This window comes from Arachis hypogaea, chromosome 19 (assembly GCF_003086295.3).
Source record: "Arachis hypogaea cultivar Tifrunner chromosome 19, arahy.Tifrunner.gnm2.J5K5, whole genome shotgun sequence".
NCBI lineage: Eukaryota > Viridiplantae > Streptophyta > Magnoliopsida > Fabales > Fabaceae > Arachis > Arachis hypogaea.
The window spans coordinates 75,047,826-75,119,914 of record NC_092054.1 but is presented as its reverse complement, the minus strand read 5'-3'; the positions used below and the strand labels follow the sequence as shown (position 1 = coordinate 75,119,914).

Here is a 72,089-nt window from a genome sequence, read left to right as displayed (position 1 = left end):
CATGAGAGACATGCAAGTTCATATCAATGCACAAAGAATATAAGAGCCATACAAGATTAAGCATTGATTTAAAAGTTTCATCACCCGACAATATCAAACAAGTCAAAAAGCACCAAGATTAATCAAGAAGTTATCAACAATTGAGTAAGAAAATTCAACACCATTATTAAAATAAGAAACCTAGAAAAGAAGATAAGAACAGCTATAAAAACAAAATTAAAATGCAATAAATGAAAATAAGTAAATGCAATAAAAGAAAATCAAAGAAAAGAAATTTTTTTTGTTATTATAATTTTTTTATTTTTTTTATTATTTTTTTTAGCGGCGCGGACGCGTCATGCACGCGTACGCGCTGATGCGCTGTTGGCTGAAGGGTGTGTATGCGCCAGGTGTGCGCACGCGTGGGGTTCAGGCACATAATAGGCACAAACTGGGCATAACTCCCTGGTTTTTGGCTGGGGGTAGAATTTTTGCATCCATGCGTACGCGTACATGGCGCTTCCGCATGGATGATCGAAAATGCTTGAGGCGCGTGTACGCGCCAGCTGCGCGCACGCGCGGGTTGGTGCTCTACTTTTCAAATTTTTTTTTCAAGTTCTTACACCAAACCAAGCATTCCAAACCTCCAAACAGCTACCCAAAACACCTTAAAACCTTAATTAACATTGATGTGTATTTTCGAAAAACGAATTCCAAACACACAAAACTCACCGGCAAGTGCACCAGGTCGTATCAAGTAATAATAACTCACGTGAGTGAGGTCGATCCCACAGGGATTGAAGGATTGAGCAATTTCAGTTTAGTGGTTGATTTAGTCAAGCGAATCAAGATTTGGTTGAGTGATTTGTGATTAACAGAATTTAAATTGCATGGACAGTAAAGGGAATGGGTAAATTGCATGAAATTAAAGAGAACAGAAAATAAAGTGCTGAATCTTAAAGAACAAGAAATTAAATGGCAGAAATTTAGAACGCAAGAAATGTAAATTGCAGAATCTTAAAGTGCAAGAAATGTAAATGGCTTGAATTGTAAAGGGAATTGGGAATTGGATTTGCAGAAATTAAACAAGGAAAAGAAAAATTCAACAAACAGAATTGTAAACAATGGACTCAATTAAACCGGATCTTGAATGAAAATGAAAATAAGCTTGATGTAGCAACGAAACAAGAAAGTTGAAATTGAAAGCTGTAGATCTCAGGACTCAAGAGACTAGATAGCCAAGTCTAGATCTCACTGCCTTCCTAGATCCAGCAAGAACAATTACAGAGGAAATGAAGAAATGTAAATTGCAGAAGAGTAGAAGCCGAAGCAGTTAACTGAAATGGAAATTTAATTATGCAGAAATTTAAACGAGATCTCAAGGTGAGATTGAAACAGAATTTCTTCAATTCTCCACCCAAGATCCAAAACAAGAAAAGTAAAGAGTGCTGAGCAAAAACAAGGAAGAAGGGAGATCAATTCTCCTCCCTAATTCTCTAGAATTCTAAAGCAACAATTCAAAAAATGTAAAGGTGAGCTCTCTGTAAGTATTCCAAATTCTCTCCAAGGAAAAGCTCTCCGAAAAACTTAAATCCTTAGCTATTTATACACTTTCTTCAAAAGGTCTTCAAGCTTTGAATTGGGCCTTTGCTCTTGATGGAATTGGGTTGATAAAGACCTTGGTTGATTGCTCTTGGAGTTGGAGAAAGATCCATTGTGAACCGGGTTGAAATCATAAAAGTTTGAGTAAAAGTTTGAGTAAAAGTTTGAGGCAAACTTTTACTCAAACTTTTTATACCAGATGGCTTCACTTGCTGCTACCAACGTTTGGGCTAAAGTTTGAGGTCAAACTTTTGCTCAAACGTTGGCCCCCTTGTGTATATGTGTGGCGCCAACGTTTGCCAAAAAGCTTGAGGCAAACGTTGGCGCAAACTTTTCTCCTCCAGGGTGTGAAAGTGTGGTGCCAACGTTTGCCAAAAAGTTTGAGGCAAATGTTGGCGCAAGCTTTTCTCCTCCAGGGTGTTGGTTTTGTGATGCCAACGTTTGTGAAAACGTTTGAGGCAAACGTTGGCTCAAGCTTTTCTCCCAAAAGTTTGAGCTAAAGTTTGAGGCAAACTTTTGCTCAAGCTTTTTTTCCTCTAGAGTGTTTTCAATTCTTCCAAAAGTTTGAGCTAAAGTTTGAGGCAAACTTTGGCTCAACCTTTTTTCCTCTGGCATGTTTTCAACTCTTCTAAAAGTTTGAGCTAAAGTTTGAGGCAAACTTTGGCTCAAACTTTTTGTTCTCTCTTGCTCCTAGCCATTCCTTCTTCCTTCAACCTTCTTCAAAACTCTTTCCACCCTAAATCATGAGATTGTGTTTCTTTCATAATATATGACAATTATAGCATAAAATCTCATGAAAGTGCATGAATTCATACATGGTTGATTGAATCAAAGGAAACATGGAAATCTACCCAATTGGCTTGCTTATGGCTTAAGAAAGTGCATAAAATCAATCGAAAACAAAAGAAAAAGGCTAGTGAAACTAGGCTAAGATGACTTGTCATCACAACACCAAACTTAAAGCTTGCTTGTCCCCAAGCAAGAAAAGAATTATGCTCAAAGGTTCTTTCAATCAGAATGGATTTGAAAAATTACATGTACTATCCTGTTAGTGAAGTGATCAAGTGACAGTGGGGTGAACTCTAAATTATATGCTCATGCAAGGGCTTCAGTGCTTACTAGTTCGTACATCTTGGGAGTCTTAGGTCTTAGAACTTTCATCCAAATAATATCATGGAGATCTCTCTATAGGTAATCACCTTGAAGCATCTTATGATTCTTGTGTTTTGGCCTTGATTCTAAGTGTCATGTCTCAAAACGGCTTTTTAGGTAAGCTTTCAATCAATACTCCTAAACCAGTTGGTTTAAAGGTATTAGGTGTTAAAGCACCCCTAGGGATTTACTTACACAAGCCTCTCTCTTTGACACAATTTGACCACAAGCATTTACTAGGATAACAACTCTTTGAGTTCTTGTTTCTTTCTTCTTTTCTGCCTAGTAATTGATGCTCAGAGCCTTGGGCCATGTTCTTTTTTGTTTTTGTATTTTCTTTATTTTCTTTTGTTTTGTTTGCTGCTTCTTGGATCAATAAGTGTTTGAGAATCTCCACAACACTTCTTTGAACTCTATGTCCCGCCTATGAGCTCCCATGCAAGTTTTCATAAACATGCAACCTCAATACATAAGCATGCAACTAGAACCACCACTTCTCCTAATCTTTTGCTTGCCTCAAAATTGTTTAATTCCTCAATCCTTCTTTTCAAAGAACTTTCATGTGATGCATTTTTGAAAAATTGAGTGCAAACAAGTTTTGGAGAGTATGATGTTGTAAATGATCAAGCATCTTGCTTATTGAATTGCAGAAAAACTATACTAAACAGAAAGACAGATAGGGGTACAATATCACTTTCAATCACAGCAATATCTGATAATGAACAATACAACCTTTTGGAGTTTACTTGCTGTCCTCTTTCTCATCATCATTGCTAGTCTTCACATTCCTCTTTCATCTCTTTGGTTGATGATGGTAAATCTTCTCAAAAGTTTGTATGGTACTCTGCAGTGATATTGAAAGTTGCTTGTTTCCCAAGCACTTAGAAACAATAGTTAGCATGCATGATTTATTTGTGGGCCTTTGTACTTACTTTGGTGTGGGAACACCAAACTTAGTACCTTGCCAATGGTTCTTGTTCATCAAACTAACCAGATGTGAAACTCTTTTTCTTTGCTAAAAGTAGTAAAACTGAAAACTAGGAAACAGCAAAATAGTTAACTAGTTTATCTAAATGCTTGAAGCTAGCATGATGCAGAAGGTGAGAATATGTTTTATGATGAAATTTTGGTGGAACACCAAACTTATAATCCTTCATTCTCTCTTATATTGTTTTGGTGTGCAACACCAAACTTAGCTTCTTGCAATATAGATAAAGCTAACTAACCTTTTTATTAAAATAGCTATGAAAAGAAAACTACCTCAGGTTGGGTTGCCTCCCAACAAAGCGCTTCTTTATTGTCACTAGCTTGACATCCTTCATTCTTTGATCATGGAAGCTGAAAATCATAGTGCCTCAGCTTTTCTCTTCTTACTGTGAACTTCCTTCTAGTCTCCTCTTTGATGATCTCTAGGTGTTCATGTGGAAGGATCCGGTTCACAGTATAGTACTCAGATAATTGTGGAGGCACCATCATTGGTTGGGTGTTTAAAATCACTTTATCTCCTGGTGAGAAACTCTCAGTGGAAATTTTCTGAATCCCAGTATTTCTCCCCTCTATCTCTTGCCTCTTTCCTCAACCTCCAAAATGTTTCAGGATCAAAAGGTGTGGATTCATCGCTCTTTCCTCCTATCACAAAATCAGAAACACAAATAGAACCAGAAACTAAAAAAGAGCACTCTGTAACTTGAGTGCAGTTAGAGTTAGTAGAGACAAAGTCTCGAACAGTTAGTGTGCTAGTCCAAAAATAAAAGAAAATGCTTAATCTAGATCACCACCTCACTTAATCATTGTCAATCTATTTCAATCCCCGGCAACGGCGCCAAAAACTTGATGGTGTTTTTGGAAAACGAATTCCAAACACACAAAACTCACCGGCAAGTGCACCGGGTCGTATCAAGTAATAATAACTCACGTGAGTGAGGTCGATCCCACAGGGATTGAAGGATTGAGCAATTTCAGTTTAGTGGTTGATTTAGTCAAGCAAATCAAGATTTGGTTGAGTGATTTGTGATTAACAGAATTTAAATTGCATGGACAGTAAAGGGAATGGGTAAATTGCATGAAATTAAAGAGAACAAAAAATAAAGTGCTGAATCTTAAAGAACAAGAAATTAAATAGCAGAAACTTAGAACGCAAGAAATGTAAATTCCAGAATCTTAAAGTGCAAGAAATGTAAATGGCTTGAATTGTAAAGGGAATTGGGAATTGGATTTGCAGAAATTAAACAAGGAAAAGAAAAATTCAACAAACAGAATTGTAAACAATGGACTCAGTTAAACCGGATCTTGAATGAAAATGAAAATAAGCTTGATGTAGCAACGAAACAAGAAAGTTGAAATTGAAAGCTGTAGATCTCAGGACTCAAGAGACTAGATAGCCAAGTCTAGATCTCACTGCCTTCCTAGATCCAGCAAGAACAATTGCAGAGGAAATGAAGAAATGTAAATTGCAGAAGAGTAGAAGCCGAAGCAGTTAACTGAAATGGAAATTTAATTATGCAGAAATTTAAACGAGATCTCAAGGTGAGATTGAAACAGAATTTCTTCAATTCTCCACCCAATATCCAAAACAAGAAAAGTAAACAGTGCTGAGCAAGAATAAGGAAGAAGAGAAATCAATTCTCCTCCCTAATTCTCTAGAATTCTAAAGCAACAATTCAAAAAATGTAAAGGTGAGCTCTCTGTAAGTGTTCCAAATTCTCTCCAAGGAAAAGCTCTCCGAAAAACTTAAATCCTAAGCTATTTATACACTTTCTTCAAATGGTCTTCAAGCCCTGAATTGGGCCTTTGCTCTTGATAGAATTGGGTTGATAAAGGCCTTGGTTGATTGCTCTTGGAGTTGGAGAAAGATCCATTGTGAACCGGGTTGAAATCATAAAAAGTTTGAGTAAAAGTTTGAGGCAAACTTTTACTCAAACTTTTTATACCAGATGGCTTCACTTGCTGCTACCAACGTTTGGGCTAAAGTTTGAGGTCAAACTTTTGCTCAAACGTTGGCCTCCTTGTGTATATGTGTGGCGCCAACGTTTGCCAAAAAGCTTGAGGCAAACGTTGGCGCAAACATTTCTCCTCCAGGGTGTGCAAGTGTGGCGCCAACGTTTGCCAAAAAGTTTGAGGAAAACGTTGGCGCAAGCTTTTCTCCTCCAGGGTGTTAGTTTTGTGATGCCAACGTTTGCCAAAAAGTTTAAGGCAAACGTTGGCTCAAGCTTTTCTCCCAAAAGTTTGAGCTAAAGTTTGAGGCAAACTTTTGCTCAAGCTTTTTTTCCTCTGGAGTGTTTTCAATTCTTCCAAAAGTTTGAGCTAAAGTTTGAGGCAAACTTTGGCTCAAGCTTTTTTCCTCTGGCATGTTTTCAACTGTTCTAAAAGTTTGAGCTAAAGTTTGAGGCAAACTTTGGCTCAAACTTTTTGTTCTCTCTTGCTCCTAGCCATTCCTTCTTCCTTCAACCTTCTTCAAAACTCTTTTCACCTATCATCAATCAATCCAAAAAATCAAAGCTATGCCCCAAATCATGAGATTGTGTTTCTTTCATAATATATGACAATTATAGCATAAAATCTCATGAAAGTGCATGAATTCATATATGGTTGATTGAATCAAAGGAAACTTGGAAATCTACCCAATTGGCTTGCTTATGGCTTAAGAAAGTGCATAAAATCAATTGAAAACAAAAGAAAAAGGCTAGTGAAACTAGGCTAAGATGACTTGTCATCAAACATATCAAACTACCAAATAATCTCAACAAACTACTCTAAATATGAATTTAAACCAATGCTAACAATATTTACAAAAGAGAAAATAAGATATTACCACGGTGGGGTGTCTCCCACCTAGCACTTTTGTTTATTGTCCTTAAGTTGGACTTATGGGGAGCTCTTCATCAAGGTGGCTTGTGCTTGTAACCATCTTGGAACACCCACCAATGCTTGAATCTCCAATAAACTCCATTCTTCAATGTTAATATCTTCAAGCTTTGATGGAGTTCTTCACAAACCATGAGCTCCCAAAGTTGATTTTCCTTGTGCGATCCAGATCCTACACTTTGTTTTGAAACCCATCTTCAAATTGATCATCATGATTCCACTTGGGTGGCATGACCTTAGAATTCTCAAAGAAGCCTCCAAACAACTTTCTAGACCCATGCAATTTGATTCTACACCAACCATTGCTATTCAACTTTGAGCATGCAACCATCATGAACTTAGAGTGATGTTTCCAACCACTATACAACTCTCTCCTACTCTTAATTCTACAAAGAGCTCTAAGTTGACTATCATTTTCAATCAAACCATATTCAAGTGAGAAAGTAAAGCTTAGGGATAAGAAATTTACCCACTTGAATGTTGTGTTGGATGATGGTGACTTAGGAAGGGGGACCTCCCCACACTTAGCCAATGCGAAGTCTACGCCCTTGTGCTCCTTCTTGACTACCTCCACCTCTTTGCAAGCTTCTTCAATTTCAATTCCTTGCTCACCAACTTCTTCTATACACCCTTCATTGCTCAAACCATGTGTTGGAGGTTGTGAATGGTCCTCCTTGTCATCAATTTCACAACACAATGAAGGGGATTTATCAATTTCAAAAGACTCATTAGTTGGTGTGGAATCATCTTCAATGGTAGAGCTTGCTTCTTGCTCAACATTTTCCTCTTGGTAGCTTCCTTCCAATTCAATCTCTTCTTCATTGCTTACCAAGGGTATGGAAGGTGAGGTATCTTCTTCCTTACCCTCTATGTCAAGCCCAATGGGAGAGGATTCAATTGTAGATAGGAACTCCTCAATGATTGAATCTGTCTCTTGGTCAACCTCTTCAAAGGCTTCAACCACTTCTTCCGGCTCAATTATCTCAGCTTCCTCCCCTTGTGGCAATCCTTGTTTCACCCCTTCTTCTACACCTTGAAGATCTAAACTCACTCCCTCACTATGCTCCTTAATTGCTTCTCCACATTCATCAATGGGAGTGCCTTGGTTGCTTAGGCTTAGTTGGAAGGAGATCATATTGCTAACGGCTTCCGCTAGGATAGCTATCTTGGCTTCTAGCTCCTTAAACTCTTTTTGATTCTCTTCTTGCCTTTGAATATAAGAACTAACACATTCTTGAAGAGAATCATCCATTGAAGGTGGTGTGGAAAAAGAAGGTTCATTGTTTGGGAAGGACGTTTCATAATTGGAAGTTGGTTCATCTTGGTAAGGGTATGGAGTTGGTGTATATTGAGGTTGTTTTTGAGAGTAATTGTGTTGGAATGGTGGTAGTTCCATGTATGGTTCATATAGTTCATAAGGTGGTTGGTATGGTGGATAGGGATTAGGGTCATAATGACGTGTTTGGTGGTATAGGGCTTGTGAGTAAGGTGGTTCAAAATTATGTTGAGGAGGTGGTTCATAGGCATATGGTGGTGGTTGTTGACAATCACAATAAGGGTCACCATATCCATTAGATTAATATGCATTATGATTAGAATTATACCCATAAGAAACCGGAGGTTGTGGTTGCCAAGAAGGTTGATCAATCCTTTGAGCCTCCTGCCATCTCTGATTTTCAAATCCTTTATGTATGTTACCATTGTAGTTCCCATTCCCTACAATATAATTTGAGCCAAACTCATAGCCAAAGTGATAAGAATTCATAATAGCAAATAAAAACAAAAGCTACAAAAATAAGCAACAAAGTCCTAAGCCTAACGAAAACTAACAAATAAGCAAAAGGCAAACATATTCACAATGTTCACAATAGCCAATAACATAACAACATTGCAACTCCCCGGCAACGGCGCCATTTTGATTTAAGAAAAATTGTCGTGTCGGTATAGAATTTCACACAAAATGAATTTTCGTTGCAACTATAGTTCTACACCAAGAAACAATCCTCCTAATAAAAAATTTGGTTGTCACAAGTAACAAACCCCAAATAAGAATTAACCGAAGTATTTGAATTCTGGGTCATCTCACAAGGAATTGCAATGAAGTGCTCAATTATTGGTTATAAAGGGGTAAGGGATTTTGATTTTATGTTTTGGCAAGAAAATAAATGGCAAGAAAAGTAAATGAACAATGAACTAACAAAAGAAATGGAAAAGAACTCTTGGCTAGACATAGGTAATTGAGATCACCATCCTTGTCTACATACCAAATATTGATAATTATGAGAGGCCAACCCATTAAGTCTACTTCTAAAAGCCTTAAGTATGTAATATCTACTCCCAAGCTTGAAGTATGTCAAATAGGCTTGATCACATCAACCCATAAGTCCCAACCTATCTACTAATTAGATTAGTAGTGGGTTGGTGTCAATGAGTATCAAATTGATCACCAAGGGTTCTCAAATCACCAATTCATTGAGACCCAATGACTCAAGGTCACTCAATTCCCTTAGCCTAGGCCAAGAGTCAAGAAAACTACTAAAAAACTAAAGGAAACATTTTAACAAACACCTAGTGTGCAAGGAAAGTAAGCATCATAAAATGCAAGAATTAGGGAAACCCATAACTAACATAAGCATGAAATTAATAATAACAATCAAGATCAACAGAAAAGAGACATGGAAATATAAAATTACATTAAGAGAAATCAAGATCCAATAATTGTTCATCAACATAAGAGAGCAAAATAAGAAATTAACAAGTAAAACTAGAAGAGCAAAGACAATAGAACACTAAAATATAATGAGAATTAAAATTAAAACAAGAATTGAAAGAGAAATTTGAGAGTGATTAACTTAACTTTACTCTAATTTCTATCCTAAATATAGAGAGAGGAGAGAGCTTCTCTCTCTAGAATTCTACCCTAAACATGATGAAAACTAAACTATGACTACTTGGTTTATTCTCCCCTCAATCCTTGGGTTCAATAGCATCAGAAATGAGCTGGATTAGGCCCAAAATGAGCTACAAATTGCTGGCCACGAATTCACTTTTAATGGGCCATGTGCAGAATCGGCGTACACGTATACATGGTGCGTGCGCTCCCCTGAACGCGAAGCAGCATATGGAAAATTTTATATCATTTTCGAAGCCCTGGATGTTAGCTTTCCAACGCAACTGGAACTCCCTCATTTGGACCTCTGTAGCTCAAGTTATGGTCGATTGAGTGAGAAGAGGTCAGGCTTGACAACTATACTGTTCCTTCATTTCTTCATGAGTTCTCCCACTTTGCATGCTTTTCTCCTCACTTCTTCCATCCAATACTTGCCTTATGAACCTGAAATCACTCAACAAACATATCAAGGCATCGAATGGAATTAAAGTGAGTTAAATTTAGCTATTTTAAGGCCTAAAAAGCATGTTTTCACATTTAAGCACAAATCAAGGGAGAATTACAAAACCATGCTATTTCATTGAATAAATGTGAGAAAAGTTGATAAAACCACCCAAATTAAGCACAAGATAAACCACAAAATCAGGTTTTATCATTGCTCCCACTTGGTTATCCTCTAACTATGAAGGAAGGTCAAGTGGATAAATCAATATGAACCCTCAAGTCCTAGTCAACTTCCAAGGAAAGACTAGAGTTAGTGGAATTCAAGTCAATTAGCAAGTCTCAATTATCAATCAACAAGGGAGCTTGATAACTCAAGCGTCTCCAATTAATCAACCAAAGCCATGAATGTAAAAAGCTAAATTAAAATCATAAATATGAAATACCTCAAATTGCATTAAATAAAGAAATCAAATCTAACATGGAGTTCATAAACCAAATTGGGAAAATAAATAAACCAGAATACTAGAATAAATAAAAGTAGAAGAGAAACTAAATTAAAGGAACATTGAACCTGGAATTGAGAAGAAATAAACCTAAAACTAAGAGAGATCCTAAAACCTAGAGAGAGGGGAGAGCCTCTCTCTCTAGAAACTACATCTAAACCTAAAATTGTTGTCAATTGATGAATGGATGAAAATTGTGATATCCCCCTTGAGTCTATGCTTGTCCCCTGGCTTTAGTCTGCGTTTCTGAGCCAAAAACGGGTCCAAACTCAGCCCAAAATTATCCCCAGCATTTTCTGCAAATTCTGCAAGTAGCGCATGTCACGCCTACGCGTCAGTCACACGTACGCATTGTTTGGCGATTTTCCTTGTCACGCGTACGCGTTAGGCATGTGTACGTGTCGCTCGTCCTTTGCGCTAGGCATGCGTACACATCACCCATGCGTGCGCATCGCTGCCAGCTTCTCAAAACTTTATTTTTTACGTTCCTTCCACTTTTGCATGTTTCCTTTGCATCCTCTAAGCCATTCCTGCCCTATAAAGCCTGAAAACACTTAACACACAGATCACGGCATCGAATGGTAATAAAGGATAATTAAAATTGACATTTTAAAGGCCTAGGAAACATGTTTTCAATTATATCACAAAATCATAAAGGAATTGTAAAACCATGCAATTTATATGAATAAGTGAGCAAAGAATTGATAAAAACCACTCAAATTAACACAATATAAACCATAAAATAGTGGTTTATCAATCTCCCCACACTTAAACATTAGCATGTCCTCATGCTAAGCTTAAGGAGATATAAAGAATGAATGGGCGAAAGTAAGACTCATGAGATACATCCTGCGAATGCAACTATATGCTATGATGGTTCTGTCTACTTGGTTAAAAGTAAATAAGTTCTTCAAGATAAAAACAAATTAGATTCCACTAATTTAAATCACACAAATAAAAGACAAGTAAACTTGTGAGAAGATAGCTCATGAAAGCAGGGAACACGGAATCAAGCATTGAACCCTTACTAGTAGTGTATATCACTCCAATCTCACAAGTGTCTTAGGTTAATCACTCTACTCTTCTCTGGTCATGCTTTCTAAACTTTGTTCTTCACCTAACCAATTAACAGAAATTTAGTATACCAATGCAAACATCATGAGGTCTTTTCAAGGTTGTAATGGGGCTAAGGTAAGTGTGAGGATATATGTATGGCCAAGTGAGCTACAGTATGAATCTTTGACTAACCTAAGCTCTTGCCTAACACACACACACTCTATGTAACTCTAAAATCATGCATAGCTACCCATAATTTCCACTTTTGTATCACATACTCATGTACCAAATATTTCTTTAATTTTTCACATATGCATTGATCTTTTATTAAACTTAGCATTAGGGTAATTTTGTCCCCTTATTTATTTATTTACATAATTAATTGAATATTTTTGGTTTTTTTTTCCAATCATAAAAGCAAACATAACATATCAATGCACATGAGTTTCTAATTTTTTTCTGGTCTCCTATGAGTATGCACCCAAACTCCCAATATTTTGTCAATAGAATACTGTACACTTTCATCAGCCAAAGTTCCCATAGTTTCCCACACTTAATTGATACACAATCTCTAACTTAAGCTAACCAAAGATTCACTTGGGGTGATTAATTATTTTTTCGCTTAAGGCTAGTGATGTGGTAAAATATAGAACAAATGGGAAATAAAAGGCTCAAGGTGGCTAACAAAGGTGATTGAAAGGGTAGGCTATTTGGGATGAGTAAGCTAATAACAAATAATGGCCTCAATCATATGCAATCATGTAAATATACTAAACAATGGATATATAGAATGGAACAAAATATAGATTACAATCATAGAGAAGGAAACACACAAGAATAAAATATTATGGTTAAATAATGTAACCATGTAATTAAGCTCAAATCCCACAGGTTGTGCGCTCTTAGCTATAATTCATGTTCCAATTTACAGTCTTCAAACAAGTTTAACAAAAAATTTAATTTAAATTAGTGAAAAGCTATAAAATAGGGTCTTGGAAGGAAACTCATTACTTTATCAAGCAGTGGTAAATTATGCACAAAATTAAACAAACATGCAATCAAACATGGAAATGCAACAACTAATTTAACAAGAAAAATTAAATATTGGTGTTGAAATAGGAAATAACTAACCCATGGAAGTCGGTATTGACCTACCCACACTTAAAGATTGCACCGTCCTCGGTGCATGCTAAGATATGCAAGTGGACGGGTTGCTCCATCTGATGCTTTTCTTCAAAGATTGTGTAGATAGACTTGTTTGTTGCCCCATTGAGAAGCTTTTCTTTTCCCTTCTTTTGTGGCCATCCTGAAAGAGGAAGAAAAGGGAGAAAAGTAACCCAAAAACAAAGATAGAAAACAAATAAAATATAGTTGGGTGAATGCCAAATAGTGAGGGTTTCAATTACATGGTAGCTACAACATGCAAGGGAGAAAATAGTAGAAGCAAATGGAATATCAATTAAATTCATGTCAATGCAAAAAGAGTACAACTATCATAAAAGATTAGCATTGACCTAAATAGTATTACCTAATCAGAACAGAACTAGTCATGAAGCACGAGAGTAATGCAAGAAAAGATGTAACAGTAGAATAAGAAAATTTAACACCAATGGAAAAAAATAATAAATTTAGAAGAGAAAATAAAAATATGCACAAAATTAAAATGCAATGAATGATAGTATACAATTAAATTAAGTAAAATAGAATGAAGGGAGAGAATGATGAGAAGTTAAAGAGATGAAGAAGAAGAAAGTAAGAAAGGAGGAGGAAAGAAGGAGAGAAGATAGAAGAAAAAAAAGAAAGAATTAAAAAATGGGGCGTCACGCGCACGCGTGCATCACGCATACGCATGACATCTGAGTTGGCCGTTCGACGCGTAAGCAGTGCCCATGCATACGCATGGGTGGTCTCCATCTAAGTTGGCCGTTCGACGCGTAAGCGGTGCCCACGCATACGCATGGGTGGTCTGAAAGCGAAATAGCGCGAACGCATCAGGGACGCGTACGCGTGGAATGATTTTGTGCCTCTAACACAGTTCCATCACAAGGGCAGTACAACTCTCGGGTCAAACACCAATTTACGCCGATTGTCCTATTCACGCGTGAGTGTGCTTGACGTGGACGCGTGGATTTCCCAAGTTCCAAAGGATGCACACGCGTCTTTGACGCGTGCGCGTGGGTCGAAGTGTGTGCAGAGCACACCAGCTACCCGATTCCATCACAACTTTCTGTTTGTTGGATGGGATAGCAAAATTGGGAACCGATGCTCACGCGTGGCCTACGCTCACGCGTGGGTTACCCCCCCTTTTTTATGGAGTATGCAAAATGCGAAATGCTGATGCTGATGCAGACATTATGAATGAACACTAAGAAAGATAGAATAAAATAAAACTAGGAATAAAACAAAATAAAATAAAGCTAAGACTGAAAAAGGACGATCATACCATGGTGGGTTGTCTCCAACCTAGTTCTTTTAGTTAGAATCCTTAAGTTGGACATTTGGTGAGTTCCCTGTCATGGTGGCTTATGTTTGAACTCATCCAGAAATCCCCACTAATGTTTATAATTCCAATAGCCTATGGGATCCCATACTAGTTGCATAAAGCCTTCAAGCAAGTTAAAGCAAGAGACAAGGCCCCAAGAGTGTTGATTGCTAGAATGAATTCCGGGGTCCCAAACATTGCTGTTGCACCCGTCTTCTTGTTGATCATCATTTTTCCACTTGGGTGGTTCATGACTTGCATCATCTACCCTTCTTTCTTGCATAAAGAAGACCATAAAAGAGCATAAATCTCATTTTCTTAGTACAATTCATGCATTATTTGATGAATATTATGGTACACTACTTTGAGATGAGTTGTGCTGAATTTCAGGAGAGAAAAGCATCAAAAATTGGATAGAAGACAAACAAGAAGCTGGGCGTGTGAAACTGGCGTGCCACTTGAAGCAAACGCCACAAAAATGCACTGGCATGGCACGCCAGGAGCTGGGCGTGGCACGCCAGTACTAAAGTCCAGAGAAGAAGTCCAAGCAAGCATGTGGGCGTGGCGCGCTAGAGACTGGGCGTGGCACGCTAATACAAAATTCCAGAGAGCCAAATGGAGGACATAAAAGGGGCGTGCCACGCCAAGCTGGGCGTGGCACGCCTGGCCCATCAATTACTATGGGCGTGCCACTTGAGCATAGGGGCGTGGAGTTCAAATTGCATTAAATAAAGAAATCAAATCTAACATGGAGTTCATAAACCAAATTGGGAAAATAAATAAACCAGAATACTAGAATAAATAAAAGTAGAAGAGAAACTAAATTAAAGGAACATTGAACCTAGAATTGAGAAGAAATAAACCTAAAACTAAGTGAAATCCTAAAACCTAGAGAGAGGGGAGAGCCTCTCTCTCTAGAAACTACATATAAACCTAAAAGTTTTGTCAATTGATGAATGGATGAGAATTGAGATGTCTTCCTTGAGTCTCTGTTTGTCCCCTGGCTTTAGTCTGTGTTTCTGGGCCGAAAACTGGGTCCAAACTCAACCTAAAATTGCCCCCAGCATTTTCTGCGAATTCTGCAGGTAGCGCATGTCACGCGTATGCGTCAGTCACGCGTACGCGTCATTTGGCGATTTTCCTTGTCATGCGTTTGCGTTAGGCACGCATACGCATTGCTCGTCCTTTGCGCTAGGCACGCGTACAGGTCACCCATGCGTGCGCGTCGCTGCCAGCTTCTCAAAACTTTCATTTTTCACGTTCCTTCCACTTTTGCATGTTTCCTTTCCATCCTCTAAGCCATTCCTGCCCTATAAAGCCTGAAAACACTTAACACACAGATCACGGCATCGAATGGTAATAAAAGATAATTAAAATTGACAGTTTAAAGGCCTATGAAACATGTTTTCAATTATATCACAAAATAAGGAAGGAATTGTAAAACCATGCAATTTATATGAATAAGTTAGCAAAGAATTGATTAAAACCACTCAAATTAGCACAAGATAAACCATAAAATAGTGGTTTATCAAGTCTACCATCCTCAAACCAATGGGTAAGCTGAGGTGTCTAACAGAGAGATAAAGCGCATACTGGAGAAGATAGTCAAGCCTCATAGGAAGGACTGGAGCACCAGGCTTGTGGATGCTCTTTGGGCTTATCGAATAGCGTACAAGACACCCATAGGAATGAGTCCCTCCCACCTGGTCTTTGGCAAAGCTTGCCACCTCCCAGTGGAGGTGGAACACAAAGCTTCCTGGGCTGTAAGGGAATGCAACATGAGATTTGAGAAAGCTGGTGCTGAAAGGAAGCTGCAACTAGCAGAACTGGAGACCCTTCGACTCGAAGCATATGACAACTCCAGACTATACAAAGAGAAGGTGAAGGCTGTGCATGAGAAGCATATCAAAAGAAGACATTTCAGACCTGGGGAGCTAGTTCTCCTTTACAACTCAAGGATGAAACTCATGCCAGGCAAGCTGCGTTCAAGATGGGAAGGCCCCTACAAGGTCGAAAAGGCAGAGCCATACGGAGTCTTTCATCTGAGTCATCTTTCAAGTTCCAAATTCATCAAGGTCAACGGACATCGCTTAAAGCTGTATCATGGTGAGAAAATGAAGGACAATAAAGAGCTAGAGGTCTTCCTCTTGGAGGACCCACCACCAGAAGCAGATTGAGATTGTGGACAGTCCAACTTAAGGACGTAAAAGCAAAATGCTAGGTGGAAGACAACCCACCATGGTATGATCGTTTCTTCTCATTCCTAGTCTATTTTATTTTAAATATTGCAGTAGTCATTCATAATTTCTGCATGTTCATCTGCATGTTGCATTTTGCATTCTATATAAAAAAATGGCATATGACGTGCAAGCGTCGTTGATGCGTACACGTCACATGTGTGTGCGAGAAATAAAGAAATTAAACAGAAAGTTGGACAGGAGTGGTGCTGGACACGTGCTTTACGCACAAGCAAGTCCACACGTACGCGTCGCTTGCGATTTCAACACATCACGCATACGCGTCCCTGACGCGCACGCGTGACCATGAAAAATCGGCGTCAATGGGTGTATGGCCAGAGAGTTATGATGGTGTGGGGCTGGAACTATGCTAGTAGCACAAGCCCCATCATGCGTACGCATCCCTAACGCGTGCGCGTCGTTTTCGCAAAATGACTATCCACGCATGCGCATCCCTGACGCGCACGTGTCGTATGTGATTTTTGCCCCAAGCCCAGTGCGAACAGAGAGTTGTGCGTACGCGTCGATGCCTTTGCGCGATTCGCACAATCAAAGGCACGCGTATGCGTGCCCGACACCTATGCATCACTTTTCAATCTGCGTGACCCACGCATACGCGTGATGCACGCGTACGCGTCGCCTGCGACGCACAATTAAACCACCTCAGCGCCTGATTTTTATTCTCCCTCCCTCCAATCTTAATTCTTTTAAATCCTAATTATTTCTTCTTCCTTCATTCTTTATTCTTCCTTATTCTTTCCTACTTTCTATTACTTTCTTTCTTCATCTCCTTCATCAGGTTTCTTTTCTTCCGCCCATCTACTCTTTTATTATTGCATTAATTTATGTTTCTTTCTTCTCTATTTTTCTTTTAGCTTAATTATTTATGGTTTCTTTTTCTTTTCTTTTTCTTGCATTCTTATGTTGGTGTTGGAATTTTATTTGGATATTACCTTACTATAATGAAGCTTTTGGATATTATAAGGAGTGATTTGACAATTGACATATTAAATTGGCTCTCATATACATTTGGATTATATTATTTTCATTCCTACTTTAACTTGCTCACCAAGTGTTTGTGAAAAAGTCCTTATGGCACTTTGAATCCTATTTTCCTTTACTCTTTTACTTGAATGCCCCTTTTTCACAACACTTGTACTCCACATGTATTTGGGGTTATCATTCACAATTGTCATCATACAAATATTCTCTATATTAGCACATTTAATTATTGATGCTTGAGTTATGCTTCTCATGCCTAGTACTTGCATGCTTTTACTCTCTTGCATCCAATTATTATGAATTGCCTTCTCGATCTTAATTGAGGTCTTACCTACATGTTGTAGCTACCATGTATTTGAGCTATCATCTTTCCTTTGGCATTCATTATCACTTGGAATTTTTTCCCTTCCAGTTTTAGTCATCTATATTTCACACTCTTCCTTTTTTCTTCTTCCTTAGGCATGGGTACCAAGAAACGAAAAGAGAAGGCCACTGACAAGACACCAGCAAGGAGAGGAACGAAGAGAACACTGGCTAAGGCACTTCCATCTACCAGTGTCAAGCCACCAATAAAGCGGGTGAAGAGGATCATTAAAGTTGATGAATCCGAGAAAGCCTTTCCCGCACGGGACTCCACACGGTTTGCTAACCGTTATTGCGAATAGATGTTCCCCATCCTAGCTGAAAGGAACTACAACAATGAGCATCTACTCATTGTCCCAACACACTTTGTTGATTTTGTGGAGCCCCGTGTAGAGAGGAGACAGTGGTGATTTTTGAAGAGACAGTCGCGAGAGGCCAACTTATCATGGGTAGTCAAATTCTACTCAAACTTCTACTCGCCTACTATGCAGACTGTCTTCATCCGTTAGTAGTAGGTCCCTGTCTCTGAGAGTTCCATAAAGAGAGCACTGGACCTTCCACCTAGTCCTGAGGGATGGGATGCATATCAAGAAGCATCTCGTAAGCACCAGATGTATCAGTTCGACTAGGATAGCTTCCTTAGAGTTATAGCCCAACCTGGCAGCACTTGGATCTACGGGCAGCATCGTTCAAAACCCAAGAGCATCTCAGCCCAGTCACTCACCCTGGAGGCTCGCGTGTGGGCACAGATTACGTCCCACTATATCTTTCCGAGCACTCATGAGTCGACCTTCACAGCCGACGTGGCTGTTCTCATCTGGTGCATCCTGACAAAGCAACCCCTCAACCTATCCCGACACATCCGGCAAGCAATGGGACATGTACAGATTGCGGGTAACCTAACTTTTCCCACCTTGGTTTCAGATTTAGTCTATGTAGTAGGTCTGTCCTATCGGGCAGGAGATACAAAGGTCATGATCCCTAGGGCCAACCAGTATGTTCCGAATGGGAAGTACACTAAGCCTGCGGGTCCTTCTTTGGATACTCCTCCTTCTTCTACTCCACCGTCATCCACACCACAAGCACCATCCATCCATCAGATGTTCCTTCAGATCCTTGAGAGGTTTGACCGGCAGGACTGGTGAATGGAGCAAATGGAGTGCCATAACAAGCGCAGATACAACTATTTGAAGGACCTCATAGTTGGTACCAACCCACCTCTAGAACCAATGGACACACTGGACTCCCCTTCATCCAGTAGTACAGAGAGACATGGCGAACCAGGCGGTGGAGGCGATGCTTTCAGCCCTACCTTGCTCCTTACTGATGGCACGGAGGACTGTGCCAAGCCTTAAGTGTGGGGAGGTCAGTCCTTGACTTTCGGAGGTAACTTCTCTCTCTTAACACCAATATTTGACTTTTTCTTTTGTTAGATAGGATATATTGCATGATAATAATTGTTTGCATGTATGTTTTGCTTGGTTGAAGTAACGAGTTTCTTTTCAAGACCCTTTTTATAGCATTCCACTAATTTAAATTTAAATTTTTTTTTGATAAACTTGTTTGAGGATTGTAATTTGGAACATAGGTTATAGCTAAGAACACACAACCTATGAGATTTGAGCTTAATTACATGGTTACATTATTTAACCATAATATTTTATTCTTGTGTGTTTCCTTCTCTATGATTGTAATCTATATTTTGTTCTATTCTATATGTCCATTGTTTAGTGTATTTACATGCATACATATGATTGAGGCCATCATTCATTATTACCTCACTCATCCTAAATAGCCTACCCTTTCAATCACCTTTGTTAGACACCTTGAGCCTTTTAATCCCCATTTGTTCTATATTTTACCACATCACTAGCCTTAAGCGGAAAAAAAAATTAATTACCTAATTTGAATCTTTGGTTAGCTTAAGATAGAGATAGTGTATCAATTAAGTGTGGAGAACTGTAGGAACTTGGGTTGATGAAAGTGTACAGTGTTTCATTGACAAAATATTGGAAATTTGGGTACCTACTTATGTGAGACCAGAAAATGTAAAAACCCATGTGCATTGATATGTTATGTTTATCTTTACTTTAAAAAAAATTATATAGTTATTACAATATAAATAAATAAATAAATAAGGGAAAAAAATTACCCCAATGCTAAGTTAAATAAAAGATTAATGCATAGGTCATGAAATTAAAGAAAGATTTGGTACATGAGTATGTGATGCTAAAGTGGGAATTTTGGGTAGCTAGGCATGAATTTAGAGTTATATTGAGTGTGTGTGTGTGTTAGGTGAAACCTTAGGTTAGTCAAAGATTCATATTATAGCTCACTTGGCCATACATATATCCTCACCCTTACCTTAGCCCCATTACAACCTTGAAAGAACCTCATGATGTTTGCATTGGTAAACTAAATTTTTGTTGATTGGTTAGATGAAGAACAAAATCTAGAAAGCATGACTAGAGAAGAGTAGAGTGAATTAACCCTAGACACTTGAGTGATTAGAGTGCATATACACAACCAGTGAGGGTTCAACGCTTGATTCTATGTTTCCTGCTTTCATGAGCTATCTGGTGCATGGCGGAAGTTAGGCCCATTAAGAGGGTGTAATGTAAGAACAGCGTTGCGAGTATAGCCCTTAACCAGCTAAAATCCACCTCACTAATTTAGAAAGTTGTCACAAAAATTTAGAATAAAAATACTGGAGTATGAGTCTGATGAGCGGATATTTTATACGCTTTTTAGGGTTAATTTCATATAGCTTTTAGTATGTTTTAGTTAGTTTTTAGTTTATTTTCATTTGTTTTTAGGAAAAATTCATATTTATGGACTTTACTATGAGTTGTGTGTTTTTCTGTAATTTCAGGTATTTTTCTGGCTGAAATTGAGGGAGTTGAGCAAAAATCTGATTCAGGCTGAAAAAGGACTGCTGATGCTGTTGGATTCTGACCTCCCTGCACTCAAAGTGGATTTTCTGGAGCTACAGAACTCGAAATGGCGTGCTTCCAATTGCGTTGGAAAGTAGACATCCAGGACTTTCTAGCAATATATAATAGTCCATACTTTGCTCAAGGATAGATGACGTAAACTGGCGTTCAACGCCAGTTCTCTGCCCAATTCTGGCGTCCAGCGCCAGAAAAGGATTAAAAGTTGGAGTTCAACGCCAGAAATGGATCCAACCCTGGCATTGAACGCCCAAAATGGCCTTATGCACGTGAATTGCTTAAATCTCAGCCCCAGCACACACCAAGTGGGCCCCAAAAGTGGATCTCTATACCATCTGCTATAGTTTACTCATTTTCTGTAAACCTAGGCTACTAGTTTAGTATTTAAACAACTTTTAGAGACTTATTTTGTATCTCATGACATTTTAGATCTGAACTTTGTACTCTTTGACGGCATGAGTCTCTAAATTCCATTGTTGGGGGTGAGGAGCTCTGCTGTGCCTCGATGAATTAATGCAAGTATTTCTGTTTTCTATTCAACATGCGTGTTCCTATCTAAGATACTCATTCGCACCTCAACCTGAATGTGATGAACATGACAATCATCATCATTCCCTATGAACGCGTGCCTGACAACCACTTCCGTTCTACTTTAGATTGAATGAGTATCTCTTAGATCTCCCAACCAAAATCTTCGTGGTATAAGCTAGATTGATGGCGGTATTCATGAGAGTCCGGAAAGTCTAAACCTTGTCTGTGGTATTCCGAGTAGGACTCTGGGATTGAATGACTGTGACGTGCTTCAAACTCATGAGTGCTGGGCATAGTGACAGACGCAAAAGGATAGTAAATCCTATTCCTGTACGATTGAGAACCTGCAGATGATTAGCCGTGCGGTGACAGTGCACCTGGACCATTTTCACTGGAAGGATGGACGGTAGCCATTGACAACGGTGATCCACCAACACACAGCTTGCCATAGGAGGACGTGCATGCATGAATCAGAAGACAGAGGAAAGCAGAGATTCAGAACACAAAGCATCTCCAAAACTCCAACATATTCTCCATTACTGCACAACAAGTAACCCTTAATCCATGCTCTGTTGTTTATTCGCAATTCAACTGATAAATATAATTGACTTCCTGACTAAGAATTACAAGATAACCATAGATTGCTTCAAACCAACAATCTCCGTGGGATTCGACCCTTACTCACGTAAGGTATTACTTGGATGACCCAGTGCACTTGCTGGTTAGTGGTACGCGTTGTGAAAAGTGTGATTCACAATTCGTGCACCAAGTTTTTGGCGCCGTTGCCGGGGATTGTTCGTGTTTGGACAACTAACGGTTTATTTTGTTGCTTAGATTAGGAAAAAATTTCTTTTTTTGTTTAGAGTCTCTTATTATTGTCATGTTAAAATTTTAGAATCCTTATTTTCTTTTTAAAATATTTTTCAAAAATAATTTTTCTATTAAATCCTGTGCCAAATTTTAAGTTTGGTGTTTTCTTGTTGATTTCTCTGTGTTTTTTCGAAAATTTTAGTTTGGTTTTCTAAAAATTTTAAGTTTGGTGTTCTTCCTTCGTGTTCTTGTGTTCTCGTGAATCTTCAAAGTGTTCTTGAGTTTTCCTTGTGTCTTGATCTTAAAATTTTTAAGTTTGGTGTTCCTTAGTGTTTTTCCCTTAAAAATTTTCGAAAACAAGGAGCATCAGATCTAAAAATTTTAAATCTTGTGCTATCTTATTGTTTTCTCTCTCCTCTCTAAATTCAAAAATATCTTTTCTCTCTGTTTTAAAAGCAAATTTTCGAAATCTATTTCTAAAATTCAGATTTTTATTTCAAAATTTAAAACCTTTTTCAAAAAATCATCATATCCTTTTCAAAATCTCCTAACCACTTTCTCTCTCCTCACTTTTTCGAAAATCTTTCACTCATTTTTATTTATTTTACTTTGATTTATTTTGATTTCGAAATAAATAAATAAATAAATAAATAAAAATAATTTTTATATCATCTCCCTTTCTCCATCATGGACCTAAGCGGAAATGAACAATCCAGGAGGACTCTGGGGTCATATTCTAACCCCTCTACTGCTTCATATGGGAGTAGTATCTGTATACCCTCCATTGGAGTCAGTAGCTTTGAGTTGAATCCTCAGCTCATTATCATGGTGCAGCAAAGTTGCCAGTATTCTGGTCTTCCACAGGAAGAACCTACAGAGTTTCTGGCACAGTTTCTACAGATTGCTGACACAGTACATGATAAAGAAATAGATCAGGATGTCTACAGACTATTACTGTTTCCATTTGCTGTAAAAGATCAAGCTAAGAGGTGGTTGAATAAGCAACCTAAGGCCAGCATAAGGACTTGGAAACAATTGACAGACAAATTCCTGAATCAATACTTTCCCCCAAAATGGATGACACAGCTAAGGCTGGACATCCAAGGCTTTAAACAAGGAGATAATGAATCTCTTTATGATGCCTGGGAGAGATACAGAGAGATGCTATGAAAATGCCCCTCTGAAATGTTTTCAGAGTGGGTTCAGTTAGACATCTTCTATTATGGGCTTGCTGAAGGAGCTCAGATGTCTCTAGATTACTCAGCTGGTGGATCTATCCACATGAGAAAGACAATTGAAGAGGCTCAAGAGCTCATTGATACAGTTGCCAAGAATCAGCATCTGTACCTAAGCAGTGACCCTTCCATGAAAGAAGAGGTTAAAACAGCAATTGCTGAACTCAGTCCTGTAAAACAAGCTGCTGAATTCAATCAACAATTGGACCTTCTAACAAAGCAGTTAGCCGAATTCAAATATAGACTACAAGAGACAAGGATGGCTAATATAAATATGGACGAACAGTATAAGCAAACAAAGCAGTAGTTGTCAAGGCAAATAACAGAAGAATGCCAAGCAGTTCAACTAAGAAGTGGGAAAACATTAAATACCCCACCTCAAGGCATCAAAAAGCCAAGAAATGAGCAAACCTCCCAAGATTCACCTGAGGACAGTAAGACCCCAGGGAAAAATAATTCTGGCGCTAAAACGCCAGAAAATTGGTGGAAGGCTGGCGCTGAACGCCCAGACCATGGCCAAAACTGGCGTTCAACGCCAGAAACAAAGTAGGATTGGCGTTCAACGCCAGAAATGGGCAAGGATCTGGCGTTGAACGCCCAAAATGGGCAGGATCTGGCGCTGAACGCCCAAAATGGGCACAATTTTGGCGTTCAAACGCCAGGAACAGAGAAGGAGTTGGCATCTAACGTCACTCCAGTTTCTAACTCTGGCACTCAATTGCCAGTGTGGGATCAAACACACACAAATGCTGAAAACAACCCCTCTAAAAAGGCTTCTTCAACCACTTCTGTAGGCAGTAAATCTACAGCAACTAAGGTTGATGAATATAAAGCCAAGATACCTTATCCTCAAAAACTCCGGAAAGAGGAGCAGGATAAGCAATTTGCTCGCTTTGCAGATTATCTCAGGACTCTTGAAATAAAGATTCCATTTGTAGAAGCACTTGAGCAAATACCTTCTTATGCCAAGTTCATGAAAGAGATCTTTAGTCATAAAAAGGATTGGAGAGAAACAGAAAGAGTTCTCCTCACTGAAGAATGCAGTGCAGTCATTCTGAAGAGCTTTCCTGAAAAGCTTAAAGACCCTGGGAGTTTTCTGATACCATGCATATTAGAAGGTAATTGCACCAAGACAGCTTTATACGATCTTGGGGCAAGCATCAACCTAATACATGCATCCACTATCAGAAAGCTTGGCTTAACTGAAGAAGTTAAACCAACCCGGATATGTCTCCAACTTGCTGATGGTTCCACTAAATACCCATCAGGCGTGATTGAAGACATGATTGTCAGAGTTGGGCCATTCGCCTTTCCCAATGACTTTGTTGTGCTAGAAATGGAGGAGCACAAGAGTGCTACTTTCATTCTAGGAAGACCCTTCCTTGAAACTGGACGATCCCTCATTAACGTCCAACAGGGGGAAATAACCCTGAGAGTCAATGATGATGAATTCAAGTTGAACACCGTCAAAACCATGCAGCATCCAGACACATCAAAAGACTGCATGAAAGTTGATCTTATTGACTCTTTGGTAGAAGAGATCAATATGGCTGAGAGTCTTGAATCAGAGTTAGAAAACATCTTTAAAGATGTTCAGCCTGATTTAGAGGATTCAGAGGACATGAAAGAGCCTCTGAAATTTCTTCTGGAAGAGGAAAAACCTCCTAAACCCAAGCTCAAGCCATTACCACCATCCTTGAAATATGCGTTTCTGGGAGAAGGTGACACTTTTCCAGTGATTATAAGCTCTACTTTAAATTCACAGGAAGAGGAGGCACTTATTTAAGTGCTAAGGACACACAAAACAGCTCTTGGGTGGTCCATAGGTGACCTTAAGGGCATAAGCCCAGCTAGATGCATGCACAAAATCTTATTGGAGGATAATGCCAAACCAGTGGTTCAACCACAGAGGCGGCTAAATCCAGCCATGAAAGAAGTGGTGCAGAAAGAGGTCACCAAATTACTAGAGGCTGGGATTATTTATCCTATTTCTGATAGCCCCTGGGTGAGCCCTGTCCAAGTCGTCCCAAAAAAGGGAGGCATGACAGTGATTCATAATGAAAAAAATGAACTGGTTCCTACAAGAACTGTTACAGGGTGGCGCATGTGTATTGATTACAGAAGGCTCAATACAGCCACCAGAAAGGATCATTTTCCTTTACCATTCATAGACCAGATGCTAGAAAGACTAGCAGGTCATGATTTTTACTGCTTTTTGGATGGCTACTCAGGCTATAACCAGATTGCAGTAGATCCCCAGGATCAAGAGAAAATAATATTCACATGTCCATCTGGAGTGTTTGCTTATAGAAGGATGCCATTTGGGCTATGTAATGCGCCTGCAACCTTCCAGAGATGCATGCTCTCTATTTTCTCTGATATGGTGGAAAAATTTCTGGAAGTCTTCATGGATGACTTCTCAGTATATGGAGACTCATTCAGCTCCTGTCTTGATCACCTGAAACTTGTTCTAAAAAGATGCCAAGAGACCAACCTAGTTTTAAACTGGGAAAAATGTCACTTCATGGTGACTGAGGGGATTTTCCTTGGGCATAAAATCTCAAACAAGGAAATAGAGGTACATCAAGCAAAAATAGAGGTAATTGAAAAATTACCACCACCTGCCAATGTTAAGGCAATCAGAAGCTTTCTGGGGCATGCAGGATTCTATAGGAGGTTTATAAAGGATTTTTCAAAAATCGCAAAACCTCTAAGCAATCTGCTAGCTGCTGACACGCCATTTGTGTTTGACACAGAGTGCCTGCAGGCGTTTGAAACACTGAAAGCTAAGCTGGTCACAGCACCAGTCATTTCTGCACCAGACTGGACGTTACCATTTGAGCTAATGTGTGATGCCGGTGATCACGCCATTGGTGCAGTATTGGGACAGAGGCATTACAAGCTTCTGCATGTCATTTATTATGCTAGTCGCGTTTTAAATGATGCCCAGGAAAACTACACAACTACAGAAAAAGAATTACTTGCAGTGGTTTACGCCATTGACAAGTTCAGATCATACTTAGTAGGATCAAAAGTGATTGTGTATACTGATCATGCTGCTCTTAAATATCTACTCACAAAGCAGGATTCAAAACCCAGGCTCATCAGATGGGTGTTGCTTCTGCAAGAGTTTGATATAGAAATAAGAGACAGAAAAGGGATAGAGAACCGAGTAGCTGATCATCTGTCCCGGATAGAGCCAGCAGAAGGGATGCCCCTCCCCTCTCTTGAGATCTCTGAGATTTTTCCAGATGAGCATTTATTTGCCATTCAGGAAACACCATGGTTTGCCGATATTGCAAACTATAAAGCTGCAAGGTTCATACCCAAGGAGTACAACAGGATACAAAAGAAGAAATTAATTACTGATGCAAAGTACTACTTGTGGGATGAACCCTATCTCTTTAAGAGATGTGCAGACGGAATAATCCGTAGGTGTGTACCTAGAGAAGAAGCACAGAGGATCCTATGGCATTGCCATGGATCATAATATGGAGGCCATTTCGGAGGTGAGCGAACAGCCACCAAGGTCCTCCAATGTGGCTTCTATTGGCCCACACTCTATAAAGATTCCCGAGAGTTTGTACGTAACTGTGACAGTTGCCAAAGAGCTGGCAATCTGCCTCATGGTTACGCCATGCCTCAACAAGGAATCTTTGAGATTGAGTTGTTTGACGTATGGGGAATTGACTTCATGGGACCTTTCCCACCATCATACTCGAACACTTATATTCTGGTGGCAGTTGATTATGTATCAAAATGGGTTGAGGCCATTGCCACACCCAACAATGATACTAAAACGGTGCTGAAGTTCCTCCAGAAACATATCTTTAGCAGGTTCGGTGTCCCTAGAGTACTAATCAGTGATGGGGGCACCCACTTCTACAATAAACAGCTTTACTCTGCCATGGTTCGGTATGGGATTCGCCACAAGGTGGCCACTCCATATCATCCACAAACTAATGGGCAAGCTGAAGTCTCTAACAGAGAATTAAAGAGAATCCTGGAACGGACAGTAAATACCCGTAGAAAGGATTGGGCACGGAGCTTGGATGATGCTCTGTGGGCTTACAGAACAGCATTCAAGACCCCTATAGGGACCTCTCCATACCAACTCGTGTATGGTAAGGCATGTCAGCTGCCCGTGGAACTGGAACATAAGGCCTACTGGGCAACCAGATTCCTAAACTTTGATGCCAAATTAGCAGGAGAAAAACGATTGCAACAGCTAAATGAGCTAGAGGAATTCAGATTCACAGCTTTCGAAAATGCCAAGCTTTATAAAGAGAAATAAAAAAAGTGGCATGACAGAAAGCTGTCATCTAGAATCTTTGAACCAGGACAGAAGGTTCTGTTGTTTAACTCTAGACTCAGGCTATTCCCCGGGAAACTGAAATCCCGGTGGAGGGGACCATACGTGATTACAAGCGTATCACCATATGGTTATGTGGAGCTTTAAGATATTGATTCTGATAAGAAGTTCATTGTCAATGGACAGAGAATCAAGCACTATCTTGAAGGCAACATTGAGCAAGAATGCTCAAGGCTGAAGCTAGATTAAAAGCTCAGCAAGGTCCAGCTAAAGACAATAAAGAAGCGCTTGCTGGGAGGCAACCCAGCCATGGGGCAACAATCCTCTAAGCATTTTGCCCTATTTTTATTTTTATTTGTTTATATAAAGTTCACTGACACTAAGGTGAGGAATCATTTGTATAAGTCCACAGAGTTACAGAAGGACTCGGCACACAAAACAGAGAAAAAGAGCTCACTGGCAAGAAAATGCCAGTAAGAGCCCATTTTGGGCGTTCAGCGCCCAAAAGGGGCATCCAGTGGGCGCTGAACGCCAGTAAGGATAGCAATCTGGCGTTCAACGCCAGAAAAGGGCAACAAAAGGGCGTTGAACGCCCAGGAGTGCAGCATTTGGGCGTTGAACGCCCAAAACAGGCAGTGTTTGGGCGTTCAAACGCTAGGATGGTGGGGAGGAGGTAAAATCATTTTTTTTCATATTTTTTTCATTCTAATTTTAAAAATTCCATGTTTTCAATTCATGATTTCTTGCATAAACATGTTAAGAACCTTGATTTCTAAAATCCCTCTTTAAAAATATCAAATGTATCTTAATCCATAAGCACAAATCCTCTTTTGAAAATTCAATCCAACTCTTTTCAAACCTTTTCTAAAAACAAATCTATCTTTTTCACTCTAAAATCTTTTCAACTAATCAAAATCTTTTTCAAATCTCCACATTATCTTTTTCAAAATCTAGATCTATCTTTTTCAAAAATCTTTCTTATCTTTTCAATCTTAATTCACATCTTTCATATCATATCTTTTTAAAAATCATATCTTCTATCTTATCTTTTTAATTTTTTCGAAAATCCCACCCTCCCTCCTCTCATCCACCACTGGACACAAGCTCTCCTTCTACCCATCTCCTTTCTTTTCTTTTGCTTGAGGACAAGGAAACCTCTAAGTTTGGTGTGCTTATCCGTGATCACTAAGATCATGGCCCCTAAAGGAAAACAACCCACTCCAAGAGGCAAGAAAGAGAGTATTCCAAAACCACTTTGGAATCAAGGGAAGTTCTTAACCAAGGAACATTCAGACCATTACTACAAAATAATGGGTCTAAGATCAGTGATCCCGGAAGTTAAATTCGATCTGAAAGAAGATGAATATCCGGAGATCCAAGAGCAAAATCAAAACAACATGCTCTACAAACTGCTCAGGGAACAAGAGGAGCAAGGGCGTGACTTAAAGGAACTGAAGCACCAGAAATTCTCTCTTGAAGGACCAAGCACCTCACAAACTAGAGGAACATCCACTTCCCAAACCTCAAGGTTGTTGAGTTCTAATCTTAGCCTTAACTCTGTGATAACTGTTCTTATTTTAGTTTTACCTTAGGAGTCAGATAGTAGTAATTAATATCTATTTTGATTTTATCTCCAATTAAGCTATAGTTTATTTCTCTCATCATCAGCAAACATGAATAAAATAGTAGATCTTTTGAATAAGAGGCAATAAAATTTCGAGTTTTAATAAGAGAAATTCTCATTAGTTACATGTGGTGGCAATACTTTCTGTCTTCTGAATGAATGCTTGAACAGTCCATATGTCTTTTGAATTTGTTGTTTAAGACTGTTAAATATGTTGGCTCTTGAAAGAATGGAGAACATGAGACATGTTATTGATAATCTGAAAAATCATAAAAATGATTCTTGAAGCAAGAAAAAGCAGCAAAAAAGAAAAAAAAGCAGAAAAAGCCAATAGCCCTTAAAATTAAAAGGCAAGGGTAATAAAAAGGATCCCAAGGCTTTGAGCATCAGTGGATAGGAGGGCCTAAGGGAATAAAATCCTGGCCTAAGCGGCTAAATCAAGCTGTCCTTAACCATGTGCTTGTGGCGTGAAGGTGTCAAGTGAAAACTTGAGACTAAGCGGTTAAAGTCAAGGCCCAAAGCAGAAAGAAGAGTGTGCTTAAGAACTCTGGACACCTCTAATTGGGGACTTTAGCAAAGCTGAGTCACAATCCAAAGGGTTCACCCAATTATGTGTCTGTGGCATTTATGTATCCGGTGGTAATACTGGAAAACAAAGTGCTTAGGGCCACGACCAAGACTCATGAAATAGCTGTTTTCAAGAATCATCATACTGAAATAGGAGAATCAATAACACTATCTGAATTCTAAGTTCTTATAGATGCCAATCACTCTGAGCTTCAATGGATAAAGTGAGATGCCAAAACTGTTCGGAAGCAAAAAGCTACTAGTCCCGCTCATCTAATTAGAATCTGAGCTTCACTCAAAAACTCTGAGATATTGTTGCTTCTCAACCTATTAGTCTTCTATTTTATTTGTCTAGTTGCTTGAGGACAAGCAACAGTTTAAGTTTGGTGTTGTGATGAACGGATATTTTATACGCTTTTTGGGGTTAATTTCATATTGCTTTTAGTATGTTTTAGTTAGTTTTTAGTTTATTTTCATTAGTTTTTAGGAAAAATTCATATTTCTGGACTTTACTATGAGTTGTGTGTTTTTCTGTAATTTCGGGTATTTTCTGGCTAAAATTGAGGGAGCTGAGCAAAAATCTGATTCAGGCTGAAAAAGGACTGCTGATGCTGTTGGATTCTGACCTCCCTGCACTCAAAGTGGATTTTCTGGAGCTACAGAACTCGAAATAGCGTGCTTCCAATTGCGTTGGAAAGTAGACATCCAGGGCTTTCCAGCAATATATAATAGTTTATACTTTGCTCAAGTATAGATGACGTAAACGCCAGTTCTCTGCCCAATTCTGGCGTCCAGCGCCAAAAAAGGATTAAAAGTTGGAGTTCAACGCCAGAAATGGATCCAACCCTGGTGTTGAACGCCCAAAATGGCCTTATGCACGTGAATTGCTTAAATCTCAGCCCCAGCACACACCAAGTGAGCCCCAGAAGTGGATCTCTATACCATCTGCTATAGTTTACTCATTTTCTGTAAACCTAGGCTACTAGTTTAGTATTTAAACAACTTTTAGAGACTTATTTTGTATCTCATGACATTTTAGATCTGAACTTTGTACTCTTTAATGGCATGAGTCTCTAAACTCCATTGTTGGGGGTGAGGAGCTCTGCTGTGCCTCGATGAATTAATGCAAGTATTTCTGTTTTCTATTCAACATGCGTGTTCCTATCTAAGATACTCATTCGCACCTCAACCTGAATGTGATGAACGTGACAATCATCATCATTCCCTATGAATGCCTGCCTGATAACCACTTCCGTTCTACTTTAGATTGAATGAGTATCTCTTAGATATCTCAACCAGAATCTTCGTGGTATAAGCTAGATTGATGGCGGCATTCATGAGAGTCCGGAAAGTCTAAACCTTGTCTGTGGTATTCCGAGTAGGACTCTGGGATTGAATGACTGTGACGTGCTTCAAACTCGTGAGTGCTGGGCATAGTGACAGACGCAAAAAGATAGTAAATCCTATTCCTGTACGATTGAGAACCTGCAGATGATTAGCCGTGCGGTGACAGCGCACCTGGACCATTTTCACTGGAAGGATGGACGGTAGCCATTGACAACGGTGATCCACCAACACACAGCTTGCCATAGGAGGACGTGCATGCACGAATCAGAAGATAAAGGAAAGCAGAGATTCAGAACACAAAGCATCTCCAAAACTCCAACATATTCTCCATTACTGCACAACAAGTAACCTTTAATCCATGCTCTCTTGTTTATTCGCAATTCAACTGATAAATATAATTGACTTCCTGAATAAGAATTACAAGATAACCATAGATTGCTTCAAACCAACAATCTCCGTGGGATTTGACCCTTACTCACGTAAGGTATTACTTGGACGACCCAGTGCACTTGTTGGTTAGTGGTACGCGTTGTGAAAAGTGTGATTCACAATTCGTGCACCAGAGTCCCAGGTCGTCTCCCAACGAGTTGCAAGGAAGGATGCTAATTTATTAATTAGGAGTTTCCAAGAGAGTTTGAGAGTTGAATAATGAGCAATTAAATAATTGTAAATTAAAGCAATAAAAACTAAGAATGATTATTAATATTCTAGATAAAAAGTTTTGACTGGGGGAATGATTAATTGGAAGTTCTATCCTTGATCGGATCTCTTAAGTGTAGTATCAAAATGGTTGTTGTTTTCACTTAGTTAACCCTTACTAAATAAAGGAAAGTCAAGTGATTGAGCTAACTCTTATTCGCAAATCCTAGTCCTCTCCCTTGGGAAGGTCTAGCGTTAGTAAATACAGAACTAGCCAACAACTTCCAGTTTAATCAGCACTTAAGCCTTCCAACTCAAGTGTCTCCTTTTAATCAACACCCATGTCAAGTATGGAATCTACTCCATTGACATGAATATAGCGCTCATAAAAATATAAGAAGACATGATAAAATAGGAATGCAAAATTAATTAAAAATAAAAGTAATCCTTTGCATCAACAATCCATGAAAATAATCCAATTACCACTCTAAACAAGAATTAAGAATATGGAATAAATAAAAGAGCAAGTAAGGAAAGAAACTAGAATAGTGTCTTCAACGGAGGTAATGACTCTTCAATATCCAAAAGCAAAAGCAATGAATTAATAAACTATGAATGTAAAGAAAACCTAGAGGGAGAGTAATCCTCTCTAAATTCAGATAAAAAAACCTAAAACTATCCTAATGAGAATGTGTCAATGTGTATCTCCGTATATCGAGTTTCTGTATGTTCCCTGGCTTTATTCTGTGTTTCTGGGCTGAAAACTGGGTTAAAACGCGGCCCAAAATCGCCTCCAGCATTTTCTATTAATTCTGCAGATCACGCAGGTCACGCGTACGCGTCCGTCACGCGTGCACGTCATTCAGCGATTTTCCTTGTCACGCGTACGCGTCGTCCACACGTGCGCGTTATTCGTGCAAACTCCAATCCGCGCGTACGCGTCAGGCACGTGCACGCGTCCCTGCAATTTTCTCCATGTCGTGCGCACGCGTGAGCCATGCATGTGCGTCGATGCTCGCTGGTCATCTCCTTAGTTTCTTGTGTTCCTTCCATTTTTGCAAGCTTCCTCTCCATTTTCTAAGCCATTCCTACCCTATAAAGCCTGAAATACTTAAAACACGGATCACGACATCGAATGGTATAAAGGAGAATTAAAATACACAAATTAAAGATCTCTAGGAAGTAAGTTTTCAACCATAGAACAAAACTAGGAAGGAATTGTAAAATTATGCAATTAGTATGAATAAGTGGGTAAAGACTTGATGAAAGCACTCAATAAAACACAAGATAAACCATAAAATAGTGGTTTATCAACCTCCCCACACTTAAACATTAGCATGTCCTCATGCTTAGCTTAAGTAGATAAAATAAATAAGTAGGGAAAAGCAAGACTCATGCAATACAATACAACCTATGTATATGAATGTAACTATATGCTAAATTGATTTTTCCTACTTGGTTAAAAATAAAAAAGTTCTTCAAGATAAAAATAACTCAAATTCCACAAATTCAAATTATACAGTAAAAACAAGTAAACTTGTAGGAAGACAACTCATGAAAGTAGGGAACATAGAATTAAGCATTGAACCCTCACTGATGGTGTATATGCACTCTAGTCACTCTAGTGTATAGGGTAATTGATGGAGACACAAGGGTGTATTGGTAAAGATTTTCCTCAATAAAACTGCGTTGCAAGTATAGCTCCACCAACAACAATCCTCGGGCATCAAATTTAGAAGAGGGATTTGGTTGTCACAAGTTCAACCCCAATAGAAATAACCGAAGTATTCAAACCTTAGGTCGTCTCACAAGGAATGGGCAAACATGTTCTTCAACATTGGTTAGAAATCCGGGGTTGTAAGTTATGAGCATAAAAATAAATGGGAATCTTAACAAGCAAGTAATCTTAAATTGCAAGAAACTAATTCAATCAACTAAGCAAGATATGAGTGATTTCAAACTAACAAAGTAACATTCAATATGATTCTATTCTAAGCTAAATAAGTAACTAAAACTAAGGCAAGTGATTGGGAATTGTGGTTTTCAAGTATGAATAATAAAAGCAACTCTTGGCTAGGCATGGAAATTGGGGTCACCATCCTTGTCTAATAACCATATCATGACAATTATGAGGAACCAAACTCAATAAGTCTACTTCTATACTTGAAGTACGTCAAATGGTTTGGTCAACATCAATCCATAAGTTCTAACCTCACTACAAATTAACTTAGTAGAAGGTTAGCGTCAATGGTTATCAAATTGACCACTAAGGGCTCCCAAATCATCAAATCTATTAGATCCAATGACTCAATTTTACCTAATTCCCTTGGCCTAGGCCAAGAGTAAAGAGAACTACTCCATAATCAAAGTAAACATTTCATCAAACACATGGTAAGCATTAACAAAAGACATGTTCAAAATAGCAAATAAATTGAAATCAAGAAGTACTCACTAACAATGGTCAACATACAATCATCCAAACAACACAATTAAACATAGAAATCATCAATATAACATCAACAAGCCAAGATTCACAACATTCAAGAAATGAGTATAAAATGACAATTGACAAGAATTCATAAATCTATCACAAGATATAAGCAAAATTACACTAGGAAATTCAAATTGAAAAATTAAAATTAGTAATTAACAAGATCCAATTCACAATTCAACAAGGGAAGATCAAATTAAAACTAGATCTAGAGAGGAACAAGGGTTTCTCTCTCTAGAAGAACAAAAAAATAAAAACTAGCTAAAAATTGTGTCTTAGTAATAATGGTTGATCCCCCCTTTCCCCTAGCATCCTTGGGTCTTTTCCATGCAGAAACAGCTTGAAATTGGGCCTGATGAGCCTCAGAAATCGCCAGGCACGATTTCCTTTAATGAGGTCACGTGCAGCTTCCCACGCGTGCGCGTCGATAGGAATCTTCTGATCTGCACGGATGCGTCCATCCTTGCGCGCCACTTCTAGCCAACCTCATCCACGCGTGCGCGTGGAGTACACGGGTGCGCCAATGCTGCTTTTTTCAAAATTTCAAGTCTTCATGTTCCTCCCTTTTGTACATGCTTTCTTTCTCTCTTCTAGGCCATTCCTACTCTATAATTCCTGAAATCACTCAACAAATACATCACGGCATCGAATGGGAATAGAACAGGATTAAAATATGGCAATTTTGGGGTAAAATAAGCATGTTTTTCATAATGGGGCAATATTAGGAAGTGAACACAAAACCATGCATTTCTTGTGAATAAGTGTGAGAAATATTGACAAAACCCCCAAATTCTACACAATATAAACCACAAGATTGGGGTTTATCAAATTTCCCCACACTTAAACCAAGCATGTCCTCATGCTTAAAATAAAAAGACCAAAGATCATGGTGGGAAATGGTTTATGAAATGCAAACTACCTAAGTGGATGCATGCAACTAATGTAGAATCATCTATCTACTTGGTCAAGAGTAAATCTATCCTCCAAGAATACATGTGAGCATATAGGGTGAAAATAGTACATAATTCATGAATCCTACCAAATTGAACATCAGTAAGGGGTGCATATGACTTGCTAAATGAACGCTTGCGAAAGCCGGGAACAAAGAATTGAGCATCGAACCCTCACCGGAAGTGTATCCGCTCTATTCGCTAAAGTGTATAGGGTTCGTCACTCAATCTTCTCCTAATCATGCTTTCCAAGATTTGTCTTTCCTCTAATCAATCAACAATTACTTAATGCATGCTTACAAGTATCATGAGGTCTTATTCATGGGTTGTTGATGAGCGGATAATTTATACGCTTTTTGGCATTGTTTTAGTATGTTTTTAGTATATTTTAGTTAGTTTTTATTATATTTTTATTAGTTTTTAAATAAAAATCATATTTCTGGACTTTACTATGAGCTTGTGTGTTTTTCTATGATTTTAGGTATTTTCTGGCTGTAATTAAGACACGTGAGGAAAAATCTGATTTAGAGGCTGAAAAAGGACTGCAGATGCTGTTGGATTCTGACCTCCCTGTACTCGAAGTAGATTTTCTAGAGCTACAGAAACCCAAATGGCACGCTTTTAATTGCGTTAGGAAGTAGACATCCTGGGCTTTCCAGCAATATATAATAGTCCATACTTTGCCCGAGATTTGATGGCCCAAACTGGCGTTCCAAGTCAGCATAGAAATTCTAGTGTCAAAGCGCCAAAACTGGCATAAAAGCTGGAGTTAAACGCCCAATCTGGCACAAAAGCTGGCATTTAACTCCAAGAAAAGCTTCAATGCTCAGCCCAAGCACACACCAAGTGGGCCCGAAAGAAGGATTATGCATTATTTACCTATTTCTGTAACCCTAGGCTACTAGTTTTCTATAAATAGGACCTTTTGCTATTGTATTTTCATACTTTCATATACTTTTTACGCACTTGATCATACTTTGATAGACCTGTTCACGTTTGAGGTTGGCCTCACGGCCATGCCTAGACCCTTTTGTTCTTATGTATTTTCAACGGTGGAGTTTCTACACACCATAGATTAAGGTGTGGAGCTCTGCTGTTCCTCATGAATTAATACAAAGTACTATTGTTTTTCTATTCAATTCACGCCTACTTCTTCTCTAAGATATACACTCGTTCTTCAACTTGATGAATGTGATGATCTGTGACACTCATCATCATTCTCACCTACGAACGCGTGCCTGACAACCACTTCCGTTCTACATGCAAACAAGCTTGAATGTGTATTTGTTGGGTTTCTAATCTAAGATTAAAACCTTCGTGGTGTAGGCTAGAATTATTGGCGGCCATTCCTGAGATCTGGAAAGTCTAAACCTTGTCTGTGGTATTCCGAGTAGGATCTGGGAAGGGATGACTGTGACGAGCTTCAAACTCGCGATTGTTGGGCGTAGTGACAGACGCAAAAGGATCAATAGATCCTATTCCAACATGATCGAGAACTGACAGATGATTAGCCGTGCAGTGACAGCGCATTTGGACCATTTTCACTGTGAGGACGGGAAGTAGCCATTGACAACAGTGATGCCCAACATAAAGCTTGCCATGGAGAGGAGTATGAATGATTGGAAGAAGGCAATAGGAAAGCAGAAGTTCAGGAGGAACAAAGCATCTTTATATGCTTATCTGAAATTCTCACCAATGAATTACATAAGTATCTCTATCCTATTTTATATTTTATTCATCTTTTATTTATCAATCCTCATTAACCATTTGAATCTGCCTGACTGAGATTTACAAGATGACCATAGCTTGCTTCAAGCCGACAGTCTCCGTGGGATCGACCTTTACTCGCGTAAGGTTTATTACTTGGACGACCCAGTGCACTTGCTGGTTAGTTGTGCAGAGTTGTGATAAAGAGTTGAGATTACAATTGTGCGTACCAAGTTTTTGGCGCCATTGATGATCACAATTTTGTGCACCAAGTTTTAGTGTCGTTGCCGGGGATTGTTCGAGTTTGGACAACTGACGGTTTATCTTGTTGCTTAGATTAGGTAATTTTATTTTATGTTCAAGCTTTTTACTTTTTATTTTCAAAAAAAAATTTTCAAAAATACAAAAAAATTTTCTATTCTGTTCTTCAGAGTTTTGAATTCTAAAGTTTCATGATGATTTGCTGAAGTCTGGCTGGTTGTGAATGTCTAAACTTTTGGACCGAGGTTTCAACTTATCATCACGAGAGCTTATTGATTTCTATCAATTTTGTTGTTGAGAGTAATGATCTGCTAAAGCTTGGTTGGCCATTGGCCATGTCTAGTGTTTTGGACCGAAGCTTTCACTGAAAGCTTGGCTGGCTAGTAAGCCATGTCTAATTCCTGGACCGGAGTTTTAAACTAACATTGCATGATTCCTGGAATTCTTATTAAAAATTTTGAATCTCTTTTTTTTCTTTTCCATATAATTTTCGAAAAATCACAAAAAAATTTATAAAATCTTAAAATCAAAAATATTTTATGTTTCTTGTTTGAGTCTAGGGTCTAATTTTTAAGTTTGGTGTCAATTGCATGTCTTTATTCTTCTTGTGTTTTTTTCGAATATATGCATTATGTTCTTCATTGATCTTCAAGTTGTTCTTGATGATTTCAGTACTCTGATCTTTGATTTCTCTTATTTTGTGTCTTTTGTTGTTTCTTACATGCATTTTTAAATTGTTATAGTCCTTAGTATACAAACTTCTAAGTTTTGTGTCTTGCATGCATGGTTTATTTGATCTTTATTGCATTTTTTTTTATTGTTTCTCATCATTAAAAATTCAAAAAACTTTTAAAATTGTGTATTTTCAAGTCAATAACACAGAGAATTGAAGATTCAGAACATTCAGCAGAGGAATTACACAGAAAAGGCTGGGCGTTCAAAACACCCAGTGAAGAAGGAAAACTGGCGTTTAAACGCCAGCCAGGGTACTTGGCTGGGCGTTAAACACCCAAAAAGGTAGCATTTTGGGCGTTAAACGCCAGAATGGATGCCATTCTGGGCGTTTAACGCCAGGAGAACACTAGAGGGAAGATTTTATTTTTAATTCAAATCTTTTTCAAATATTCATAATTTTTCAAAATCAAATCTTTTTCAAATCATATCTCTTCAATCATATCTTTTCAAAATCAATTTCTTTTCAATTTTTTTATTTATTACTATTTTCGAAAATCCTTGCTATAATTAGTGATTTAATTCAAAATTTTCAAGTTGTTACTTGCCTATTAAGAAATGATCAAAAGTTTTAATTCTAGAATCACATCTTTTAATTTCCTGTTAGTCAAGTAATCAACTTTAATTTTAAAAATTTCTCCTTTTAATTTGATTCTCAATCATATTTTCTTAATCATATCTTTTCAATCACATCTTTTTCAAAACTAATTTTCAATCATATCTTTTTGATTTCTAATTTCAAAATCTTTTTAAAAAATCACTTAATTTCTTTCCCAATCTTAGTTTTCGAAAATCATTTACCAAATTTTCAAAATTTCTTTTAATTTTTTAAAAATATTTTTACTTTAATTTCGATTATTCTTTTCCTCTTCTCACATCCTTCTATTTATGGACTAACACTCCTCCTCAATGTACAACTCGAACTCTATCCCTCTTGATAAGTTCGAATTCTCTCTTCTCTACCTCATCCTTTTATTTTTATTTTCCTCTGACACCTCAAGGAATCTCTATACTGTGACATAGAGGATTCCATATTTTCTTCTCCTCTCTTTTCATATGAGCAGCAGCAAGGACAAAGACATTCTTGTTGAAGCTGATCCTGAACCTGAAAGGACCTTGAAGAGAAAGCTAAAAGAAGCTAAAGTACAACTCTCTATAGAAGACCTAACAGAAATTTTCAAACAAGAAGAAGCCATGGCAGTCGAAAACAACAACAATGCCAACAATGTAAGGAAGGTGCTTGGTGACTTTACTGTACCTACTCCTGACTTCTATGGGAGAAGCATCTCAATCCCTTCCATTGGAGCAAACAACTTTGAGCTTAAGCCTCAATTAGTTTCTCTAATGCAACATAATTGCAAGTTTCATGGACTTCCATTGGAAGATCCTCATCAGTTCTTAGCTGAATTCTTGCAAATCTATGACACTGTCAAGACCAATGGGGTTGATCCCGAGGTCTACAAGCTTATGCTCTTTCCCTTTGCTGTAAGAGACAGAGCTAGGACATGGTTGGATTCACAACCTAAAGAAAGCCTGAACTCTTTGGAAAAGCTAGTCACTGCCTTCTTGGCAAAGTTCTTTCCACCTCAAAAATTGAGCAAACTTAGAGTGGAAGTCTAAACCTTCAGACAGAAAGAAGGTGAATCCCTCTATGAAGCTTGGTAAAGATACAAGCAATTGATCAGAAGGTGTCCTTCTGACATGCTTTCAGAATGGAGCATTATAGGTATCTTCTATGATGGTCTGTCTGAACTGTCCAAGATGTCATTGGACAGCTCTGCTGGAGGATCTCTTCATCTGAAGAAGACGCCTGCAGAAGCTCAGGAACTCATTGAAATGGTTGCAAATAACCAATTCATGTACACTTCTGAAAGGAAACCTGTGAATAATGGGACAAATCAGAAGAAAGGATTTCTTGAGATTGATACTCTGAATGCCATATTGGCTCAGAACAAAATATTGGCTCAGCAAGTCAATATGATTTCTCAAAGTCTGTCTAGAATGCAAGCAGCAACAGGCAGTACCAAAGAAGCTTCATCTGAAGAAGAAGCTTATGATCCTGAGAATCCAGCAATGGAAGAGGTGAATTACATAGGAGAACCCTATGGAAACACCTATAACCCTGCATGGAGAAATCATCCAAACCTCTCATGGAAGGATCAACAGAGGCCTCAACAAGGCTTCAACAACAATAATGGTGGAAGAAATAGGTTTAGCAATGGCAAACCTTTTCCATCATCTTCTCAGCAACAAACAGAGAATTCTAAGCAGAGCCACTCTGACTTAACAACTATAGTCTCTGATTTAATTAAAACTACTCAAAGTTTCATGACTGAAACAAGGTCCTCCATTAGAAAATTGGAGGCACAGGTGGGTCAGCTGAGTAAGAAAGTTATTGAACTCCCTCCTAGCACTCTTCCAAGCAAGACAGAAGAGAATCCAAAAGGAGAGTGCAAGGCCATCAACATGACCCACACGGCCGAACCTGGAGAGGAGGAAGAGGCAGTGATCTCCACTGAGGAAGACCTCAATGGACGTCCACTTGCCTCCAAGGAGTTCCCTAATGAGGAACCATGGGAATCTGAGGCTCACACTGAGACCATAGAGATTCCATTGAATTTACTTTTGCCATTCATGAGCTCTGATGAGTATTCTTCCTCTGAAGAGGATGAAGATATTACTGAAGAACAAGTTGCTAAGTACCTTGGAGTAATCATGAAGCTAAATGCCAAGCTATTTGGTAATGAGACTTGGGAGGATGAACCCCCCTTGCTCCCCAAAGAACTGGATGACTTGACTAGGCAGAAATTACCTCTGAAGAGACAAGATCCTGGAAAGTTCTCAATACCTAGTACCATAGGCACCATGACCTTTCAGAAGGCTCTGTTTGACCTAAGGTCAAGCATAAACCTCATGCCTCTCTCTGTAATGGAGAAGCTAGGAATCCTTGAGGTACAAGCTGTAAGAATCTCACTAGAGATGGCAGACAATTCAAGAAAATAGGCTTATGGATTTGTAGAGGATGTCTTGGTAAAGGTTGAAAACCACTACATCCCTGCTGATTTCATAATCCTAGATACTGGGAAGTGTATGGATGAATCCATCATCCTTAGCAGACCGTTCCTAGCCACAGCAAAGGCTGTGATTGATGTTGACAGAGGAGAATTGGTCCTTCAAGTGAATGAGGACTCCCTTGTGTTTAAAGCTCAAGGATCCCCCTCTGTAACCATGGAGAGGAAGCATAAAATGCTTCTCTCAATGTAGAGTCAAACAAAATCCCCACACTCAAACTCTAAGTTTGGTGTTGGGAGGCCACAACCAAACTCTAAGTTTGGTGTTAAGAGGCCATCATCATGCTCTGAGTATCTGTGAGGCTCCATGAGAGCCCACTGTCAAGCTATTGACATTAAAGAAGCGCTTGTTGGGAGGCAACCCAATTTTACTTATCTATGTTAAATTTCTATTTTCCATTGTTATTTTATGTTTTCTGTAGGTTGATGATCATGTGAAGTCACAAAAACAATTGAAAAAGCAAAAATAAACTGAAAAACAGAATGAAAAATAGCACACCCTGGAGGAGAAGCCTACTGGCATTTAAACGCCAGTAAGGGCAGCAAAATGGGCGTTAAACGCCCAGTCTGGCACCATTATGGGCGTTTAACGCCAGAAATGGGCACCAGACTGGCGTTTAACGCTAGAAAAAGGGCAAGAAGCTGGCGTTAAATGCTAGAAATGGGCAGTAACCTGGCATTCAATGCCAGGATTGGCAGCAAAGGGCATTTTGCATGCCTAATTGGTGCAGGGATGAGAAATCCTTGACACCTCAGGATCTGCGGATCCCACAGGATCCTCACCAACCTCAACTCACTCTCTCTCTTCTTCACACCTTTTCCTAATACTCTTCCCCAAATACCCTTCACCAATCACCTCAATACCTCTTCCCTATAAAAACCCTCACCTATCACATCCTACCCTCTTCTCCATAAACCCTTCCTCAATCCACATCCATCCATCATAAACCCCACCTACCTCACCATTCAAATTCAAACCACTTTCCCTCCCAAACTCACCCATACATGGCCGAACCAAAGCCCCCCCTCCACTCCTATGTAAACCCATCTTCACCCCTTCATCTTCACACATCTTAAACACTACTTCTCCCCCTTGGCCGAAATACTAACCCCCTCCATCTCCTCTATTTTCTTCTTCTTCTACTCTCTTCTTTCTTCTTTTGCTCGAGGGTAAGCAACCTTCTAAGTTTGGTGTGGTAAAAGCGTTGCTTTTTGTTTTTCCATAACTATTTATGGCACCAAAGGCCGGAGAAACCTCAAGAAAGAGGAAAGGGAAGGCAAAAGCTTCCACCTCTGAGTCATGGGAGATGGAGAGATTCATCTCAAAGGTCCATCAAGACCACTTCTATGAAGTTGTGGCCGAGAAGAAAGTGATCCCCGAGGTCCCTTTCAAGCTCAAAAAGGGTGAATATCCGGAGATCCGACATGAGATCCGAAGAAGAGGTTGGGAAGTTCTCACCAACCCCATTCAACAAGTCAGAATCTTAATGGTTCAAGAGTTCTATGCCATTGCATGGATCACCAAGAACCATGATCAAAGTGTGAACTCGGACCCAAAGAATTGGATTACAATGGTTCGGGAAAATACTTAGATTTCAGTCCAGAAAATGTAAGGTTGGCATTCAACTTGCCCATGATGCAAGGAGATGCACGCCCTTACCCTAGAAGGGTCAACTTTGATTAAAGGTTGGACCAAGTCCTCATAGACATTTGTGAAGAGGGCGCTCAACGGAAGAAAGATTCAAGAGGGAAGCCGGTTCAACTAAGAAGGCATGACCTCAAGCCTGTGGCTAGGTGATGGTTGGAGTTCATCCAACGCTCAATCATTCCCACTAGCAACCAGTCTGAAGTTACTATAGACCGGGCTATCATGATCCATAACATAATCATAAATGCCCAATTAGAGTCTTGGCCGTGGCCCTAAGCACTTTGTTTTCCAGTATTACCACCGGATACATAAATGCCACAGACACATAACTGGGTGAACCTTTTCAGATTGTGACTTAGCTTTGCTAGAGTCCCCAATTAGAGGTGTCCAGGGTTCTTAAACATACTCTTCTTTTTGCTTTGGACCTCAACTTTAACCGCTCAGTCTCAAGTTTTCACTTGATACCTTCACGCCACAAGCACATGGTTAGGGACAGCTTGGTTTAGCCGCTTAGGCCAGGATTTTATTCCTGTGGGCCCTCCTATCCACTGATGCTCAAAGTCTTGGATCCTTTTTATCACCCTTGCCTTTTGGTTTAAAGGGGTATTGGCTTTTTCTGCTTGCTTTTCTTTTTTTTTTTTTTCTCTCTTTCTCTTTTTTTTTTCTATTTTTTTCTGCAAGCTTTTCACTGCTGTTTCTTGCTTCAAGAATCAATTTTATGATTTTTCAGATCATCAGATAACATTTCTCCTTTTCCTTTCATTCTTTCAAGAGCCAACAATTTTAACATTCATAAACAATCAAATTAAAAAAATATGCACTGTTCAAGCATTCATTCAGAAAAACAATAGTATTGCCACCACATCAAGATAATTAAACTATTTTAAAATTTGAAATTCATGCACTTCTTTTTCTTTTTCAATTGAAAACATTTTTCATTTAAGAAAGGTGATGGATTCATTTTCATAGCTTTAAGGCATAGAAACTTAGACACTAATGATCATGTAATAAAGACACAAACATAAATAAACATAAAGCACAATTTTTGAAAAACAGAAAATAAAGAACAAGGAAATTAAAGAACGGGTCCACCTTAGTGATGGTGGCTTGTTCTTCCTCTTGAAGATCTTATGGAGTGCTTGAGCTCCTTAATGTCTCTTCCTTGCCTTTGTTGCTCCTCTCTCATGGTTCTTTGATCTTCTCTAATTTCATGGAGGAGGATGGAATGCTCTTGGTACTCCACCCTTAGTTGTCCCATGTTGGAACTCAATTCTCCTAGGGAGATGTTGATTTGCTCCCAATAGTTTTGTGGAGGAAGATGCATCCCTTGAGGCATCTCAGGGATTTCATGATGAGGAATTTCCTCATGCTCTTGACGAGGTTCTCTTGTTTTCTCCATCCTTTTCTTAGTGATGGGTTTGTCCTCATCAATGAGAATGTCTCCCTCTATGTCAATTCCAACCGAATTGCAAAGGTGACAAATGAGATAAGGGAAGCCAAACCTTGCCATAGTAGAGGACTTATCCGCCACCTTGTAGAGTTCTTGGGATATAACCTCATGAACTTCCATTTCCTCTCCAATGATGATGCTATGTATCATGATAGCCCGGTCTATAGTAGCTTCGGACCGGTTGCTAGTGGGAATGATTGAGCGTTGGATGAACTCCAACCATCACCTAGCCACGGGCTTGAGGTCATGCCTTCTTAGTTGAACCGGCTTCCCTCTTGAGTCTCTCTTCCATTGAGCACCCTCTTCACATATGTCCATGAGGACTTGGTCCAACCTTTGATCAAAGTTGACCCTTCTAGTGTAGGGGTATGCATCTCCTTGCATCATGGGCAAGTTGAATGCCAACCTTACAGTTTCTGGACTAAAATCCAAGTATTTCCCTCGGACCATTGTAAGCCAATTTCTGGGGTCTGAGTTCACACTTTGATCATGGTTCTTGGTGATCCATGCATTGGCATAGAACTCTTGAACCATTAAGATCCCGACTTATTGAATGGGGTTAGTGAGAACTTTCCAACCTCTTCTTCGGATCTCATGTCGGATCTCCGGATACTCGTTCTTTTTTTAGTTTGAAAGGGACCTCGGGGATCACTTTCTTCTTGGCCATAACTTCATAGAAGTGGTCTTGATGCACCCTTGAGAGGAATCTCTCCATCTCTCATGACTTGGAGGTGGAAGCTTTTGCCTTCCCTTTCCTCTTTCTAGAGGTTTCTCCGGCCTTTGGTGCCATAAATGGTTATGGAAAAACAAAAAGCTTTAGCTTTTACCACACCAAACTTAGAAGGTTGCTCGTCCTCGAGCAAAAGAAGAAAGAAGAGAGTAGAAGAAGAAGAAATAGAGGAGATGGAGTGGGCTTTGTGTTTCGGCCAAGGGGGAGAAGTGGTGTTTAGGTTGTGTGAAAATGAAGGAGTGAAGATGGGTTTATATAGGGGTGAGAGGGGTGTGTATGGTTTTATGAAGGATGGATGTGAGTGGTGAAGAGAATGGTGGGATTTGATAGGTGAGGGGTTTTTGGGGAAGAGGTATTGAGGTGATTGGTGAATGGGTGAAGAAGAAAGAGAGTGGTGGGGTAGGTGTGGATCCTGTGGGATCCACAGATCATGAGGTGTCAAGGATATCTCATCCCTGCACTAAGTGGCGTGCAAAACGCCCCTTTCTGCCAATCCTAGCGTTAAACGCCAGGCTGCTGCCCATTTCTGGCGTTTAACGCCAGCTTCTTGCCCATTCTTGGCGTTAAACGCCAGTTTGGTGCCCATTTCTGGCGTTAAACGCCCAGAATGGTGCCAGACTGGGCGTTTAACGCCCATTCTGCTACCTTTACTGGCGTTTAAACGCCAGTAAGTTTCTCCTCCAGGTTGTTCTGTTTTTCATTCTGTTTTTCCTTCTGTTTTTTCTTTTTTAATTGTTTTTGTGACTTCACATGATCATCAATCTATAGAAAACATAAAATGACAAAAGAAAATAGAAATTTAACATAGATAATTAAAGATTGGGTTGCCTCCCAACAAGCGCTTCTTTAATGTCAATAGCTTGACAGTGGCTTTCATGGAGCCTCACAGATGTTCAGAGCAATGTTGGAACCTCCCAACACCAAACTTAGAGTTTGAATGTGGGGGTTCAACACCAAACATAAAGTTTGGTTGTGGCCTCCCAACACCAAACTTATAGTTTGACTGTGGGGGCTCTGTTTGTCTCTGTATTGAGAGAAGCTCCTCATGCTTCCTCTCCATGGTTACGGAGGGATATCCTTGAGCTTTAAACACAAGGGACTCTTCATTCACTTGAATGATCAATTTTCCTCTGTTAACATCAATCACAGCCTTTGCTGTGGCTAGGAAGGGTCTGCCAAGGATGATGGATTCATCTATACACTTCCCAGTCTCTAGGATTATGAAATCAGGAGGGATGTAATGGCCTTCAACCTTTACCAAGACATCCTCTACAAGTCCATAAGCTTGTTTCTTTGAATTGTCTGCCATTTCCAGTGAGATTCTAGCAGCTTGTACCTCAATGATCCCTAGCTTCTCCATTACAAAGAGAGGCATAAGGTTTATGCTTGACCCTAGGTCACACAGAGCCTTCTCAAAGGTCATGGTGCCTATGGTACAAGGGATTGAGAACTTTCCAGGATCTTGTCTCTTCAGAAGTAATCTCTGCCTAGTCAAGTCATCCAGTTCTTTGATGAGCAATGGAGGTTCATCCTCCCAAGTCTCATTACCAAACAACTTGGCATTTAGCTTCATGATTGCTCCAAGGTACTTAGCATCTTGCTCTTCAGTGACATCTTCATTCTTTTCAGAGGAAGAATACTTATCAGAGCTTATGAAAGGCAGAAGTAAATTCAATGGAATCTCAATGGTCTCAAAATGAGCCTCAGATTCCCATGGTTCCTCATTAAGGAACTCCTTGGAGGTCAGTGGATGTCCGTTGAGGTCTTCCTCAGTGGAGATCACTGCCTCTTCCTCCTCTCCAAGTTTGGCCATGTGAGATGTGGTTATAGCCTTACACTCTCTTTTTGGATTCTCTTCTGTATTACTTGGAAGAGTGCTAGAAGGGAGTTCAGTAATTTTCTTACTCAGCTGACCCAATTGTGCCTCCAAATTTCTAATGGAAGACCTTGTTTCAGTCATGAAACTTTGACGGGTTTTGATTAGACCAGAGACAATGGTTGTTAAGTCAGAGAGGATCTACTTAGAATTCTGTGTCTGTTGCTGAGAAGATGATGGAAAAGGCTTGCCATTGCTAAACCTGTTTCTTCCACCATTGTTGTTGTTGAAACCTTGTTGAGGTCTCTGTTGATCCTTCCATGAGAGATTTGAATGATTTCTCCATGAAGGATTATAGGTGTTTCCATAGGATTCTCCCATGTAATTCACCTCTTCCATTGCTGGGTTCTCAGGATCATAAGCTTCTTCTTCAGAGGAAGCTTCCTTAGTACTGCCTGTTGCTGCTTACATTTCAGACAGACTCTGAGAAATCATATTGACTTGTTATGTCAACATTTTATTCTTAGCCAATATGGCATTCAGAGTATCAATCTCAAGGACTCCTTTCTTCTGAGTTGTTCCATTATTCACAGGATTCCTTTCAGAAGTGTACATGAATTGGTTATTTGCAACCATTTCAATGAGTTCTTGAGCTTCTGAAGGCGTCTTCTTCAGATGAAGAGATCATCCAGCAGAGCTATCCAATGACATCTTGGATAGTTCAGACAGACCATCATAGAAGATTCCTATGATGCTCCATTATGAAAGCATGTCAGAAGGGCACCTTCTGATCAATTGCTTGTATCTCTCCTACGCTTCATAGAGGGACTCACCATCCTTCTGTCTAAAGGTTTGGACTTCCACTCTAAGCTTACTCAATTTTTGAGGTGGAAAGAACTTTGCCAAGAAGGCATTAACTAGCTTTTCCCAAGAGTTCAGGCTTTCCTTAGGTTGTGAATCCAACCATGTTCTAGCTCTGTCTCTTACAGCAAAAAGAAAGAGCATAAGTCTGTAGATTTCAGGGTCAACCCCATTGGTCTTGACAATGTCACAGATTTGCAAGAACTCAGCTAAGAACTGATGAGGATCTTCCAATGGAAGTCCATAAAACTTGCAATTCTGTTGCAATAGAGAAACTAATTGAGGCTTAAGCTCAAAGTTGTTTGCTCCAATGGTAGGGATATAGATGCTTCTCCCATAGAAATCAGGAGTAGGTGCAGTAAAGTCACCAAGCACCTTCCTTGCATTTTTGGCATTGTTGTTGTTTTCGGCTGCCATGGTTTCTTCTTCTTTGAAGAGTTCTGTTAGGCCCTCTAAAGAGAATTGTTCTTTAGCTTCTCTTAGCTTTCTCTTCAAGGTCCTTTCAGGTTCAGGATCAGCTTGAACAAGTGTGCCTTTATCTTTGTTCCTGCTCATATGAAAGTGAAGAGAACAAGAAAATAGGGAATCCTCTATGTCACAGTATAGAGATTCTTTGAGGTGTCAGAGGAAAAGAAGAATAGAAGGAGGAGGTGGAGAAGAGGGAATTCGAACTTATCAAGAGGGACAGAGTTCGAATTGCACCTTGATGAGGAGTCTTAGTCCTTTAAATACAAGGATGTGAGAAGAGGGGAAGAATTTTTGAAAATAATTTAAAAAGATTTTGAAATAATTAAAAAGAAATTTAAAAATTTGATTGAGATTTTCGAAAACTAAGATTGGGAAAGAAATAAAGTGATTTTTGAAAAAGATTTTGAAATTAGAAAAAGATATGATTGAAAAAATTAATTTTGAAAAAGATGTGATTGAAAAGATATGTTTGAAAAGATATGATTGAAAATAAATTTAGAAAAAGAAAGTTTTTTTTAAAAAAATAAAGTTGATTACTTGACTAACAAGAAATTAAAAGATATGATTCTAAATTTAAAGTTTGATCCTTTCTTAATAGGCAAGTAACAACTTGAAAATTTTGAACTAAATCTTTAATTATAGCAAGGATTTTTGAAAATTAGTAAAAATAAATAAAAAATGGAAAGAAATTGATTTTGAAAGAGATATGATTGAAAAGATATGATTTGAAAAAGATTTGATTTTGAAAAATTATGAAAACATGAAAAAAATGTGAATTAAAAACAAAATCTTCCCTCTAGTGTCATCCTGGCGTTAAACGCCCAAAATGGTGCCCATTCTGGCATTTAACGCCCAAAACTCTACCTTTTTGGCCGTTAAACGCCCAGTCAGGTGCCCTGGCTGGCGTTTAAATGCCAGTTTTCATTTTTCACTAGGCGTTTTGAACGCCCAGCTTTTTCTGTTTGACTCCTCTGCTAAATGTTCTGAATCTTCAATTCTCTGTATTATTGACTTGAAAAGACATAATTTTGAAAATATTTTTTTGAATTTTTAATGATAAGAAACAATAAAAATGCAACTAAGATCAAATAAACAATGCATGTAAGACACCAAACTTAAAAATTTTCATATAAGAGACACTAAGAAATTGAGAATTCATATGAAAAACAATAAAACACACAAAACAAAAGAATTTAAAGATCAGAGCAATGAAATTATCAAGAACAACTTGAAGATTAATGAAGAACATATTGCATGTTTTCGAAAAATGCAAGAAGAATGCAATTGACACCAAACTTAAAAATTGATACTAGACTCAAACAAGAAACATAAAATAATTTTTTTATTTTTATGGTTTTATAAATTTTCTTGTGATTTTCAAAACTTATATGAAAAAGAAAATAAAGAGAATCAAAACTTTTAATAAGAATTCCAGGAATCATGCAATGTTAGTCTAAAGCTTCAGTCTAAAAAGGATTAGACATGTTTGGCCAAGCTTCAGCAGGACATTACATTCAATAGCTAAATTGATGAGAATCAATTAGCTTTTGTGATGGTGGGAACATCACCTTGAAACTCTAGAATTCATTCTTAAAAATTCTAAAGAAAAGATACCTAATCTAAGCAACAAGATGAACCGTCAGTTGTCCAAACTCGAACAATCACCGGCAACGGCGCCAAAAACTTTGTGCACGAAATTGTGATCATCAACAATGGCGCCAAAGGACTTGGAGCTCTCAAACGTGAATCACACTTTGTCACAATTCCGCACAACTAACCAGCAAGTGCACTGGGTCGTCCAAGTAATAAACCTTACGTGAGTAAGGGTCGATCCCACGGAGATTGTCGGCTTGAAGCAAGCTATGGTCATCTTGTAAATCTTATTTATGTAATTCATTGGTGGATTTCAGATAAGCGTATGAAGATGCTTTGTTTCCCTTGAACCTCTACTTTCCTATTGCCTTCTTCCAATCATTCATACTCCTTTCCATTGCAAGCTTTATGTTGGGCATCACCGTTGTCAATGGCTACATCCCGTCCTCTCAGTGAAAATGGTCCTGATGCTCTGTCACAGCATCGGCTAATCAGCTGTCGGTTCTCGATCATGTCGGAATAGGATCCATTGATCCTTTTGCGTCTGTCACACGCCCCATAATCGCGAGTTTGAAGCTCGTCACAGTCATCCCTTCCCAGATCCTACTCAGAATACAACAGACAAGGTTTAGACGTTCCGGATCTCAAGAATGGCCACCAATAATTCTAGCCTATACCACAAAGGTTCCAACCTTGGATTAGAAACCCAAGAGATATACATTCAAGCTTGTTTGCATCTAGAACGGAAGTGGTTGTCAGTCACCCGTTCATAGGTGAGAATGGTGATGAGTGTCACGTAATCATCACATTCATCATGTTCTTGGGTGTGAATGAATATCTTGGTGAAGAAATAGACTTGAGTTGAATAGAAAAACCATAGTAATTATATTAATTCATGAAGAACAGCAGAGCTCCACACCTTAATCTATGGTGTGTAGAAACTCCACCGTTGAGAATACATAAGAACAAGGTCTAGGCATGGCCGTGAGGCCAGCCCCAAACGTGTCTAAGATAGCATAAGACTTATCAAAGATTCAAAGTATGAAAAGTATGAGTAAAAGGTCCTTTTTATAGAGAACTAGTAGCCCAGGGTTTACAGAAATCAGTAATTAATACAGAAATCTTCTTCCGAGCCCACTTGGTGTGTGCTTAGGCTGAGCATTGAAGCATTTTCGTGTAGAGACTTTTCTTGGAGTTAAACGCCAGCTTTTGTGCCATTTTGGGTGTTTAACTCCAGCTTTTGTGCCAGTTTTGGAGTTAAACGCCAGAATTCTTGAGCTGAATAGGAACGCCTGTTTGGGCCATCAAATCTCGAACAAAGTATGGACTATTATATATTGCTGGAAAGCCCAGAATGTCTACCTTCCAACGCAATTGAGAGCGCACCAATTGGGATTCTGTAGCTCCAGAAAATCCACTTTGAGTGCAGGGAGGTCAGAATCCAACAGCATCTGCAGTCCTTTTTTAGCCTCTGAATCAGATTTTTGCTCAGGTCCCTCAATTTCAGCCAGAAAATACCTGAAATCACAGAAAAATACACAAACTCATAGTAAAGTCCAGAAGAGTGATTTTTTTTTAAAAACTAATAAAAACATAATAAAAACTAACTAAAATATACTAAAAACATACTAAAAACAATGCCAAAAAGCGTATAAATTATCCGCTCATCACTCACCTTTGTCACTAACGTTGGAGATGGCTATCAATACCACGTTAGAAGTCACGTTAACTTAGTTAACGTAAACTCTAACGTGGGAAGTAGGGGCGTTCTGAAGCATTAATGACAAAGGTAAGTGTCACTAACGCTCTCGAAGATTTGGCAAGCCTACGTTAAAGGCCACGTTAACTATTCTAACGTGAACTCTAACGTAGGGAGAAAGGGGTACTTTCATCGTTATTGAAAAAGGTAAACCCCAGTAACGTTTGCGAAGAGCCAAGGGTCAACGTTAGTAGTCACGTTAGTGCCACTAACGTTGAAGTTAACATGGACCACTTTGGGTTAGGAACGTTAGTGAAAAAGGTGATTGTCACTAACATTCTCAACCCCACATTTTCACTTAACATTAACACTACTAATGCCCTAAGCTAAAGTCCCTGCCTACTTCACACTTTCTCTGCAAGTAAAGCTGAGCCCACTGAATAAGATAACTGCTTCAACTCAAGATCCAAAGGCCCATATCCAAGACATGAAGAGCCAACTAGAAGATCAGAAGAGTAGTATAAATAGGGAGAGCTTTGAACTAGAAAAGGGAGCTTTTGGGCATTATTAGAATTACTCTCTGTATTTTAGTTTCTCTGCACTTCTAGTTTGACTTTCAGAATGTACTCTCCATCTTTGCTTTCCATTCCCAGAGCTATGAACAACTAAACCCCTTTCATTGGGTTAGGGACCTCTGTTGTAATTTGATGGATCAATAATAGTTTTCATAATCCTTCTTCTTTCTTTTCTCTTGATTTTACTAGAAAGCTTTCAATCTTTATCCAATTGAGTAGTTATCTTGGAAAAGAAGCTATTCATACTTGGATCTCTTCTGAACCTTGGAAAAGGGATGAAGAGATCATGCTAGAAATGTTTTCTCATGTTGGACCAAATTGGGGTTTGGGCGGATATGGTGACATATAATTCTCCCAATACTTTGATTTGGAAATACATGTGGTATAATCAGTGACCACACTTCATCTCTTCTCATGAGCAATTAGACCAAGGAATTGGCTATTGATCTGATTTGAGAGATTGAATTACCAAGGAATTGGAATTCAATCACTTAAGATTGCCAAGGAGATCAATGAATGCATTGATTGAGGAAGAGATGAAAATGAACTTGATCCAGAGAATGCAACATCTCCTAAGCCCAATGAATTCCCCATTTATGATCTTACCCATTCTCTTTACTTATTGCCATTTACTTTCATGCTAAACTTCCCTTCCCTATTTAAGATTCTGCAATTTACTTCCCGTCATTTATTTTTTGCTATTTACTTTCCCGCCATTTAATTTCCTGCAATTCTCAACTCACTTTCGGCTTAGCTCAACTAGAACATTCTTCCAATTAAAGTTGCTTGACCAATCAATCCTTGTGGGATTCGACCTCACTCTACTGTGAGTTTTTACTTGACGACAATTCGGTATACTTGCCGAAGGAAATTTGTTGAGAGACAAGTTTTCGTGCATCAAGTTTATGGCGCCATTGCCGGGATTGATTTTGTATCAACAATGATTAAATTGGTGGATAACTAGATTGAGCATTTGTTTTTATTTTGTTTGATTTAAGTTCATTTGAGTAATTTACTTTCTATTTAGCTATTTTCTTCCCTTTCCCCTACCCATTTTCTTAGTTTTTTACAATTCAGTCACTAACCCACTAACTGTTTGATATATTGCATCACTCACACTAACAGCATTTCTGTAGAAATTACAGTCTGCATCTATCTCTCTTGCTTTTGCTTTGTTGGTTGTATGACAGGTAGAAGAAGCGGGGCTTCAACTTCCTTTGATTCTGAACCTGAGAGGACCTTCGTTAGATTAAGGAGGGAAGCAAAAGAAAAGAGAGTAGTTGGTGCTGAGAAAGAGGAAGAGTACTTTGAACCAGACATGGAGGAGAATATGGAGAACCATCATGAAGAAAATGCTCACAACCATGGCAGAAAAGGTCCAGCGCATCAGGCTGGACAAGAGAGAAGAGTTTTGGGTTCTTACATTAATCCAAACCCAGGAAACTGTGGAAGTAGCATCCAAAGGCCAACCATACATGCCAACAACTTTGAACTAAAGCCACAACTGATCACCCTTGTTCAGAACAATTGTTCATTCAGAGGAAGTGTCCATGAAGACCCCAATCAATATCTAACCACCTTCCTGAGGATATGCGATACTGTGAAGTCTAATGGTGTTCATCCTCACACCTATAGACTACTTCTGTTTCCCTTCTCACTCAAGGACAAAGCATCTAAATGGCTGGAATCCTTTCCAAAGGAGAGTTTAGCAACCTGGGAAGATGTGGTGAACAAGTTCTTGGCAAGATTCTATCCTCCTCAACGGATCAACAGGTTGAGAGCTGAGGTACAAACATTCAGGCAGCAGGATGGTGAGACTCTATATGAAGCATGGGAGAGGTTTAAAGACTTGACAAGAAGATGCCCGCCAGATATGTTCAATGAATGGGTGCAGTTGCACATCTTCTATGAAGGCCTTTCGCATGAATCAAAGAAGGCAGTAGACCACTCATCCGGGGGATCTCTGAACAAGAAGAAGACCATTGAAGAAGCCATAGATGTCATTGAGACTGTAGCAGAGAATGACTACTTCTATGCTTTTGAAAGAGGCAATACTAGAGGAGTGATAGAGCTGAACAATGTGGATGCACTGCTAGCTCAAAACAAGATGATTACCAAGCAATTAACTGACCTCACCAAGAAGATGGAGAGGAATCAAGTAGCAGCAATCACCACTTCAGCAGCAACCCAAGAAGGAGTGAATGAAGAAGTAGAGGGTGATCAAGAACAAGCCAACTACATTGGGAATTCACCTAGGCAGAACCATGACCCATACTCCAAAACGTATTATCCTGGTTGGAGGAACCACCCAAACTTTGGGTGGAGAAATCAACAAGACCAAGGCCAAGATCAGAGACGCCACAACCCCAACATTAATGCAACTCACCAACACTCCACACAGAGGTCATACCAACCCACCCAACAACACTTCTCAACATCCATAACAATGTCAAAATGGCCCTTCTCATCCTTCCAATCTCAACTCTCCATCATCGGAAGAAAGACTATGAAGGATTGAGACTCTACTTGAAGGCATATGCAAGGAGATTCAAGAAAACAAGGTGTTCAAAGAGGAGGTGCAAGCCAATATCAAGAATAAGAGAGACACCATCAAGAGGCAGGAAATTCAAGTGGGATACCTATCTGAGAAGATTCCAAAACCTACTGATAGCTTCCCAAGTGACACAGAGAAAAATCCGAAAGGTGAAGCAAAAAAAGTCAGATGGGAAGATTGTAAGATGGTTACTATAAGTGATAAGGAGACTGAGGAAGAGCCGAACAAACCATCAGAACAACTTGAAAATACATCAGCAGGAAAGCAAGAAGAGAATCATCAAGAAACCATAATTACACAGAAGGAGCTGCTGAGACTCTATGCACCTTTTTCCCAATTACTCAATGGTGGTGTAGAGAAGAGAATATACTCAAGGTTTCTTGACATATTTGCATCTCTCCATATAAACATACCATTTATCAAGGCCCTCCAACAAATGCCCTCATACATTAAGTACATGAAGGAGCTGCTGACCAGAAAAAGCTCACTCAAGAGAGGACAAACCATAGTGATGAATAAGGAGTGTAGTGCTCTCATTCAACCAGAGCTGCCTACAAAAAGGAAGGACCCAAGAAGTTTTCACATCCCCTGTGCCATAGGAGAAACAATGTTTGATAAAGGACTCTGTGATCTCGGAGCCAGCATCTACTTAATGCCTTTATCCCTTATGAGGAGGCTGCAAATCAATGAGCTGATACCCACAGACGTAGTCATCAAGCTGGTGGACAAAACTCAAAAACAAGCAATAGGAGTGGTTGAAAACGTGCTGGTGAAGGTTGGGACCTACTTCCTTCCTACAGACTTTGTCATACTGGAAATGGAAGAAAGTCATCTTTACCCAATCATATTGGGAAGACCATTCTTAGCTACTGCCAGAGCGCTCATAGATGTGGAGCGAAGAGAGCTAATACTGAGGGTACATGACGAACAACTCACCTTCAATGTCTTCAAACCCTCACAAGAAGCAAGTCAGGAAGGCAAGGAACTAAGGACAGAGGATGACAGAGCGATGGTGGGAGAAACAAGCATTGAGGCACAAGCTGTACACTAAGGAATTCCTCTGAATGATGAACAAAATAATCAGCAGCTATCACAGCTAAAAGAAACTCAAGTAGAGCCAAAACCACCAGAATCATATGGGACCAGCAACAAAATCCCCCTAGGAAAAGAGACCACAAAGAGTAGGATAACAGCAAGAAAAACAAAGAAGAAGATACCAAGGAGATGGAGGAACAAAAAGATCCCTACAGAAGATTTCTCTCCAGGGGATAAAGTGATCTCAGCTTACTTCCTAGATATCCCACCTCATCTCCCCACCATCCCATCTCAGTTACCTAAGGTTTTCACCATCAACAAAGTTCTCTCCCTATAACATATAGAGATCATTGATGAAGCCAATGGAGACAGGTTTACTGCAAGGGGGGAAGATTTGAAGCATTACCAACCACCTTGACAAAGGAAGAACGTCAAGCTAGTGACGCTAAAGAAGCGCTTCATGGGAGGCAACCCATGTTTTACATGCTTTTAAAGTAGTTAATAAAGCAAGGTTTATGGATCGCAAATCAACTTTGACATATCCTTGAATAAATTCTTTTATGCAACATATAGTGAAGAACAAGTTTGGTGTTCAAGGCACACTAAGAGGACATGAATGCAGCTCATAGCATGTCACTCTTAGCACCTTGAACAAATCATCTTACACCACATTGCCACAAACTAAGTTTGGTGTCACCAAGGTTGCATACATGGAAATTTAATTAGTCAGTTGGTTTGCATTTGTGAATAGCACTTAGTCGGACAACTGCCTATACTACATCCGGGAATCATAAGCTATGAAGAAGTGAAGGATGAATTAGCATGAGAAGAAGAGAGAGGGTAGAAAAGAGTCATGAATGAGTAAGGAAGGCACTTGAAGATTGGAAAAAAGCTAGACTGGCACGTATGCAAGGAAGCACAAGTGGACACAAAGAGGACAAACAAGAAGGAGAGCGCGAACAACCCCATGAGTAAAAGGTGGTGGAGTTCCCTCATTGTTCCATCTTTCTTTTTCAAGTCTTTTAAATAAGGAAAATCATGTATGAAATAGAACATGCTTCCATAGTAGCTTAGGAATTTTCAATTCTGTCTTTAAGTTTACTTTTGCCTAGGTCTATGCTTGCTAGTCAAATTGCCTGCCTTCATTTTCATCTTGCTTATTGTATGCTTGTCCTTTTAAGTACAATAAAAAGAGATGTTATGAAAGACCAGAGTGATGTTCAAGTTGTGGAGTAGGTCCTTAAATTTGTGGTGTAGTAATCAATTAGCTAAGTTGGTTCACCAACAAGGTGGGAAGGCAACTATCTGTCTTGAATCATATGCTTGAAAAACATCCCATGAGACTAGCTAAATAATAAGATCCTAATAAGAAAAAGGAAAAGAACAATAAGAGTTGAAAAAGAAAGAAAAGTTAATAAAGAATAAGGCTAGGCACTAAGGGCTTGAATCTTGAGGGATGTGTCTGTGGTGCTCTTGTACCAAGGATCTGCTTGGATGAATAAATTCTTAGGAGTGCTTCATCACTTGGTAACTTGGGTTAACTAACCCGGGATTATCAACTGAAAATCCACTATCAAGAGCAACCTTGCTACAGAACACTTAGTAACCCAAAGAGGTGCTGGACACCAAGACCTCAAGGAAAGAAAATAACTAACCATGTGCCTGTGGTGTGCATGTATGGGGGAGAGAGACTTGAGGGAGTAAGTCCTTAGGGGTGTTTCAACATCTAGCACCTTGAACCAACTGGTTCCGGAGTGTTGGCTGAAAGCTTATCTTAAAGAGTCGCCCCCTCACAGAACACTTAGCCTAAGGAAGAAATAAACCTTGGAAAGAAAAAGGGATCAATAAATAAAAGTCTCAAAGGGTGCAATCAAGTGAGTATTCCAAGGCATGATAAAGGTCTGAAAGCCAGTAAAGGAATGAACCTAAGTTGCTATGCATGAAATCCCATAAAACCAAGAACATGACTTCCACAATAATGATTCATTCCTCTTGTCATTTCATTCATCATTCTCTTGTTCTAGTACTTGCTTAAGGACAAGCAAGCTTTAAGTTTGGTGTTGTGCTGCCAGGGCATTTTGGCCAGTTTCACTGACCTTTTCTTTATGGTTTTAAGGTAGTTTCATGCATTTTCTTAGGAAATAAGCAAGTTTTGGGTAAATAATCACTTACATCTTGATTCATGCAAACTTTGTGAATTTTACATGATTTCATGAGAATTATGCATGAATTGAAGGACAGATTGAATGATGCATGTCTCATAACTTGGATCAGAGCTTTGATGCACTTTATTGCTTGATTTTAGGATAAAGGAAGCAAGGAAGAACCACGTTAGCAGCCACGTTAGTCTAGCTAACGTGACCACTAACGTGAATTGAAGGCTAGCTTGCAACGTTAATGAGAAAAGTGATTGCCAATAACGCCTTCGTGAGCCATCATTGCCCACGTTAGTTGCCACGTTAACTATGTTAACGTGGAAGCTAACGTGGAAGAGAAGTAGAACTCCAACGTTAGTGGTAAAAGTAAGTGCCACTAACATTCCAAAAGGGGCAATTGGCCACGTTAAGTGCCACGTTAACTTAGCTAACGTGAGCTCTGACGTGGAAGAAGAAGATGATGCCAACGTTAGTGACACTCACCTTTGTCACTAACGTTGGAGATGGCTATCAATACCACGTTAGAAGTCACGTTAACTTAGTTAATGTGAATTCTAATGTGGGAAGTAGGGGCGTTCTGAAGCGTTAATGACAAAGGTAAGTGTCACTAACGCTCTCGAAGATTTGGCAAGCCTACGTTAAAGGCCACGTTAACTATTCTAACGTGAACTCTAACGTAGGGAGAAAGGGGTACTCTCATCGTTATTGAAAAAGGTAAACCCCAGTAACGTTTGCAAAGAGCCAAGGGTCAACGTTAGTGGTCACGTTAGTGCCACTAACATTGAAGTTAACGTGGACCACTTTGGTTTAGGAACGTTAGTGAAAAAGGTGATTGTCACTAACGTTCTCAACCCCACATTTTCACTTAATGTTAACACCACTAACGCCCTAAGCTAAAGTCCGTGCCTACTTCACACTTTCTCTGTAAGTAAAGCTGAGCCCACTGAATAAGATAACTGCTTCAACTCAAGATCCAAAGGCCCATATCCAAGACTTGAAGAGCCAACTAGAAGATCAGAAGAGTAGTATAAATAGGGAGAGCTTTGAACTAGAAAAGGGAGCTTTTGGGCATTATTAGAATTACTCTCTGTATTTTACTTTCTCTGCACTTCTAGTTTAACTTTCAGAATGTACTCTCCATCTTTGCTTTCCATTCCCAGAGCTATGAACAACTAAACCACTTTCATTGGGTTAGGGACCTCTGTTGTAATTTGATGGATCAATAATAGTTTTCATAATCCTTCTTCTTTCTTTTCTCTTGATTTTACTAGAAAGCTTTCAATCTTCATCCAATTGAGTAGTTATCTTGGAAAAGAAGCTATTCATACTTGGATCTCTTCTGAACCTTGGAAAAGGGATGAAGAGATCATGCTAGAAATGTTTTCTCATGTTGGACCAAATTGGGGTTTGGGTAGATATGATGACATATAATTCTCCTAATACTTTGATTTGGAAATACTTGTGGTATAATCAGTGACCACACTTCATCTCTTCTCATGAGCAATTAGACCAAGGAATTGGCTATTGATCTGATTTGAGAGATTGAATTACCAAGGAATTGGAATTCAATCATTTAAGATTGCCAAGGAGATCAATGAATGCATTGATTGAGGAAGAGATGAAAATGAAGTTGATCCGGAGAATGCAACATCTCCTAAGCCCAATGAATTCCCCATTTATGATCTTACCCATTCTCTTTACTTATTGCCATTTACTTTCATGCTAAACTTCCCTTCCCCATTTAACATTCTGCAATTTACTTCCCGACATTTATTTTTTGCTATTTACCTTTTCGCCATTTAATTTCTTGCAATTCTCAACTCACTTTCGGCTTAGCTCAACTAGAACGTTCTTCCAATTAAAGTTGCTTGACCAATCAATCCTTGTGGGATTCGACCTCACTCTACTGTGAGTTTTTACTTGACGAAAATTCGGTATACTTCCCGAAGGAAATTTGTTGAAAGACAAGTTTCCGTGCATCAAGTTTATGGCGCCGTTGCCTGGGATTGAGTTTGTATCAACAATGATTAAATTGGTGGATAACTAGATTGAGTATTTGTTTTTATTTTGTTTGATTTAAGTTCATTTGAGTAATTTACTTTCTATTTAACTATTTTTTTTCCCTTTCCCCTACCCATTTTCTTAGTTGTTTACAATTCAGTCACTAACCCACTAACTGTTTGATATATTGCATCACTCACACTAACAGAATTTCTGTAGAAATTACTGTCTGCATCTATCTCTCTTGCTTTTGCTTTGTTGGTTGTATGACAGGTAGAAGAAGCGGGGCTTCAACTTCCTTTGATTCTGAACCTGAGAGGACCTTCGTTAGATTAAGGAGGGAAACAAAAGGAAAGAGAGTAGTTGGTGCTGAGGAAGAGGAAGAGTACTTTGAACCAGACATGGAGGAGAATATGGAGAACCATCATGAAGAAGAGGCTCACAACCATGGCAGAAAAGGTCCAGCGCATCAGGCTGGACAAGAGAGAAGAGTTCTGGGTTCTTACATCAACCCAAACCCAGGAAACTGTGGAAGTAGCATCCAAAGGCCAACCATACATGCCAAAAATTTTGAACTAAAGCCATAACTCATCACCCTTGTTCAGAATAATTGTTTATTCAGAGGAAGTGTCAAAGAAGACCCCAATCAATATCTAACCACCTTCCTGAGGATATGCGATACTGTGAAGTCTAATGGTGTTCATCCTGACACCTATAGACTACTTCTATTTCCCTTCTCACTCAAGGACAAAGCATCTAAATGGCTGGAATCCTTTCCAAAGGAGAGTTTAGCAACCTGGGAAGATGTGGTGAACAAGTTGTTGGCAAGATTCTATCCTCCTCAACGGATCAACAGGTTGAGAGCTGAGGTACAAACATTCAGGCAGCAGGATGGTGAGACTCTATATGAAGCATGGGAGAGGTTTAAAGACTTGACAAGAAGATGCCTGCCAGATATGTTCAATGAATGGGTGCAGTTGCACATCTTCTATGAAGGCCTTTCGTATGAATCAAAGAAGGCAGTAGACCACTCATCCGGGGGATCTCTGAACAAGAAGAAGACCATTGAAGAAGCCATAGATGTCATTGAGACTGTAGCAGAGAATGACTACTTCTATGCTTTTGAAAGAGGCACTACTAGAGGAGTGATAGAGCTGAACAATGTGGATGCACTGCTAGCTCAAAACAAGATGATTACCAAGCAATTAGCTGACCTCACCAAGAAGATGGAGAGGAATTAAGTAGCAGCAATCACCACTTCAGCAGCAACCCAAGAAGGAGTGAATGAAGAAGTAGAGGGTGATCAGGAACAAGCCAACTACATTGGGAATTCACCTAGGCAGAACAATGACCCATACTCCAAAACATATAATCCTGGTTGGAGGAACCACCCAAACTTTGGGTGGGGAAATCAACAAGACCAAGGCCAAGATCAGAGACGCCATAACCCCAACAATAATGTAACTCACCAACACTCCACACAGAGGTCATACCAACCCACCCAACAACACTTCTCAACATCCGTACCATTGTCAAAATGGCCCTTCTCATCCTTCCAATCTCAACTCTCCATCATCGGAAGAAAGACTATGAAGGATTGAGACTCTACTTGAAGGCATATGCAAGAAGATTCAAGATAACAAGGTGTTCAAAGAGGAGGTGCGAGCCAATATCAAGAATAAGGGAGACACCATCAAGAGGCAGGAAATTCAAGTGGGATACCTATCTGAGAAGATTCCCAAACCTACTAATAGCTTTCCAAGTGACACAGAAAAAAATCCGAAAGGTGAAGCAAAAAAGGTCAGATGGGAAGATTGTAAGATGGTTACTATAAGTGATAAAGAGACTGAGGAAGAGCCGAACAAACCATCAGAACAACCTAAAATTACATCAGCAGGAAAGTAAGAAGAGAATCATCAAGAAACCACAATTACACAGAAGGAGCTGCTGAGACTCTATGCACCCTTTCCCTGATTACTCAATGGTGGTGTAGAGAAGAGAATATACTCAAGGTTTCTTGACATATTTGCATCTCTCCATATAAACATACCATTTATCAAGGCCCTCCAACAAATGCCCTCATACATTAAGTACATGAAGGAGCTGCTGACCAGAAAAAGCTCACTCAAGAGAGGAAAAACCATAGTGATGAATAAGGAGTGTAGTGCTCTCATTCAACCAGAGCTGCCTACAAAAAGGAAGGACCCAGGAAGTTTTCACATCCCCTGTGCCATAGGAGAAATAATGTTTGATAAAGGACTCTGTGATCTGGGAGCCAGCATCTACTTAATGCCTTTATCCCTTATGAAGAGGCTGCAAATCAATGAGCTGATACCCACAGACGTAGTCATCAGGCTGGTGGACAAAACTCAAAAACAAGCAATAGGAGTGGTTGAAAACGTGCTGGTGAAGGCTGGGACCTACTTCCTGCCCACAGACTTTATCATACTGGAAATGGAAGAAAGTCATCTTTACCCATTCATATTGGGAAGACCATTCTTAGCTACAGCTAGAGCGCTCATAGATGTGGAGCGAGGAGAGCTAATACTGAGGGTACATGACAAACAACTCACCTTCAATGTTTTCAAACCCTCACAAGAAGCAAGTCAGGAAGGCAAGGAACTAAGGACAGAGCATGACAGAGCGATGGTGGGAGAAACAAGCATTGAGGAACAAGCTGTACACTAAGGAATTCCTTTGAGTGATGAACAAAATAATCAGCAACTGTCACAGCTAAAAGAAACTCAAGTGGAGCCAAAACCACCAGAATCATATGAGACCAGCAACAAAATCACCCTAGGAAAAGAGACCACAAAGAGCAGGATAACAGCAAGAAAAATAAAGAAGAAGATACCAAGGAGATGGAGGAACAAAAAGATCCCTACAGAAGATTTCTCTCCAGGGGATAAAGTGATCTTAGATTACTTCCTAGATATCCCACCTCATCTCCCCACTATCCCATCTCAGTTACCTAAGGTTTTCACCATCAACAAAGTTCTCTCCCTAGAACATATAGAGATTATTGATGAAGCCAATGGAGACAGGTTTACTGCAAAGGGGGAAGATTTGAAGCATTACCAACCACCCTGACAAAGGAAGAACGTCAAGCTAGTGATGCTAAAGAAGCGCTTCATGGGAGGCAACCCATGTGTTACATGCTTTTAAAGTAGTTAATAAAGCAAGGTTTATGGATCGCAAATCAACTTTGACATATCCTTGAATAAATTCTTTTATGCAACATATAGTGAAGAACAAGTTTGGTGTTCAAGGCACACTAAGAGGACATGAATGCAGCTCATAGCATGTCACTCTTAGCACCTTGAACAAATCATCTTACACCACATTGCCACAAACTAAGTTTGGTGTCACCAAGGTTGCATACATGGAAATTTAATTAGTCAGTTGGTTTGCATTTGTGAATAGCACTTAGTCGGACAACTGCCTATACTACATCCGGGAATCATAAGCTATGAAGAAGTGAAGGATGAATTAGCATGAGAAGAAAGAGAGAGGGTAGAAATGAGTCATGAATCAGTAAGGAAGGCACTTGAAGATTGGAAAAAAGCTAGACTGCCACGTATGCAAGGAAGCACAAGTGGACACAAAGAGGACAAACAAGAAGGAGAGCGCGAACAACCCCATGAGTAAAAGGTGGTGGAGTTCCCTCATTGTTCCATCTTTCTTTTTCAAGTCTTTTAAATAAGGAAAATCATGTATGAAATAGAACATGCTTCCATAGTAGCTTAGGAATTTTCAATTCTGTCTTTAAGTTTACTTTTGCCTAGGTCTATGCTTGCTAGTCAAATTGCCTGCCTTCATTTTCATCTTGCTTATTTTATGCTTGTCCTTTTAAGTACAATAAAAAGAGATGTTATGAAAGACCAGAGTGATGTTCATGTTGTGGAGTAGGTCCTTAAATTTGTGCTGTAGTAATCACTTAGCTAAGTTGGTTCACCAACAAGGTGGGAAGGCAACTATCTGTCTTGAATCATATGCTTGAAAAACACCCCATGAGACTAGCTAAATAATAAGATCCTAATAAGAAAAAGGAAAAGAACAATAAGAGTTGAAAAAGAAAGAAAAGTTAATAAAGAATAAGGCTAGGCACCAAGGGCTTGAATCTTGAGGGATGTGTTTGTGGTGCTCTTGTACCAAGGATCTGCTTGGATGAATAAGTTCTTAGGAGTGCTTCATCACTTGGTAACTTGGGTTAACTAACCTGGGATTATCAACTGAAAATCCACTATCAAGAGCAACCTTGCTACAGAACATTTAGTAACCCAAAGAGGTGCTGGACACCAAGACCTCAAGGAAAGAAAATAACAAACCATGTGCCTGTGGTGTGCACGTATGGGGGAGAGAGACTTGAGGGAGTAAGTCCTTAGGGGTGTTTCAACACCTAGCACCTTGAACCAACTGGTTCGGGAGTGTTGGCTGAAAGCTTATCTTAAAGAGTCGCCCCCTCACAGAACACTTAGCCTAAGGAAGAAATAAACCTTGGAAAGAAAAAGGGATCAAAAAATAAAAGTCTCAAAGGGTGCAATCAAGTGAGTATTCCAAGGCATGATAAAGGTCTGAAAGCCAGTAAAGGAATGAACCTAAGTTGCAATGCATGAAACCCCATAAAACCAAGAACATGACTTCCACAATAATAATTCATTCCTCTTGTCATTTCATTCATCATTCTCTTGTTCTAGTACTTGCTTAGGGACAAGCAAGCTTTAAGTTTGGTGTTGTGCTACCAGGGTATTTTAGCCAGTTTCACTGACTTTTTCTTTATGGTTTTAAGGTAATTTCATGCATTTTCTTAGGAAATAAGCAAGTTTTGGATAAATAATCACTTACATCTTGATTCAAGCAAACTTTGTGAATTTTACATGATTTTATGAGAATTATGCATGAATTAAAGGACAAATTGAATGATGCATGTCTCATAACTTGGATCAGAGCTTTGATACACTTTATTGCTTGATTTCAGGATAAAGGAAGCAAGGAAGAACCACGTTAGCAGCCACGTTAGTCTAGCTAACGTGACCACTAACGTGGAATGAAGGCTAGCTTGCAACGTTAATGAGAAAAGTGATTGCCAATAACGCCTTCGTGAGCCATCATAGCCCACGTTAGTTGCCACGTTAACTATGTTAACGTGGAAGCTAACGTGGAAGAGAAGTAGAACTCCAACGTTAGTGGTAAAAGTAAGTGCCACTAACGTTCCAAAAGGGACAATTGGCCACGTTAAGAGCCACGTTAACTTAGTTAACGTGAGCTCTAACGTGGAAGAAGAGGATGATGCCAATGTTAGTGACACTCACCTTTGTCACCAACATTGGAGATGGCTATCAATACCACGTTAGAAGTCACGTTAACTTAGTTAACGTGAACTCTAATGTGGGAAGTAGGGGCGTTCTGAAGCGTTAATAACAAAGGTAAGTGTCACTAACGCTCTCGAAGATTTGGCAAGCCTACGTTAAAGGCCACGTTAACTATTCTAACGTGAACTCTAACGTAGGGAGAAAGGGGTACTCTCAACGTTATTGAAAAAGGTAAACCCCAGTAACGTTTGCGAAGAGCCAAGGGTCAACGTTAGTGGTCATGTTAGTGCCACTAACGTTGAAGTTAACGTGGACCACTTTGCGTTAGGAACGTTAGTGAAAAAGGTGATTGTCACTAACGTTCTCAACCCCATATTTTCACTTAACGTTAACACCACTAACACCGTAAGCTAAAGTCCCTGCCTACTTCACACTTTCTCTGCAAGTAAAGCTGAGCCTACTGAATAAGATAACTGCTTCAACTCAAGATCCAAAGGCCCATATCCAAGACTTGAAGAGCCAACTAGAAGATCAGAAGAGTAGTATAAATAGGGAGAGCTTTGAACTAGAAAAGGGAGCTTTTGGGCATTATTAGAATTACCCTCTGTATTTTACTTTCTCTGCACTTCTAGTTTATCTTTCAGAATGTACTCTCCATCTTTGCTTTCCATTCCCAGAGATATGAACAACTAAACCCCTTTCATTGGGTTAGGGACCTCTGTTGTAATTTGATGGATCAATAATAGTTTTCATAATCCTTCTTCTTTCTTTTCTCTTGATTTTACTAGAAAGCTTTCAATCTTCATCCAATTGAGTAGTTATCTTGGAAAAGAAGCTATTCATACTTGGATCTCTTCTGAACCTTGGAAAAGGGATGAAGAGATCATGCTAGAAATATTTTCTCATGTTGGACCAAATTAGGGTTTGGGCGGATATGGTGACATATAATTCTCTCAATACTTTGATTTGGAAATACATATGGTATAATTAGTGACCACACTTCATCTCTTCTCATGAGCAATTAGACCAAGGAATTGGCTATTGATCTGATTTGAGAGATTGAATTACCAAGGAATTGGAATTCAATCACTTAAGATTGCCAAGGAGATCAATGAATGCATTGATTGAGGAAGAGATGAAAATGAACATGATCCGGAGAATGCAACATCTCCTAAGCCCAATGAATTCCCCATTTATGATCTTACCAATTCTCTTTTCTTATTGCCATTTACTTTCATGCTAAACTTCCCTTCCCCATTTACGATTCTGCAATTTACTTCCCGTCATTTATTTTCTACTATTTACTTTCCCGCCATTTAATTTCCTGCAATTCTCAACTCACTTTCTGCTTAGCTCAACTAGAACGTTCTTCCAATTAAAGTTTCTTGACCAATCAATCCCTGTGGGATTCGACCTCACTCTACTTTGAGTTTTTACTTGACGACAATTCGGTATACTTGCCGAAGGAAATTTATTGGGAGACAAGTTTCCGTGCATCAGTGTCTATGCCTTAAAGCTATGAAAATTAATCCATCACCTTTATTAAATGAAAAATGTTTTTAATTGAAAAAGAAAAAAAAAGTGCATGATTTTCAAATTTTAAAATAGTTTAATTATTTTGATGTGGTGGCAATACTTTTGTTTTTCTGAATGAATGCTTGAACAGTGCATATTTTTTAAATTGTTGTTTATGAATGCTAAAATTGTTAGCTCTTGAAAGAATGATGGAAAAGGAGAAATGTTATTTGATAATCTCAAAAATCATAAAAATGATTCTTGAAGCAAGAAAAAGCAGTGAAAAGCTTGCAAAAAAAAGAGAAAAAGAAAAAGCAAGTAGAAAAAGCCGATAGCCCTTTAAACCAAAAGGCAAGGGTAAAATAAAAAGGATCCAAGGCTTTGAGCATCAGTGGATAGGAGGACCCACAGGAATAAAATCCTGGCCTAAGGGGCTAAACCAAGATGTCCCTAATCATGTGCTTGTGGCGTGAAGGTGTCAAGTGAAAACTTGAGACTGAGCGGTTAAAGTCGTGGTCCAAAGCAAAAAGAGTGTGCTTAAGAGCTCTGGACACCTCTAATTGGGGACTCTAGCAAAGCTGAGTCATAATCTAAAATGTTCACCCAGTTATGTGTCTGTGGCATTTATGTTTCCAGTGGTAATACGAGAAAACAAAATATTTAGGGTCACGGCCAAGACTCATAAAGTAACTGTGTTCAAGAATCAACATACTGAACTAGGAGAATCAATAACACTATCTGAATTCTGAGTTCCTATAGAAGCCAATCATTCTGAACTTCAAAAGATAAAGTGAGATGCCAAAACTGTTCAGAAGCAAAAAGCTAATAGCCCCGCTCATCTAATTAAGACTGATCTTCATAGATATTTTTGGAATTCGTTGTATAATCTCTTTTTTTTATCCTATCTGATTTTCAGTTGCTTGGGGACAAGCAACAATTTAAGTTTGGTGTTGTGATGAGCGGATAATTTATAGGCTTTTTGGCATTGTTTTTAGTATGTTCTTAGTATTTTTTAGTTAGTTTTTATTATATTCTTATTAGTTTTTAAATAAAAATCACATTTCTGGACTTTACTATGAGCTTGTGTGTTTTTCTATGATTTCAGGTATTTTCTGGCTGAAATTGAGGGACCTGAGCAAAAATCTGATTCAGAGGATGAAAAAGGACTGCAGATGCTATTGGATTCTGACCTCCCTGTACTCGAAGTTGATTTTCTGGAGATACAGAAGCCCAATTGGTGCGCTCTCAATTGCGTTGGAAAGTAGACATCCTAGGCTTTCCAGCAATATATAATAGTTCATACTTTGCCCCAGATTTGATGGCCCAAACTGGCGTTCCAAGTCAGCATAGAAATTCTGGCGTCAAAACGCCAGAACTGGCATAAAAGCTGGAGTTAAACGCCCAAACTGGCACAAAAGCTGGCGTTTAACTCCAAGAAAAGCCTCTACACGTGAAAGCTTCAATGCTCAGCCCAAGCACACACCAAGTGGGCCCAGAAGAAGGATTTTACATCATTTACCTATTTTTGTAACCCTAGGCTACTAGTTTTCTATAAATAGGACCTTTTGCTATTGTATTTTTCATACTTTCATATACTTTTTACACACTTGATCATACTTTGATAGACCTGTTCATGTTTGAGGCTGGCCTCACGGCCATGCCTAGACCCTTTTGTTCTTATGTATTTTTAACGGTGGAGTTTCTATACACCATAGATTAAGGTGTGGAGCTCTGCTGTTCCTCATGAATTAATACAAAGTACTACTGTTTTTCTATTCAATTCACGCCTACTTCTTCTCTAAGATATACACTCATTATTCAACTTGTTAAATGTGATGATCCATGATACTCATCATCATTCTCACCTATGAACGCGTGCCTGACAACCACTTCCGTTCTACATGCAAACAAGCTTGAATGTGTATCTCTTGGGTTTCTAATCTAAGATTAAAACCTTCGTGGTATAGGCTAGAGTTATTGGCGGCCATTCCTGAGATCCGAAAAGTCTAAACCTTGTCTGTGGTATTCCGAGTAGGATCTAGGAAGGGATGACTGTGACGAGCTTCAAACTCGCGAGTGTTGGGCGTAGTGACAGACGCAAAAGGATCACTGGATCCTATTCCAACATGATCGAGAACCGACAGATGATTAGCTGTGTGGTGACAGTGTATTTTGACTATTTTCACTGAGAGGACGGGAAGTAGCCATTGACAACGGTGATGCCCAACATAAAGCTTGCCATGGAGAGGAGTATGAATGATTGGAAGAAGGCAATAGGAAAGCAGAAGTTCAGGAGGAACAAAGCATCTTCATACGCTTATCTGAAATTCTCACCAATGAATTACATAAGTATCTCTATCCTATTTTATATTTTATTCATGTTTTAATTATCAATCCTTATTAACCATTTGAATCCGCGTGACTGAGATTTACAAAATGACCATAGCTTCCTTCAAGCCGACAGTCTCCGTGGGATCGACCCTTACTCGCATAAGGTTTATTACTTGGACGACCCAATGCACTTGCTGATTAGTTGTGCGGAGTTGTGATAAAGAGTTGAGATTACAATTGTGCGTACCAAGTTGTTGGCACCATTGATGATCACAATTTCGTGCACCAGTTGTAAAGGGGCTAGGGTGAAGGTAAAGATGTATATGGCCAAGTGAACTTAAAATTTGAGTCCTTGATTAACCTAGGATCCCACTAGACACATAGAACAACTTATACAACTATAATACATTACCTAGATACCTTTGAGTTTCACTTTCTTGCATACTCATGCATTCTTTTTAATTCATACCCATATGCATTGTTTTCTTCATTACTTTGTCTTGGGGTTTCTTTGTCCCCTTTGTTGCTTATATTATTATTATTATTATTATTTTTATTATTTTATTATTATCCCCTTTTCTTGGGGCCTTGTGAACAAAAGTTTCAATGCATATAGTCCAATCGTTCAATGCATGAATATGTTCCCAAATCCTAGAATTTTCAATTACACTACAATACACACCTATATATCTACCAAAATTTCCCAAGTATACCCTAATTGAATGATACACATCCTAACTTACCTAAGCCAATCAAGGATCCAAATTTAGGGACATTCATGGTTTTTCTCTTAGGGTTGTTGATGTGCTCTGTTTAAGAACAAAGAAGGGTTTATTATGGGCCCAAAATTGGTTAGCAATGGTAGATAAGAGGGTTAAGGCCATTTGGGAAAAAGTGACTATTGAAATGATGGCCTCAATCATGTAAATGCATTCATACACAAATTAATGGACATATAGAATCAGACAAAGCAAGGATCACAATCATAGAGAGAGAGATATGCATACAATAATGGAATTAATGGTTAGAAGATGTAACCATGCAATAGGCTCAAGACTTTCATGCTTGTGTTCTTAGCTCAATCACTATGTTCCAAAATATATTCTTAAAGCAAGTTTACTGCAAAAATTTTAAAAAATTTGGTTGGGTAGGGTACCCCAAAACATAGTTTCTTGAAAAAGAAGTTATTGTTTTGACCAAGTAACTCTATAGAAACTAACTATCATGCAAGGAGTATTTACAAGCAAAACTAACTACACATGCAATGTACTAACTACTAAGCAAAAGATAAATCTATGGGTATTGAAGGGAAGAGATTGTTACCCATGAAGATCGGTCGAACGATCTCCCCACACTTAAAAATTAGCACAGTCCTCCGTGCTACAAACAATGCGCAAAGGGCCGTCGGGACCGGAACTGTCACTATCCTCTCCTTCAGAGCTCCCATCACTCGGGTTTTAGGTGGATGTGAATATTTCGGGTTCCTCCATGCTAGGGGTAACACAACGCAGAAGCTTCTTGATGTAAGTATATCGGCGTTGATTGCGCCGCTCATATCTATCAAGCTTCCGGTGAAGATCTTCTATCCTTTGATGTGTGGATCTTTGCTGTGGTGGTGATGATAAAGTGGAAGGAATAGTAGATGGAAGTGCTATGTCAAGGCTTGGGATGTTCATGGGAAGATGTAGGTATTTTTCGGTTGGGACCACATCGCCCTTAGCCGGAACTATAATCTTTCTGTCCTTTGCTTCCCAAGGGAGACCCGCAGCAGCAACTAAATCAGGTACCAATGCTGGAAATGGTAAATTACCGCGGTCGTGAACTTGACTCATCGCTTGCTTCACAAGAAGCAGAATGTTCACTGGCTTTTCTGTGAGAACACACCAAACAAGCAAGGCGAGGTCTGCCGTGAAGGACGACTTGTGGGTGCTAGGTAGCACATAGTGATATAGGATCTGAGCCCAAGCTCTAGCTTCCACAGTTAGGAAGCGAGCGTCGATGCTCTTGGGTCTCATCCGGAGTCTATCTTGGATCCAAAATGCCTCTGGCTCAGCAATGACTCAAAGGATCGAGTCCCAATTAAATCCAAACTTTTCTCGCTGGCGTAAGACTTCTTGGTAGCCATCCATGTCACTTGGTACCGTTAGGACATTAAGAACTTGCTGAATAGCCTCTTCTGAAACTGAAACTTGCTTGCAGCGCATGTATACCGATTGAAGGGAGGAAAGATGGTAGTTAGTGTAGAATTCTTCAACCCAAGAAAGGTTGATTTCCCTTGGTTTTCTCAAAAGAAACTCCCATCCTCGTCGTTTAATGCAGGGTAAAATACAAGGAGCAACCTTGTCCGGTGGAGCAAGTAGGTGCTCGGGATGATAGTTCCGTACAGCTATGGAGGGGAACATGATGCCAGGGCATCTTGGCCAGTTTCACTGACCTTTTCTTTACTGTTTTTAGGTTAGTTTCATGCATTTTCTTAGGAAATAAGCTAGTTTTGGATAGATTTTCACTTACACCTTGATTCAAGCATACATTGTGCATTTTACATTATTTCATGAGAATTTTGCATGAGTTTAGTGACAAATTGTATGTTGTATTACCCATGACTTGGACTAGAACTTTGATGCACTCTATTGCTTGATTTCAGGAACAAAGGAAGCAAGGAATTGAAGGTAACTTGCAAAGTTAATGAGAAAAGTGATTGCCAATAACGCTCTCGAAGCCATCATTGACCACGTTAAGAGTCACGTTAACTAAGTTAACGTGAACTCTAACGTGGAGAAGGGAAGTTGAGCCAAAGTTAGTGACACTTAACATTGTCACTAACGTTGGCAAATGCTCATAAGTGGCCACGTTAGAGTCCACGTTAACCTAGTTAACGTGGCCTCTAACGTTAAAAAGGGGAAGAAACGCCAACGTTAGTGATATTCAAGATTGTTACTAACGTTGGCCTAAGGAGAAATATACCACGTTAACTCCCACGTTAACTTGGTTAACGTGGGAGCTAACGTAAGAAGCAAGAGTAGTCGACAACATTACTGACACCCAACATTGTCACTAACTTTGGAAGCAACCACACAACCCCCCAAGGAGCCATGTTAACCTCCACGTTAACTTAGTTAACGTGGAAGCTAACGTTGATGAGTGAAAGAATGGCCAACGTTAGTGACACTCAACATTGTCACTAACGTTGGGGATGGCTAAGCATGGCCACGTTAGAAGCCACGTTAACCTAGTTAACGTGGACTCTAACGTGAGACATAGGGGCACCTTGGAACGTTAGTGACAATGTTGAGTGTCACTAACGTTCTCGAGGGATGGCAAGCCCACGTTAAAGAGTCACGTTAACTAAGTTAACGTGAGCTCTAACGTGGGAACAAAGGGGGCTTTTCAAAGTTATTGGGAATGTTAAGTCTCAATAAGGTGTGCGAAGGACTTAGAGGCAACGTTAGAGGCAATGTTTGTGCCACTAACGTTGAAGTTAACGTAGCTTTTACTTGGGAACGTTAGTAAGAAAGTTGATTGTCACTAACGTTCTCGAGCTCA

The 72,089-nt window shown here is 39.2% G+C and overlaps 4 non-coding genes across 4 annotated transcripts; 1 reads left to right on the top strand and 3 right to left on the bottom strand.

The window, feature by feature from the left end:
- Positions 1–39,330: 39,330 nt before the first annotated feature.
- Positions 39,331–39,438, bottom strand: LOC112781506 (small nucleolar RNA R71). Its single transcript, XR_003192281.1, has one exon. It is a non-coding gene; the product is annotated as a small nucleolar RNA R71 (small nucleolar RNA).
- A 7,773-nt stretch (positions 39,439–47,211) lies between these two features.
- Positions 47,212–47,319, top strand: LOC112780313 (small nucleolar RNA R71). Its single transcript, XR_003191158.1, has one exon. It is a non-coding gene; the product is annotated as a small nucleolar RNA R71 (small nucleolar RNA).
- Positions 47,320–53,413: 6,094 nt separating this feature from the next.
- On the bottom strand, positions 53,414–53,520 carry LOC112780427 (small nucleolar RNA R71). The gene has a single exon (XR_003191265.1). It is a non-coding gene; the product is annotated as a small nucleolar RNA R71 (small nucleolar RNA).
- A 6,722-nt stretch (positions 53,521–60,242) lies between these two features.
- LOC112781430 (small nucleolar RNA R71) lies at positions 60,243–60,349 on the bottom strand. The gene has a single exon (XR_003192207.1). It is a non-coding gene; the product is annotated as a small nucleolar RNA R71 (small nucleolar RNA).
- Positions 60,350–72,089: the final 11,740 nt, after the last annotated feature.